A 71,848-nucleotide genomic window follows, 5' to 3' on the forward strand; every position below is an offset into this window, starting at 1 on the left:
GGCTGGGGTACGGAGCTTGGCTGCGGGATCATCGAGGCTGGGGTACGGAGCTTGGCTGCGGGATCACCGAGGCTGGGGTACGGAGCTTGGCTGCCGGATCATCTAGGCTGGGGTACGGAGCTTGGCTGCGGGATCACCGAGGCTGGGGTACGGAGCTTGGCTGCGGGATCATCGAGGCTGGGGTACTTGGAGTTTGGCTGCGGGATCATCGAGGCTGGGGTACGGGGCTTGGCTGCGGGATCATCGAGGCTGGGGTACGGAGCTTGGCTGCGGGATCATCGAGGCTGGGGTTCTTGGAGCTTGGCTGCGGAATCATCGAGGCTGGGGTACGGATCTTGGCTGCGGGATCATCGAGGCTGGGGTTCTTGGAGCTTGGCTGCGGGATCATCGAGGCTGGGGAGCTTGGAGCGTGGCGGCGGGATCATCGAGGCTGGGGTACGGAGCTTGGCTGCGGGATCATCGAGGCTGTGGTACTGAGCTTGGCTGCGGGATCATCGAGGCTGGGGTACGGAGCTTGGCTGCGGGATCATCGAGGCTGGGGTACGGAGCTTGGCTGCGGAATCATCGAGGCTGGGGTACGGAGCTTGGCTGCGGGATCATCGAGGCTGGGGTACGGAGCTTGGCTGCGGGATCATCGAGGCTGGGGTACGGAGCTTGGCTGCGGGATCATCGAGGCTGGGGTACGGAGCTTGGCTGCGGGATCATCGAGGCTGGGGTACGGAGCTTGGCTGCGGGATCATCGAGGCTGGGGTACTGAGCTTGGCTGCGGGATCATCGAGGCTGGTGTACGGAGCTTCGCTGCGGGATCATCGAGGCTGGGGTACTGAGCTTGGCTGCGGGATCATCGAGGCTGGGGTACGGAGCTTGCCTGCGGGATCAACGAGGCTGGGGTACGGAGCTTGGCTGCCGGATCATCGAGGCTGGGGTACGGAGCTTGGCTGCGGGATCATCGGGGCTGGGGTACTTGGAGCTTGGCTGCGGGATCATCGAGGCTGGGGTACTTGGATCTTGGCTACGGGATCATCGAGGCTGGGGTACTTGGAGCTTCGCTGCGGGATCATCGAGGCTGGGGTACTTGGAGCTTGGCTGCGGGATCATCGAGGCTGGGGTACGGAGCTTGGCTGCGGGATCATCGAGGCTGGGGTACGGAGCTTGGCTGCGAGATCACCGAGGCTGGGGTACGGAGCTTGGCTGCGGGATCATCGAGGCTGGGGTACTTGGAGCTTGGCTGCGGGATCATCGAGGCTGGGGTACGGAGCATTGCTGCGGGATCATCCAGGCTGGGGTACGGAGCTTGGCTGCGGGATCATCGAGGCTGTGGTACGGAGCTTGGCTGCGGGATCATCGAGGCTGGGGTACGGAACTTGGCTGCGGGATCATCGAGGCTGGGGTACTTGGAGCTTAGCTCCGGGATCATCGAGGCTGGGGTACGGAGCTTGGCTGCGGGATCATCGAGGCTGGGGTACTGAGCTTGGCTGCGGGATCATCGAGGCTAGGGTACGGAGCTTGGCTGCGGGATCATCGAGGCTGGGGTACGGAGCTTGGCTGCGGGATCATCGAGGCTGGGGTACGGAGTTTGGCTGCGGGATCATCGAGGCTGGGGTACGGGGCTTGGCTGCGGGATCATCGAGGCTGGGGTACGGAGCTTGGCTGCGGGATCATCGAGGCTGGGGTACGGAGTTTGGCTGCGGGATCATCGAGGCTGGGGTACGGGGCTTGGCTGCGGGATCATCGAGGCTGGGGTACGGAGCTTGGCTGCGGGATCATCGAGGCTGGCGTTCTTGGAGCTTGGCTGCGGAATCATCGAGGCTGGGGTACGGAACTTGGCTGCGGGATCATCGAGGCTGGGGTTCTTAGAGCTTGGCTGCGGAATCATCGAGGCTGGGGTACTTGGAGCTCGGCTGCGGGGTTTTCGAGGCTTGGAGCTTGGCTGCGGGATCTTCAAGCTTGGGTTCCTGGAGCTTGGGTTCTTGGAGCTTGGCTGCGGGATCTTCAAGCTTAGGTTCTTGGAGCTCGGCTGCGGGGTCTTCGAGGCTTGGAGCTTGGCTGCGGGATCTTCAAGCTTGGGTTCTTGCAGCTTGGCTGCGGGATCTTCAAGCTTGGCGTTCTTGGAGCTTGGCTGCGGCGTCTTCGAGGCTTGGAGCTTGGCTGCGGGATCATCGAGGCTGGGGTACGGAGCTTCGCTGCGGGATCATCGAGGCTGGGGTACGGAGCTTGGCTGCGGGATCATCGAGGCTGGGGTACGGAGCTTGGCTGCGGGATCATCGAGGCTGGGGTACGGAGCTTGGCTGCGGGATCATCGAGGCTGGGGTACTTCGATCTTGGCTACGGGATCATCGAGGCTGGGGTACTTGGAGCTTCGCTGCGGGATCATCGAGGCTGGGGTACGGAGCTTGGCTGCGGGATCATCGAGGCTGGGGTACTTGGAGCTTCGCTACGGGATCATCGAGGCTGGGGTACGGAGCTTCGCTGAGGGATCATCGAGGCTGGGGTACGGAGCTTGGCTGCGGGATCATCGAGGCTGGGGTACTGAACTTGGCTGCGGGATCATCGAGGCTGGGGTACGGAGCTTGGCTGCGGGATCATCGAGGCTGGGGTACGGAGCTTGGCTGCGGGATCATCGTGGCTGGGGTACGGAGCTTGGCTGCGGGATCATCGAGGCTGGGGTACGGAGCTTGGCTGCGGTTTCATCGAGGCTGGGGTACGGAGCTTGGCTGCGGGATCATCGAGGCTGGGGTACGGAGCTTGGCTGCGGGATTATCGAGGCTGGGGTGCGGAGCTTGGCTGCGGGATCATCGAGGCTGGGGTACGGAGCTTGGCTGCGGGATCATCGAGGCTGGGGTACGGAGCTTGGCTGCGGGATCATCGAGGCTGGGGTACTTGGAGCTTCGCTGCGGGATCATCGAGGCTGGGGTACTTGGAGCTTGGCTGCAGGATCATCGATGCTGGGGTACGGAGCTTGGCTGCGGGATCATCGAGGCTGGGGTACTGAGCTTGGCTGCGGGCTCATCGAGGCTGGGGTACGGAGCTTGGCTGCGGGATCATCGAGGCTGGGGTACGGAGCTTGGCTGCGGGATCATCGAGGCTGGGGTACGGAGCTTGGCTGCGGGATCATCGAGGCTGGGGTACGGAGCCTGGCTGCGGGATCATCGAGGCTGGGGTACGGAGCTTGGCTGCGGGATCATCGAGGCTGGGGTACGGAGCTTGGCTGCGGGATCATCGAGGCTGGGGTACGGAGCTTGGCTGCGGGATCATCGAGGCTGGGGTACTGAGCTTGGCTGCGGGATCATCGAGGCTGGGGTACGGAGCTTGGCTGCGGGATCATCGAGGCTGGGGTACGGAGCTTGGCTGCGGGATCAACGAGGCTGGGTTACGGAGCTTGGCTGCGGGATCATCGAGGCTGGGGTACGGAGCTTGGCTGTGGGATCATCGAGGCTGGGGTACTTAGCTTGGCTGCGGGATCATCGAGGCTGGGGTACGGAGCTTGGCTGCGGGATCATCGAGGCTGGGGTACGGAGCTTTGCTGCGGGATCATCCAGGCTGGGGTACGGAGCTTGGCTGCGGGATCATCGAGGCTGTGCTACGGAGCTTGGCTGCGGGATCATCGAGGCTGGGGTACGGAACTTGGCTGCGGGATCATCGAGGCTGGGGTACTTGGAGCTTGGCTGCGGGATCATCGAGGCTGGGGTACGGAGCTTTGCTGCGGGATCATCCAGGCTGGGGTACAGAGCTTGGCTGCGGGATCATCGAGGCTGTGGTACGGAGCTTGGCTGCGGGATCATCGAGGCTGGGGTACGGAACTTGGCTGCGGGATCATCGAGGCTGGGGTACTTGGAGCTTGGCTGCGGGATCATCGAGGCTGGGGTACGGAGCTTGGCTGCGGGATCATCGAGGCTGGGGTACTGAGCTTGGCTGCGGGATCATCGAGGCTAGGGTACGGAGCTTGGCTGCGGGATCATCGAGGCTGGGGTACGGAGCTTGGCTGCGGGATCATCGAGGCTGGGGTACGGAGTTTGGCTGCGGGATCATCGAGGCTGGGGTACGGGGCTTGGCTGCGGGATCATCGAGGCTGGGGTACGGAGCTTGGCTGCGGGATCATCGAGGCTGGCGTTCTTGGAGCTTGGCTGCGGAATCATCGAGGCTGGGGTACGGAACTTGGCTGCGGGATCATCGAGGCTGGGGTTCTTAGAGCTTGGCTGCGGAATCATCGAGGCTGGGGTACTTGGAGCTCGGCTGCGGGGTTTTCGAGGCTTGGAGCTTGGCTGCGGGATCTTCAAGCTTGGGTTCTTGGAGCTTGGCTGCGGGATCTTCAAGCTTGGGTTCTTGGAGCTCGGCTGCGTCGTCTTCGAGGCTTGGAGCTTGGCTGCGGGATCATCGAGGCTGGGGTACGGAGCTTGGCTGCGGGATCATCGAGGCTGGGGTACTTGGAGCTTGGCTGCGGGATCATCGAGGCTGGGGTACGGAGCTTGGCTGCGGGATCATCGAGGCTGGGGTACGGAGCTTGGCTGCGGGATCATCGAGGCTGGGGTACTGAGCTTGGCTGCGGGATCATCATGGCTGGGGTACTGAGATTGGCTGCGGGATCATCGAGGCTGGGGTACGGAGCTTGGCTGCGGGATCATCGAGGCTGGGGTACGGAGCTTGGCTGCGGGATCATCGAGGCTGGGGTACGGAGCTTGGCTGCGGGATCATCGAGGCTGGGGTACGGAGCTTGGCTGCGGGATCATCGAGGCTGGGGTACGGAGCTTGGCTGCGGGATCATCGAGGCTGGGGTACGGAGCTTGGCTGCGGGATCATCGAGGCTGGGGTACGGAGCTTGGCTGCGGGATCATCGAGGCTGGGGTACGGAGCTTGGCTGCGTGATCATCGAGGCTGGGGTACGGAGCTTGGCTGCGGGATCATCGAGGCTGGGGTACTGAGCTTGGCTGCGGGATCATCATGGCTGTGGTACTGAGCTTGGCTGCGGGATCATCGACGCTGGGGTACGGAGCTTGGCTGCGGGATCATCGAGGCTGGGGTACGGAGCTTGGCTGCGGGATCATCGAGGCTGGGGTACGGAGCTTGGCTGCGGGATCATCGAGGCTGGGGTACTGAGCTTGGCTGCGGGATCATCGAGGCTGGGGTACGGAGCTTGGCTGCGGGATCATCGAGGCTGGGGTACGGAGCTTGGCTGCGGGATCATCGAGGCTGGGGTACGGAGCCTGGCTGCGGGATCATCGAGGCTGGGGTACGGAGCTTGGCTGCGGGATCATCGAGGCTGGGGTACGGAGCTTGGCTGCGGGATCACCGAGGCTGGGGTACGGAGCTTGGCTGCGGGATCATCGAGGCTGGGGTACGGAGCTTGGCTGCGGGATCACCGAGGCTGGGGTACGGAGCTTGGCTGCGGGATCATCGAGGCTGGGGTACTTGGAGTTTGGCTGCGGGATCATCGAGGCTGGGGTACGGGGCTTGGCTGCGGGATCATCGAGGCTGGGGTACGGAGCTTGGCTGCGGGATCATCGAGGCTGGGGTTCTTGGAGCTTGGCTGCGGAATCATCGAGGCTGGGGTACGGATCTTGGCTGCGGGATCATCGAGGCTGGGGTTCTTGGAGCTTGGCTGCGGAATCATCGAGGCTGGGGTACTTGGAGCTCGGCTGCGGGGTTTTCGAGGCTTGGAGCTTGGCTGCGGGATCTTCAAGCTTGGGTTCTTGGAGCTTGGCTGCGGGATCTTCAAGCTTGGGTTCTTGGAGCTCGGCTGCGGGGTCTTCGAGGCTTGGAGCTTGGCTGCGGGATCTTCAAGCTTGGGTTCTTGGAGCTTGGCTGCGGGATCTTCAAGCTTGGGTTCTTGGAGCTCGGCTGCGGGGTCTTCGAGGCTGGGGTACGGAGCTTGGCTGCGGGATCATCGAGGCTGGGGTACGGAGCTTGGCTGCGGGATCATCGAGGCTGGGGTACGCAGCTTGGCTGCGGTATCATCGAGGCTGGGGTACGGAGCTTGGCTGCGGGATCATCGAGGCTGGGGTACGGAGCTTGGCTGCGGGATCATCGAGGCTGGGGTACGGAGCTTGGCTGCGGGATCATCGAGGCTGGGGTACGGAGCTTGGCTGCGGGATCATCGAGGCTGGGGTACTTGGAGCTTGGCTGCGGGATCATCGAGGCTGGGGTACTTGGAGCGTGGCTGCGGGATCATCGAGGCTGGGGTACGGAGCTTGGCTGCGGGATCATCGAGGCTGTGGTACTGAGCTTGGCTGCGGGATCATCGAGGCTGGGGTACGGAGCTTGGCTGCGGGATCATCGAGGCTGGGGTACGGAGCTTGGCTGCGGGATCATCGAGGCTCGGGTACGGAGCTTGGCTGCGGGATCATCGAGGCTGGGGTACGGAGCTTGGCTGCGGGATCATCGAGGCTGGGGTACGGAGCTTGGCTGCGGGATCATCGAGGCTGGGGTACTGAGCTTGGCTGCGGGATCATCGAGGCTGGGGTACGGAGCTTGGCTGCGGGATCATCGAGGCTGGGGTACGGAGCTTGGCTGCGGGATCATCGAGGCTGGGGTACGGAGCTTGGCTGCGGGATCATCGAGGCTGGGGTACGGAGCTTGGCTGCGGGATCATCGAGGCTGGGGTACGGAGCTTGGCTGCGGGATCATCGAGGCTGGGGTACGGAGCTTGGCTGCGGGATCATCGAGGCTGGGGTACGGAGCTTGGCTGCGGGATCATCGAGGCTGGGGTGCGGAGCTTGGCTGCGGGATCATCGAGGCTGGGGTACGGAGCTTGGCTGCGGGATCATCGAGGCTGGGGTACTGAGCTTGGCTGCGGGATCATCGAGGCTGGGGTACGGAGCTTGGCTGCGGGATCATCGAGGCTGGGGTACTGAGCTTGGCTGCGGGATCATCGAGGCTGGGGTACGGAGCTTGGCTGCGGGATCAACGAGGCTGGGGTACGGAGCTTGGCTGCGGGATCATCGAGGCTGGGGTACGGAGCTTGGCTGCGGGATCATCGAGGCTGGGGTACTTGGAGCTTGGCTGCGGGATCATCGAGGCTGGGGTACTTGGATCTTGGCTACGGGATCATCGAGGCTGGGGTACTTGGAGCTTCGCTGCGGGATCATCGAGGCTGGGGTACTTGGAGCTTGGCTGCGGGATCATCGAGGCTGGGGTACGGAGCTTGGCTGCGGGATCATCGAGGCTGGGGTACGGAGCTTGGCTGCGGGATCATCGAGGCTGGGGTACTTGGAGCTTGGCTGCGGGATCATCGAGGCTGGGGTACGGAGCTTGGCTGCGGGATCATCAGGCTGGGGTACGGAGCTTGGCTGCGGGATCATCGAGGCTGGGGTACGGAGCTTGGCTGCGGGATCATCGAGGCTGGGGTACGGAGCTTGGCTGCGGGATCATCGAGGCTGGGGTACTTGGAGCTTGGCTGCGGGATCATCGAGGCTGGGGTACGGAGCTTGGCTGCGGGATCATCGAGGCTGGGGTACTGAGCTTGGCTGCGGGATCATCGAGGCTGGGGTACGGAGCTTGGCTGCGGGATCATCGAGGCTGGGGTACGGAGCTTGGCTGCGGGATCATCGAGGCTGGGGTACGGAGCTTGGCTGCGGGATAATCGAGGCTGGGGTACGGAGCTTGGCTGCGGGATCATCGAGGCTGGGGTACGGAGCTTGGCTGCGGGATCATCGAGGCTGGGGTACGGAGCTTGGCTGCGGGATCATCGAGGCTGGGGTACGGGGCTTGGCTGCGGGATCATCGAGGCTGGGGTACGGAGCTTGGCTGCGGGATCATCGAGGCTGGGGTTCTTGGAGCTTGGCTGCGGAATCATCGAGGCTGGGGTACGGAGCTTGGCTGCGGGATCATCGAGGCTGGGGTTCTTAGAGCTTGGCTGCGGAATCATCGAGGCTGGGGTACTTGGAGCTCGGCTGCGGGGTTTTCGAGGCTTGGAGCTTGGCTGCGGGATCTTCAAGCTTGGGTTCTTGGAGTGGGTTCTTGGAGCTTGGCTGCGGGATCTTCAAGCTTAGGTTCTTGGAGCTCGGCTGCGGGGTCTTCGAGGCTTGGAGCTTGGCTGCGGGATCTTCAAGCTTGGGTTCTTGCAGCTTGGCTGCGGGATCTTCAAGCTTGGGTTCTTGGAGCTAGGCTGCGGCGTCTCGAGGCTTGGAGCTTGGCTGCGGGATCATCGAGGCTGGGGTACGGAGCTTGGCTGCGGGATCATCGAGGCTGGGGTACGGAGCTTGGCTGCGGGATCATCGAGGCTGGGGTACGGAGCTTGGCTGCGGGATCATCGAGGCTGGGGTACGGAGCTTGGCTGCGGGATCATCGAGGCTGGGGTACGGAGCTTGGCTGCGGATCATCGAGGCTGGGGTACGAGCTGGCTGCGGATCATCGAGGCTGGGGTACGGAGCTTGGCTGCGGGATCATCGAGGCTGGGGTACGGAGCTTGGCTGCGGGATCATCGAGGCTGGGGTACGGAGCTTGGCTGCGGGATCATCGAGGCTGGGGTACTTGGAGCTTCGCTACGGGATCATCGAGGCTGGGGTACGGAGCTTCGCTGAGGGATCATCGAGGCTGGGGTACGGAGCTTGGCTGCGGGATCATCGAGGCTGGGGTACTGAGCTTGGCTGCGGGATCATCGAGGCTGGGGTACGGAGCTTGGCTGCGGGATCATCGAGGCTGGGGTACGGAGCTTGGCTGCGGGATCATCGAGGCTGGGGTACGGAGCTTGGCTGCGGGATCATCGAGGCTGGGGTACGGAGCTTGGCTGCGGGATCATCGAGGCTGGGGTACGGAGCTTGGCTGCGGGATCATCGAGGCTGGGGTACGGAGCTTGGCTGCGGGATCATCGAGGCTGGGGTACGGAGCTTGGCTGCGGGATCATCGAGGCTGGGGTACGGAGCTTGGCTGCGGGATCATCGAGGCTGGGGTACGGAGCTTGGCTGCGGGATCATCGAGGCTGGGGTACTTGGAGCTTGGCTGCGGGATCATCGAGGCTGGGGTACTTGGAGCTTGGCTGCGGGATCATCGAGGCTGGGGTACGGAGCTTGGCTGCGGGATCATCGAGGCTGGGGTACTGAGCTTGGCTGCGGGATCATCGAGGCTGGGGTACGGAGCTTGGCTGCGGGATCATCGAGGCTGGGGTACGGAGCTTGGCTGCGGGATCATCGAGGCTGGGGTACGGAGCTTGGCTGCGGGATCATCGAGGCTGGGGTACGGAGCCTGGCTGCGGGATCATCGAGGCTGGGGTACGGAGCTTGGCTGCGGGATCATCGAGGCTGGGGTACGGAGCTTGGCTGCGGGATCATCGAGGCTGGGGTACGGAGCTTGGCTGCGGGATCATCGAGGCTGGGGTACTGAGCTTGGCTGCGGGATCATCGAGGCTGGGGTACGGAGCTTGGCTGCGGGATCATCGAGGCTGGGGTACGGAGCTTGGCTGCGGGATCATCGAGGCTGGGGTACGGAGCTTGGCTGCGGGATCATCGAGGCTGGGGTACGGAGCTTGGCTGCGGGATCATCGAGGCTGGGGTACTTAGCTTGGCTGCGGGATCATCGAGGCTGGGGTACGGAGCTTGGCTGCGGGATCATCGAGGCTGGGGTACGGAGCTTGGCTGCGGGATCATCGAGGCTGGGGTACTTGGAGCTTGGCTGCGGGATCATCGAGGCTGGGGTACGGAGCTTGGCTGCGGGATCATCGAGGCTGGGGTACGGAGCTTGGCTGCGAGATCACCGAGGCTGGGGTACGGAGCTTGGCTGCGGGATCATCGAGGCTGGGGTACTTGGAGCTTGGCTGCGGGATCATCGAGGCTGGGGTACGGAGCTTTGCTGCGGGATCATCGAGGCTGGGGTACGGAGCTTGGCTGCGGGATCATCGAGGCTGTGGTACGGAGCTTGGCTGCGGGATCATCGAGGCTGGGGTACGGAGCTTGGCTGCGGGATCATCGAGGCTGGGGTACTTGGAGCTTGGCTCCGGGATCATCGAGGCTGGGGTACGGAGCTTGGCTGCGGGATCATCGAGGCTGGGGTACTGAGCTTGGCTGCGGGATCATCGAGGCTAGGGTACGGAGCTTGGCTGCGGGATCATCGAGGCTGGGGTACGGAGCTTGGCTGCGGGATCATCGAGGCTGGGGTACGGAGTTTGGCTGCGGGATCATCGAGGCTGGGGTACGGAGCTTGGCTGCGGGATCATCGAGGCTGGGGTACGGAGCTTGGCTGCGGGATCATCGAGGCTGGGGTACGGAGTTTGGCTGCGGGATCATCGAGGCTGGGGTACGGGGCTTGGCTGCGGGATCATCGAGGCTGGGGTACGGAGCTTGGCTGCGGGATCATCGAGGCTGGCGTTCTTGGAGCTTGGCTGCGGAATCATCGAGGCTGGGGTACGGAACTTGGCTGCGGGATCATCGAGGCTGGGGTTCTTAGAGCTTGGCTGCGGAATCATCGAGGCTGGGGTACTTGGAGCTCGGCTGCGGGGTTTTCGAGGCTTGGAGCTTGGCTGCGGGATCTTCAAGCTTGGGTTCTTGGAGCTTGGGTTCTTGGAGCTTGGCTGCGGGATCTTCAAGCTTAGGTTCTTGGAGCTCGGCTGCGGGGTCTTCGAGGCTTGGAGCTTGGCTGCGGGATCTTCAAGCTTGGGTTCTTGCAGCTTGGCTGCGGGATCTTCAAGCTTGGGTTCTTGGAGCTAGGCTGCGGCGTCTTCGAGGCTTGGAGCTTGGCTGCGGGATCATCGAGGCTGGGGTACGGAGCTTCGCTGCGGGATCATCGAGGCTGGGGTACGGAGCTTGGCTGCGGGATCATCGAGGCTGGGGTACGGAGCTTGGCTGCGGGATCATCGAGGCTGGGGTACGGAGCTTGGCTGCGGGATCATCGAGGCTGGGGTACGGAGCTTGGCTGCGGGATCATCGAGGCTGGGGTACGGAGCTTCGCTGCGGGATCATCGAGGCTGGGGTACGGAGCTTGGCTGCGGGATCATCGAGGCTGGGGTACTTGGAGCTTCGCTACGGGATCATCGAGGCTGGGGTACGGAGCTTCGCTGAGGGATCATCGAGGCTGGGGTACGGAGCTTTCCTGCGGGATCATCGAGGCTGGGGTACTGAACTTGGCTGCGGGATCATCGAGGCTGGGGTACGGAGCTTGGCTGCGGGATCATCGAGGCTGGGGTACGGAGCTTGGCTGCGGGATCATCGTGGCTGGGGTACGGAGCTTGGCTGCGGGATCATCGAGGCTGGGGTACGGAGCTTGGCTGCGGTTTCATCGAGGCTGGGGTACGGAGCTTGGCTGCGGGATCATCGAGGCTGGGGTACGGAGCTTGGCTGCGGGATCATCGAGGCTGGGGTACGGAGCTTGGCTGCGGGATCATCGAGGCTGGGGTACGGAGCTTGGCTGCGGGATCATCGAGGCTGGGGTACGGAGCTTGGCTGCGGGATCATCGAGGCTGGGGTACTTGGAGCTTCGATGCGGGATCATCGAGGCTGGGGTACTTGGAGCTTGGCTGCAGGATCATCGATGCTGGGGTACGGAGCTTGGCTGCGGGATCATCGAGGCTGGGGTACTGAGCTTGGCTGCGGGATCATCGAGGCTGGGGTACGGAGCTTGGCTGCGGGATCATCGAGGCTGGGGTACGGAGCTTGGCTGCGGGATCATCGAGGCTGGGGTACGGAGCTTGGCTGCGGGATCATCGAGGCTGGGGTACGGAGCCTGGCTGCGAGATCATCGAGGCTGGGGTACGGAGCTTGGCTGCGGGATCATCGAGGCTGGGGTACGGAGCTTGGCTGCGGGATCATCGAGGCTGGGGTACGGAGCTTGGCTGCGGGATCATCGAGGCTGGGGTACTGAGCTTGGCTGCGGGATCATCGAGGCTGGGGTACGGAGCTTGGCTGCGGGATCATCGAGGCTGGGGTACGGAGCTTGGCTGCGGGATCAACGAGGCTGGGTTACGGAGCTTGGCTGCGGGATCATCGAGGCTGGGGTACGGAGCTTGGCTGTGGGATCATCGAGGCTGGGGTACTTAGCTTGGCTGCGGGATCATCGAGGCTGGGGTACGGAGCTTGGCTGCGGGATCATCGAGGCTGGGGTACGGAGCTTTGCTGCGGGATCATCCAGGCTGGGGTACGGAGCTTGGCTGCGGGATCATCGAGGCTGTGCTACGGAGCTTGGCTGCGGGATCATCGAGGCTGGGGTACGGAACTTGGCTGCGGGATCATCGAGGCTGGGGTACTTGGAGCTTGGCTGCGGGATCATCGAGGCTGGGGTACGGAGCTTTGCTGCGGGATCATCCAGGCTGGGGTACAGAGCTTGGCTGCGGGATCATCGAGGCTGTGGTACGGAGCTTGGCTGCGGGATCATCGAGGCTGGGGTACGGAACTTGGCTGCGGGATCATCGAGGCTGGGGTACTTGGAGCTTGGCTGCGGGATCATCGAGGCTGGGGTACGGAGCTTGGCTGCGGGATCATCGAGGCTGGGGTACTGAGCTTGGCTGCGGGATCATCGAGGCTAGGGTACGGAGCTTGGCTGCGGGATCATCGAGGCTGGGGTACGGAGCTTGGCTGCGGGATCATCGAGGCTGGGGTACGGAGTTTGGCTGCGGGATCATCGAGGCTGGGGTACGGTGCTTGGCTGCGGGATCATCGAGGCTGGGGTACGGAGCTTGGCTGCGGGATCATCGAGGCAGGGGTTCTTGGAGCTTGGCTGCGGAATCATCGAGGCTGGGGTACGGAACTTGGCTGCGGGATCATCGAGGCTGGGGTTCTTACAGCTTGGCTGCGGAATCATCGAGGCTGGGGTACTTGGAGCTCGGCTGCGGGGTTTTCGAGGCTTGGAGCTTGGCTGCGGGATCTTCAAGCTTGGGTTCTTGGAGCTTGGGTTCTTGGAGCTTGGCTGCGGGATCTACAAGCTTGGGTTCTTGGAGCTCGGCTGCGGGGTCTTCGAGGCTTGGAGCTTGGCTGCGGGATCTTCAAGCTTGGGTTTTTGCAGCTTGGCTGCGGGATCTTCAAGCTTGGGTTCTTGGAGCTCGGCTGCGGCGTCTTCGAGGCTTGGAGCTTGGCTGCGGGATCATCGAGGCTGGGGTACGGAGCTTCGCTGCGGGATCATCGAGGCTGGGGTACGGAGCTTGGCTGCGGGATCATCGAGGCTGGGGTACGGAGCTTGGCTGCGGGATCATCGAGGCTGGGGTACGGAGCTTGGCTGCGGGATCATCGAGGCTGGGGTACTTCGATCTTGGCTACGGGATCATCGAGGCTGGGGTACTTGGAGCTTCGCTGCGGGATCATCGAGGCTGGGGTACGGAGCTTGGCTGCGGGATCATCGAGGCTGGGGTACTTGGAGCTTCGCTACGGGATCATCGAGGCTGGGGTACGGAGCTTCGCTGAGGGATCATCGAGGCTGGGGTACGGAGCTTGGCTGCGGGATCATCGAGGCTGGGGTACTTGGAGCTTGGCTGCGGGATCATCAATGCTGGGGTACGGAGCTTGGCTGCGGGATCATCGAGGCTGGGGTACTGAGCTTGGCTGCGGGATCATCGAGGCTGGGGTACGGAGCTTGGCTGCCGGATCATCGAGGCTGGGGTACGGAGCTTGGCTGCGGGATCATCGAGGCTGGGGTACGGAGCCTGGCTGCGGGATCATCGAGGCTGGGGTCCGGAGCTTGGCTGCGGGATCATCGAGGCTGGGGTACGGAGCTTGGCTGCGGGATCATCGAGGCTGGGGTACGGAGCTTGGCTGCGGGATCACCGAGGCTGGGGTACGGAGCTTGGCTGCGGGATCATCTAGGCTGGGGTACGGAGCTTGGCTGCGGGATCATCGAGGCTGGGGTGCGGAGCTTGGCTGCGGGATCACCGAGGCTGGGGTACGGAGCTTGGCTGCGGGATCATCGAGGCTGGGGTACTTGGAGTTTGGCTGCGGGATCATCGAGGCTGGGGTACGGGGCTTGGCTGCGGGATCATCGAGGCTGGGGTACGGAGCTTGGCTGCGGGATCATCGAGGCTGGGGTTCTTGGAGCTTGGCTGCGGAATCATCGAGGCTGGGGTACGGAACTTGGCTGCGGGATCATCGAGGCTGGGGTTCTTGGAGCTTGGCTGCGGAATCATCGAAGCTGGGGTACTTGGAGCTCGGCTGCGGGGTTTTCGAGGCTTGGAGCTTGGCTGCGGGATCTTCAAGCTTGGGTTCTTGGAGCTTGGCTGCGGGATCTTCAAGCTTGGATTCTTGGAGCTCGGCTGCGGAGTCTTCGAGGCTTGGAGCTTGGCTGCGGGATCTTCAAGCTTGGGTTCTTGGAGCTTGGCTGCGGGATCATCGAGGCTGGGATACGGAGCTTGGCTGCGGGATCATCGAGGCTGGGGTACGGAGCTTGGCTGCTGGATCAACGAGGCTGGGGTACGGAGCTTGGCTGCGGGATCATCGAGGCTGGGGTACGGAGCTTGGCTGCGGGATCATCGAGGCTGGTGTACGGAGCTTCGCTGCGGGATCATCGAGGCTGGGGTACTGAGCTTGGCTGCGGGATCATCGAGGCTGGGGTACGGAGCTTGGCTGCGGGATCATCGAGGCTGGGGTACGGAGCTTGGCTGCGGGATCAACGAGGCTGGGGTACGGAGCTTGGCTGCGGGATCATCGAGGCTGGGGTACTTGGAGCTTGGCTGCGGGATCATCGAGGCTGGGGTACTTGGATCTTGGCTACGGGATCATCGAGGCTGGGGTACTTGGAGCTTCGCTGCGGGATCATCGAGGCTCGGGTACGGAGCTTGGCTGCGGGATCATCGAGGCTGGGGTACTGAGCTTGGCTGCGGGATCATCGAGGCTGGGGTACGGAGCTTGGCTGCGGGATCATCAAGGCTGGGGTACGGAGCTTGGCTGCGGGATCATCGAGGCTGGGAAACGGAGCTTGGCTGCGGGATCATCGAGGCTGGGGTACGGAGCTTGGCTGCGGGATCATCGAGGCTGGGGTACGGAGCTTGGCTGCGGGATCATCGAGGCTGGGGTACGGAGCTTGGCTGCGGGATCATCGAGGCTGGGGTACGGAGCATGGCTGCGGGATCATCGAGGCTGGGGTACGGAGCTTGGCTGCGGGATCATCGAGGCTGGGGTACGGAGCTTGGCTGCGTTATCATCGAGGCTGGGGTACGGAGCTTGGCTGCGGGATCATCGAGGCTGGGGTACGGAGCTTGGCTGCGGGATCATCGAGGCTGGGGTACGGAGCTTGGCTGCGGGATCAACGAGGCTGGGGTACGGAGCTTGGCTGCGGGATCATCGAGGCTGGGGTACGGAGCTTGGCTGCGGGATCATCGAGGCTGGGGTACTGAGCTTGGCTGCGGGATCATCGAGGCTGGGGTACGGAGCTTGGCTGCGGAATCATCGAGGCTGGGGTACGGAGCTTGGCTGCGGGATCATCGAGGCTGGGGTACGGAGCTTGGCTGCGGGATCATCGAGGCTGGGGTACTTGGAGCTTGGCTGCGGGATCATCGAGGCTGGGGTACGGAGCTTGGCTGCGGGATCATCGAGGCTGGGGTACTTGGAGCTTCGCTGCGAGATCATTGAGGCTGGGGTACGGAGCTTGGCTGCGGTATCATCGAGGCTGGGGTACTGAGCTTGGCTGCGGGATCATCGAGGCTAGGGTACGGAGCTTGGCTGCGGGATCATCGAGGCTGGGGTACGGAGCTTGGCTGCGGGATCATCGAGGCTGGGGTACGGAGCTTGGCTGCGGGATCATCGAGTCTGGGGTACGGAGCTTGGCTGCGGGATCATCGAGGCTGGGGTACGGAGCTTGGCTGCGGGATCACCGAGGCTGGGGTACGGAGCTTGGCTGCGGGATCATCTAGGCTGGGGTACGGAGCTTGGCTGCGGGATCATCGAGGCTGGGGTACGGAGCTTGGCTGCGGGATCATCGAGGCTGGGGTACGGAGCTTGGCTGCGGGATCACAGAGGCTGGGGTACTTGGAGTTTGGCTGCGGAATCATCGAGGCTGGGGTACGGAGCTTGGCTGCGGGATCATCGAGGCTGGGGTTCTTGGAGCTTGGCTGCGGAATCATCGAGGCTGGGGTACTTGGAGCTCGTCTGCGGGGTTTTCGAGGCTTGGAGCTTGGCTGCGGGATCTTCAAGCTTGGGTTCTTAGAGCTTGGCTGCGGGATCTTCAAGCTTGGGTTCTTGGAGCTCGGCTGCGGGGTCTTCGAGGCTTGGAGCTTGGCTGCGGGAGCTTCAAGCTTGGGTTCTTGGAGCTTGGCTGCGGGATCTTCAAGCTTGGGTTCTTGGAGCTCGGCTGCGGGGTCTTCGAGGCTTGGAGCTTGGCTGCGGGATCATCGAGGCTGGGGTACGGAGCTTGGCTGCGGGATCATCGAGGCTGGGGTACGGAGCTTGGCTGCGGGATCATCGAGGCTGGGGTACGGAGCTTCGCTGCGGGATCATCGAGGCTGGGGTACGGAGCTTGGCTGCGGGATCATCGAGGCTGGGGTACGGAGCTTGGCTGCGGGATCATCGAGGCTGGGGTACTGAGCTTGGCTGCGGGATCATCGAGGCTGTGGTACTGAGCTTGGCTGCGGGATCATCGAGGCTGGGGTACGGAGCTTGGCTGCGGGATCATCGAGGCTGGGGTACGGAGCATGGCTGCGGGATCATCGAGGCTGGGGTACGGAGCTTGGCTGCGGGATCATCGAGGCTGGGGTACGGAGCTTGGCTGCGGGATCATCGAGGCTGGGTTACGGAGCTTGGCTGCGGGATCATCGAGGCTGGGGTACGGAGCTTGGCTGCGGGATCATCGAGGCTGGGGTACGGAGCCTGGCTGCGGGATCATCGAGGCTGGGGTACGGAGCTTGGCTGCGGGATCATCGAGGCTGGGGTACGGAGCTTGGCTGCGGGATCACCGAGGCTGGGGTACGGAGCTTGGCTGCGGGATCATCTAGGCTGGGGTACGGAGCTTGGCTGCGGGATCATCGAGGCTGGGGTACGGAGCTTGGCTGCGGGATCACCGATGCTGGGGTACGGAGCTTGGCTGCGGGATCATCGAGGCTGGGGTACTTGGAGTTTGGCTGCGGGATCATCGAGGCTGGGGTACGGGGCTTGGCTACGGGATCATCGAGGCTGGGGTACGGAGCTTGGCTGCGGGATCATCGAGGCTGGGTTTCTTGGAGCTTGGCTGCGGAATCATCGAGGCTGGGGTACGGAGCTTGGCTGCGGGATCATCGAGGCTGGGGTTCTTGGAGCTTGGCTGCGGAATCATCGAGGCTGGGGTACTTGGAGCTCGGCTGCGGGGTTTTCGAGACTTGGAGCTTGGCTGCGGGATCTTCAAGCTTGGGTTCTTGGAGCTTGGCTGCGGGATCTTCAAGCTTGGGTTCTTGGAGCTCGGCTGCGGGGTCTTCGAGGCTTGGAGCTTGGCTGCGGGATCTTCAAGCTTGGGTTCTTGGAGCTTGGCTGCGGGATCTTCAAGCTTGGGTTCTTGGAGCTCGGCTGCGGGGTCTTCGAGGCTTGGAGCTTGGCTGCGGGATCATCGAGGCTGGGGTACGGAGCTTGGCTGCGGGATCATCGAGGCTGGGGTACGGAGCTTGGCTGCGGGATCATCGAGGCTGGGGTACTTGGAGCTTGGCTGCGGGATCATCGAGGCTGGGGTACGGAGCTTGGCTGCGGGATCATCGAGGCTGGGGTACTGAGCTTGGCTGCGGGATCATCGAGGCTAGGGTACGGAGCTTGGCTGCGGGATCATCGAGGCTGGGGTACGGAGCTTGGCTGCGGGATCATCGAGGCTGGGGTACGGAGTTTGGCTGCGGGATCATCGAGGCTGGGGTACGGGGCTTGGCTGCGGGATCATCGAGGCTGGGGTACGGAGCTTGGCTGCGGGATCATCGAGGCTGGGGTTCTTGGAGCTTGGCTGCGGAATCATCGAGGCTGGGGTACGGAACTTGGCTGCGGGATCATCGAGGCTGGGGTTCTTAGAGCTTGGCTGCGGAATCATCGAGGCTGGGGTACTTGGAGCTCGGCTGCGGGGTTTTCGAGGCTTGGAGCTTGGCTGCGGGATCTTCAAGCTTGGGTTCTTGGAGCTTGGGTTCTTGGAGCTTGGCTGCGGGATCTACAAGCTTGGGTTCTTGGAGCTCGGCTGCGGGGTCTTCGAGGCTTGGAGCTTGGCTGCGGGATCTTCAAGCTTGGGTTTTTGCAGCTTGGCTGCGGGATCTTCAAGCTTGGGTTCTTGGAGCTCGGCTGCGGCGTCTTCGAGGCTTGGAGCTTGGCTGCGGGATCATCGAGGCTGGGGTACGGAGCTTCGCTGCGGGATCATCGAGGCTGGGGTACGGAGCTTGGCTGCGGGATCATCGAGGCTGGGGTACGGAGCTTGGCTGCGGGATCATCGAGGCTGGGGTACGGAGCTTGGCTGCGGGATCATCGAGGCTGGGGTACTTCGATCTTGGCTACGGGATCATCGAGGCTGGGGTACTTGGAGCTTCGCTGCGGGATCATCGAGGCTGGGGTACGGAGCTTGGCTGCGGGATCATCGAGGCTGGGGTACTTGGAGCTTCGCTACGGGATCATCGAGGCTGGGGTACGGAGCTTCGCTGAGGGATCATCGAGGCTGGGGTACGGAGCTTGGCTGCGGGATCATCGAGGCTGGGGTACTTGGAGCTTGGCTGCGGGATCATCGATGCTGGGGTACGGAGCTTGGCTGCGGGATCATCGAGGCTGGGGTACTGAGCTTGGCTGCGGGATCATCGAGGCTGGGGTACGGAGCTTGGCTGCCGGATCATCGAGGCTGGGGTACGGAGCTTGGCTGCGGGATCATCGAGGCTGGGGTACGGAGCCTGGCTGCGGGATCATCGAGGCTGGGGTCCGGAGCTTGGCTGCGGGATCATCGAGGCTGGGGTACGGAGCTTGGCTGCGGGATCATCGAGGCTGGGGTACGGAGCTTGGCTGCGGGATCACCGAGGCTGGGGTACGGAGCTTGGCTGCGGGATCATCTAGGCTGGGGTACGGAGCTTGGCTGCGGGATCATCGAGGCTGGGGTGCGGAGCTTGGCTGCGGGATCACCGAGGCTGGGGTACGGAGCTTGGCTGCGGGATCATCGAGGCTGGGGTACTTGGAGTTTGGCTGCGGGATCATCGAGGCTGGGGTACGGGGCTTGGCTGCGGGATCATCGAGGCTGGGGTACGGAGCTTGGCTGCGGGATCATCGAGGCTGGGGTTCTTGGAGCTTGGCTGCGGAATCATCGAGGCTGGGGTACGGAACTTGGCTGCGGGATCATCGAGGCTGGGGTTCTTGGAGCTTGGCTGCGGAATCATCGAAGCTGGGGTACTTGGAGCTCGGCTGCGGGGTTTTCGAGGCTTGGAGCTTGGCTGCGGGATCTTCAAGCTTGGGTTCTTGGAGCTTGGCTGCGGGATCTTCAAGCTTGGATTCTTGGAGCTCGGCTGCGGGGTCTTCGAGGCTTGGAGCTTGGCTGCGGGATCTTCAAGCTTGGGTTCTTGGAGCTTGGCTGCGGGATCATCGAGGCTGGGATACGGAGCTTGGCTGCGGGATCATCGAGGCTGGGGTACGGAGCTTGGCTGCTGGATCAACGAGGCTGGGGTACGGAGCTTGGCTGCGGGATCATCGAGGCTGGGGTACGGAGCTTGGCTGCGGGATCATCGAGGCTGGTGTACGGAGCTTCGCTGCGGGATCATCGAGGCTGGGGTACTGAGCTTGGCTGCGGGATCATCGAGGCTGGGGTACGGAGCTTGGCTGCGGGATCATCGAGGCTGGGGTACGGAGCTTGGCTGCGGGATCAACGAGGCTGGGGTACGGAGCTTGGCTGCGGGATCATCGAGGCTGGGGTACGGAGCTTGGCTGCGGGATCATCGAGGCTGGGGTACTTGGAGCTTGGCTGCGGGATCATCGAGGCTGGGGTACTTGGATCTTGGCTACGGGATCATCGAGGCTGGGGTACTTGGAGCTTCGCTGCGGGATCATCGAGGCTCGGGTACGGAGCTTGGCTGCGGGATCATCGAGGCTGGGGTACTTGGAGCTTGGCTGCGGGATCATCGAGGCTGGGAAACGGAGCTTGGCTGCGGGATCATCGAGGCTGGGGTACGGAGCTTGGCTGCGGGATCATCGAGGCTGGGGTACGGAGCTTGGCTGCGGGATCATCGAGGCTGGGGTACGGAGCTTGGCTGCGGGATCATCGAGGCTGGGGTACGGAGCATGGCTGCGGGATCATCGAGGCTGGGGTACGGAGCTTGGCTGCGGGATCATCGAGGCTGGGGTACGGAGCTTGGCTGCGTTATCATCGAGGCTGGGGTACGGAGCTTGGCTGCGGGATCATCGAGGCTGGGGTACGGAGCTTGGCTGCGGGATCATCGAGGCTGGGGTACGGAGCTTGGCTGCGGGATCAACGAGGCTGGGGTACGGAGCTTGGCTGCGGGATCATCGAGGCTGGGGTACGGAGCTTGGCTGCGGGATCATCGAGACCGGGGTACTTAGCTTGGCTGCGGGATCATCGAGGCTGGGGTACGGAGCTTGGCTGCGGGATCATCGAGTCTGGGGTACGGAGCTTTGCTGCGGGATCATCGAGGCTGGGGTACGGAGCTTGGCTGCGGGATCATCGAGGCTGGGGTACGGAGCTTGGCTGCGGGATCATCGAGGCTGGGGTACGGAGCTTGGCTGCGGGATCATCGAGGCTGGGGTACTGAGCTTGGCTGCGGGATCATCGAGGCTGGGGTACGGAGCTTGGCTGCGGGATCATCGAGGCTGGGGTACGGAGCTTGGCTGCGGAATCATCGAGGCTGGGGTACGGAGCTTGGCTGCGGGATCATCGAGGCTGGGGTACGGAGCTTGGCTGCGGGATCATCGAGGCTGGGGTACTTGGAGCTTGGCTGCGGGATCATCGAGGCTGGGGTACGGAGCTTGGCTGCGGGATCATCGAGGCTGGGGTACTTGGAGCTTCGCTGCGGGATCATTGAGGCTGGGGTACGGAGCTTGGCTGCGGTATCATCGAGGCTGGGGTACTGAGCTTGGCTGCGGGATCATCGAGGCTAGGGTACGGAGCTTGGCTGCGGGATCATCGAGGCTGGGGTACGGAGCTTGGCTGCGGGATCATCGAGGCTGGGGTACGGAGCTTGGCTGCGGGATCATCGAGTCTGGGGTACGGAGCTTGGCTGCGGGATCATCGACGCTGGGGTACGGAGCTTGGCTGCGGGATCACCGAGGCTGGGGTACGGAGCTTGGCTGCGGGATCATCTAGGCTGGGGTACGGAGCTTGGCTGCGGGATCATCGAGGCTGGGGTACGGAGCTTGGCTGCGGGATCACCGAGGCTGGGGTACGGAGCTTGGCTGCGGGATCACAGAGGCTGGGGTACTTGGAGTTTGGCTGCGGAATCATCGAGGCTGGGGTACGGAGCTTGGCTGCGGGATCATCGAGGCTGGGGTTCTTGGAGCTTGGCTGCGGAATCATCGAGGCTGGGGTACTTGGAGCTCGTCTGCGGGGTTTTCGAGGCTTGGAGCTTGGCTGCGGGATCTTCAAGCTTGGGTTCTTAGAGCTTGGCTGCGGGATCTTCAAGCTTGGGTTCTTGGAGCTCGGCTGCGGGGTCTTCGAGGCTTGGAGCTTGGCTGCGGGAGCTTCAAGCTTGGGTTCTTGGAGCTTGGCTGCGGGATCTTCAAGCTTGGGTTCTTGGAGCTCGGCTGCGGGGTCTTCGAGGCTTGGAGCTTGGCTGCGGGATCATCGAGGCTGGGGTACGGAGCTTGGCTGCGGGATCATCGAGGCTGGGGTACGGAGCTTGGCTGCGGGATCATCGAGGCTGGGGTACGGAGCTTCGCTGCGGGATCATCGAGGCTGGGGTACGGAGCTTGGCTGCGGGATCATCGAGGCTGGGGTACGGAGCTTGGCTGCGGGATCATCGAGGCTGGGGTACTGAGCTTGGTGCGGGATCATCGAGGCTGTGGTACTGAGCTTGGCTGCGGGATCATCGAGGCTGGGGTACGGAGCTTGGCTGCGGGATCATCGAGGCTGGGGTACGGAGCATGGCTGCGGGATCATCGAGGCTGGGGTACGGAGCTTGGCTGCGGGATCATCGAGGCTGGGGTACGGAGCTTGGCTGCGGGATCATCGAGGCTGGGTTACGGAGCTTGGCTGCGGGATCATCGGGCTGGGGTACGGAGCTTGGCTGCGGGATCATCGAGGCTGGGGTACGGAGCCTGGCTGCGGGATCATCGAGGCTGGGGTACGGAGCTTGGCTGCGGGATCATCGAGGCTGGGGTACGGAGCTTGGCTGCGGGATCACCGAGGCTGGGGTACGGAGCTTGGCTGCGGGATCATCTAGGCTGGGGTACGGAGCTTGGCTGCGGGATCATCGAGGCTGGGGTACGGAGCTTGGCTGCGGGATCACCGAGGCTGGGGTACGGAGCTTGGCTGCGGGATCATCGAGGCTGGGGTACTTGGAGTTTGGCTGCGGGATCATCGAGGCTGGGGTACGGGGCTTGGCTACGGGATCATCGAGGCTGGGGTACGGAGCTTGGCTGCGGGATCATCGAAGCTGGGTTTCTTGGAGCTTGGCTGCGGAATCATCGAGGCTGGGGTACGGAGCTTGGCTGCGGGATCATCGAGGCTGGGGTTCTTGGAGCTTGGCTGCGGAATCATCGAGGCTGGGGTACTTGGAGCTCGGCTGCGCGGTTTTCGAGACTTGGAGCTTGGCTGCGGGATCTTCAAGCTTGGGTTCTTGGAGCTTGGCTGCGGGATCTTCAAGCTTGGGTTCTTGGAGCTCGGCTGCGGGGTCTTCGAGGCTTGGAGCTTGGCTGCGGGATCTTCAAGCTTGGGTTCTTGGAGCTTGGCTGCGGGATCTTCAAGCTTGGGTTCTTGGAGCTCGGCTGCGGGGTCTTCGAGGCTTGGAGCTTGGCTGCGGGATCATCGAGGCTGGGGTACGGAGCTTCGCTGCGGGATCATCGAGGCTGGGGTACGGAGCTTGGCTGCGGGATCTTCGAGGCTGGGGTACGGAGCTTGGCTGCGGGATCATCGAGGCTGGGGTACGGAGCTTGGCTGCGGGATCATCGAGGCTGGGGTACTGAGCTTGGCTGCGGGATCATCATGGCTGTGGTACTGAGCTTGGCTGCGGGATCATCGAGGCTGGGGTACGGAGCTTGGCTGCGGGATCATCGAGGCTGGGGTACGGAGCATGGCTGCGGGATCATCGAGGCTGGGGTACGGGGCTTGGCTGCGGTATCATCGAGGCTGGGGTACGGAGCTTGACTGCGGGATCATCGAGGCTGGGGTACGGAGCTTGGCTGCGGGATCATCGAGGCTGGGGTACGGAGCTTGGCTGCGGGATCATCGAGGCTGGGGTACGGAGCCTGGCTGCGGGATCATCGAGGCTGGGGTACGGAGCTTGGCTGCGGGATCATCGAGGCTGGGGTACGGAGCTTGGCTGCGGGATCACCGAGGCTGGGGTACGGAGCTTGGCTGCCGGATCATCTAGGCTGGGGTACGGAGCTTGGCTGCGGGATCACCGAGGCTGGGGTACGGAGCTTGGCTGCCGGATCATCGAGGCTGGGGTACTTGGAGTTTGGCTGCGGGATCATCGAGGCTGGGGTACGGGGCTTGGCTGCGGGATCATCGAGGCTGGGGTACGGAGCTTGGCTGCGGGATCATCGAGGCTGGGGTTCTTGGAGCTTGGCTGCGGAATCATAGAGGCTGGGGTACGGATCTTGGCTGCGGGATCATCGAGGCTGGGGTTCTTGGAGCTTGGCTGCGGAATCATCGAGGCTGGGGTACTTGGAGCTCGGCTGCGGGGTTTTCGAGGCTTGGAGCTTGGCTGCGGGATCTTCAAGCTTGGGTTCTTGGAGCTTGGCTGCGGGATCTTCAAGCTTGGGTTCTTGGAGCTCGGCTGCGGGGTCTTCGAGGATTGGAGCTTGGCTGCGGGATCTTCAAGCTTGGGTTCTTGGAGCTTGGCTGCGGGATCTTCAAGCTTGGGTTCTTGGAGCTCGGCTGCGGGGTCTTCGAGGCTTGGAGCTTGGCTGCGGGATCATCGAGGCTGGGGTACGGAGCTTGGCTGCGGGATCATCGAGGCTGGGGTACGGAGCTTGGCTGCGGGATCATCGAGGCTGGGGTACGGAGCTTGGCTGCGGGATCATCGAGGCTGGGGTACGGAGCTTGGCTGCGGGATCATCGAGGCTGGGGTACGGAGCTTGGCTGCGGGATCATCGAGGCTGGGGTACTTGGAGCTTGGCTGCGGGATCATCGAGGCTGGGGTACTTGGAGCTTGGCTGCGGGATCATCGAGGCTGGGGTACGGAGCTTGGCTTCGGGATCATCGAGGCTGTGGTACTGAGCTTGGCTGCGGGATCATCGAGGCTGGGGTACGGAGCTTGGCTGCGGGATCATCGAGGCTGGGGTACGGAGCTTGGCTGCGGGATCATCGAGGCTGGGGTACGGAGCCTGGCTGCGGGATCATCGAGGCTGGGGTACGGAGCTTGGCTGCGGGATCATCGAGGCTGGGGTACGGAGCTTGGCTGCGGGATCACCGAGGCTGGGGTACGGAGCTTGGCTGCGGGATCATCGAGGCTGGGGTACGGAGCTTGGCTGCGGGATCACCGAGGCTGGGGTACGGAGCTTGGCTGCGGGATCATCGAGGCTGGGGTACTTGGAGTTTGGCTGCGGGATCATCGAGGCTGGGGTACGGGGCTTGGCTGCGGGATCATCGAGGCTGGGGTACGGAGCTTGGCTGCGGGATCATCGAGGCTGGGGTTCTTGGAGCTTGGCTGCGGAATCATCGAGGCTGGGGTACGGATCTTGGCTGCGGGATCATCGAGGCTGGGGTTCTTGGAGCTTGGCTGCGGAATCATCGAGGCTGGGGTACTTGGAGCTCGGCTGCGGGGTTTTCGAGGCTTGGAGCTTGGCTGCGGGATCTTCAAGCTTGGGTTCTTGGAGCTTGGCTGCGGGATCTTCAAGCTTGGGTTCTTGGAGCTCGGCTGCGGGGTCTTCGAGGATTGGAGCTTGGCTGCGGGATCTTCAAGCTTGGGTTCTTGGAGCTTGGCTGCGGGATCTTCAAGCTTGGGTTCTTGGAGCTCGGCTGCGGGGTCTTCGAGGCTTGGAGCTTGGCTGCGGGATCATCGAGGCTGGGGTACGGAGCTTGGCTGCGGGATCATCGAGGCTGGGGTACGCAGCTTGGCTGCGGTATTATCGAGGCTGGGGTACGGAGCTTGGCTGCGGGATCATCGAGGCTGGGGTACGGAGCTTGGCTGCGGGATCATCGAGGCTGGGGTACGGAGCTTGGCTGCGGGATCATCGAGGCTGGGGTACGGAGCTTGGCTGCGGGATCATCGAGGCTGGGGTACTTGGAGCTTGGCTGCGGGATCATCGAGGCTGGGGTACTTGGAGCTTGGCTGCGGGATCATCGAGGCTGGGGTACGGAGCTTGGCTGCGGGATCATCGAGGCTGTGGTACTGAGCTTGGCTGCGGGATCATCGAGGCTGGGGTACGGAGCTTGGCTGCGGGATCATCGAGGCTGGGGTACGGAGCTTGGCTGCGGGATCATCGAGGCTGGGGTACGGAGCTTGGCTGCGGGATCATCGAGGCTGGGGTACGGAGCTTGGCTGCGGGATCATCGAGGCTGGGGTACGGAGCTTGGCTGCGGGATCATCGAGGCTGGGGTACTGAGCTTGGCTGCGGGATCATCGAGGCTGGGGTACGGAGCTTGGCTGCGGGATCATCGAGGCTGGGGTACGTAGCTTGGCTGCGGGATCATCGAGGCTGGGGTACGGAGCTTGGCTGCGGGATCATCGAGGCTGGGGTACGGAGCTTGGCTGCGGGATCATCGAGGCTGGGGTACGGAGCTTGGCTGCGGGATCATCGAGGCTGGGGTACGGAGCTTGGCTGCGGGATCATCGGGGCTTGGGTACGGAGCTTGGCTGCGGGACCATCGAGGCTGGGGTACTTGGAGCTTGGCTCCGGGATCATCGAGGCTGGGGTACGGAGCTTGGCTGCGGGATCATCGAGGCTGGGGTACTGAGCTTTGCTGCGGGATCATCGAGGCGAGGGTACGGAGCTTGGCTGCGGGATCATCGAGGCTGGGGTACGGAGCTTGGCTGCGGGATCATCGAGGCTGGGGTACGGAGCTTGGCTGCGGGATCATCGAGGCTGGGGTACGGAGCTTGGCTGCGGGATCATCGAGGCTGGGGTACGGAGCTTGGCTGCGAGATCATCGAGGCTGTGGGTACGGAGCTTGGCTGCGGGATCACCGAGGCTGGGGTACGGAGCTTGGCTGCGGGATCATCTAGGCTGGGGTACGGAGCTTGGCTGCGGGATCATCGAGGCTGGGGTACGGAGCTTGGCTGCGGGATCACCGAGGCTGGGGTACGGAGCTTGGCTGCGTGATCATCGACGCTGGGGTACTTGGAGTTTGGCTGCGGGATCATCGAGGCTGGGGTACGGAGCTTTGCTGCGGGATCATCGAGGCTGGGGTACGGAGCTTGGCTGCGGGATCATCGAGGCTGGGGTTCTTGGAGCTTGGCTGCGGAATCATCGAGGCTGGGGTACGGAGCTTGGCTGCGGGATCATCGAAGCTGGGGTTCTTGGAGCTTGGCTGCGGAATCATCGAGGCTGGGGTACTTGGAGCTCGGCTGCGGGGTTTTCGAGGCTTGGAACTTGGCTGCGGGATCTTCAAGCTTGGGTTCTTGGAGCTTGGGTTCTTGGAGCTTGGCTGCGGGATCTTCAAGCTTGGGTTCTTGGAGCTCGGCTGCGGGGTCTTCGAGGCTTGGAGCTTGGCTGCGGGATCTTCAAGCTTGGGTTCTTGGAGCTTGGCTGCGGGATCTTCAAGCTTGGGTTCTTGGAGCTCGGCTGCGGGGTCTTCGAGGCTTGGAGCTTGGCTGCGGGATCTTCGAGGCTTGGAGCTTGGCTGCGGGATCTTCGAGGCTTGATTTCTTCGTCTTGAAATGCGCAGGCTGATCACTCCGAGGCTGGAGCTCAGAGTTCGACTGGGAACTGAACATCAACATAGAGCCGGGACTAATCCTTCGACAAGCTGGGACTCATCTTTCACACGACAATAACATGGGACAGGGCAGAACAGAAAATAGACATAGAGCCTTGACTTACCCTAAGACAAGCCGGGACTCAACTTCATTTCTACACCAAGATGGGACAGGTCCCTCCGTCAGGTAACGGCAGAACGGCCAGACTTACCCAACAGAGGCGAGGACAAGACAAGACAGACCCACCCTATCCCACAGGGCAACGGTAAAACGGCCTGACCTACCCCACAGAGGCGAGGACAAGACAAGACAAGACAGGACCCTCCGCAGGACAATGGCAGAACGGCCTGACTTACCCCACGGAGGCGAGGGCAAGACAAGACAGAACCCCCCGCAGGGCAACGGCAAAACAGCCTGGCTTTCCCCACAGAGGCGAGAACAAGAAGAGACAAACACGAAAGAACAGCAGACAGTTCCATCTCTGCTTCGGGGAAGCTCCGATTCTCAGTTTGACCAGCAACCTCAACTGGCTACGGAAACAGCTGGATCCCTACCTAGCTCGGAGTGACTGGCAGCCACTCAGCTGGCCCAGGAAACAGCAGAATCCATACCGCAAAGACAGCTCCGACTACTGACAGCGAGGCTCCATGAAGCGATGGTTCTCCAACACGGCCTAAAGATGACAAGTGGCCAGTCTAGCCTTCCACCGGCAGGTTGCTCCCAGGGGAACTGACAAGACAAACCAGTAGCTCACACTCAACCCCAAGGCTACTTATATTCCAAGCCTCAAGATGGGAATCAGGTGCCTGTGATTATCTCGAACAAGGGACCGCTGGAAGACCCGGAATCCTGGGTCCACGGACCGGACCATGACATCCATTGCCTGTAGCTTATCTCCTCCTTGAATCTCATGGTCAAGGTCAGCTGCTGTCTCTCTGTTGGGTCCATCTTTATGCACGTCGAGACATGCCGTTACCAGGTTCAGATATGGCCCAAGTGCGGAGTGAGAGCCACTGAAGCAGGTCAATAGTTCGCAAACTTTATTGCAAACAATGTTTAAGGGAAAATATCAGTAAACGCTAGGCCACATAGGGCCGTTAATGAAGACTAAACTGCGGATGAAAAGAAAATCTAAACATTGAACGAATACGGCTAGTCTTCGAAGTCAGTTGACTCAAAAGTCCAATTTCTCAGGGAAAGGCTGAAAGCAAAACAGACAGCCAAGCGTTGCTGTTCTCTGTCCAAGTCTCAACAAGCACTACGTCGACAAGTATGGAGTTAAATACTATCACGATTAAATAATTGGCTGACACGTGCAAATTCACAAACACAATTGCCGTATCTATCTTGCTGCCGAATCCATGGTTGTGACAGTACTGGTTACACTGAAGTCAATAGGGTATCATGAGTAAAGCACACTAGTGACTGGAATCATATCTCACTTGAAAGAAGATGTTGTGGTTGTTGTACTTCAAACGCTCCAGTCCCATGATATCACTACAGTAGTTCCTCATGGAATACATTCAACTCAAGCATGTTCTGCTGCTTCATCAGGAATCATCTTTCCTCTGTAAGAGCTCCATAAGACCATAAGACATAGGAGTACAATTAGGCCATTTGACCCATCGAGTCTGCTCCGCCATATTTGAGTTAATATCCTATTCAACCCCATTCATTCATGATTGATTCATTATCCTTCTGAACCCCATTCACCTGCTTTCTCCCCGTACACTTTGACATTCTTACAAATCAAGAACATATCAATCTCGGTTTTAAATATAATCATTGAGATGGTCTCCACAAACTTCAACAGATTCATCACCCTCTGGCTAAAGAACTTCCTTTTCAAGTCTGTTCTAAAGGGACACCCTCGTATTCTGAGGCTCTGCTACCTCCTCCTATTTTCTCCAAATATTAGAAACATCCTCTCCACATCCAGTCTAATTCGGCTTTCGATATTCAATTAGGTTCTCTCTTCATTCTTCTGAACTCCAGTGAGTACAGGTCCAGAGCCATCAAACGGTCATCCTCTCTTAAACTTTACATTCCAGTGATCACCCTCGTGAACCTCTTCTACAATTCCAGATTTATCAATGAACAATGACTGAAAAAAAAGAAGCAATCTTTCAAAAGACCCACACAAAAACCGCCTTTACAGCAAAATATTGTGAATTCACTCATCAGAAAACTCTGTTTAGAAATCAGTTCCCATTGTGTAGATATGTCCACCATAACTATATCATTTCAAATGGCCAGTCTGATATGGTAGTTACAATTCCAACTGACCAATGAAATATAAAACAAGATATCATTGTCTTTGATGGAAGTCAGATATTTAAACCCTGATTCGCTCTCCAATGGATACCATCAGAATTGTTGAGTGTCTCTACTTTAACTTCAGTTTTACGGCTGCTGCAGTATTTGACTTCCTACTTTAAAAGTGGAAAGTTTGAAAGTAAAATCTTCTAGCAGTTAGGCTGTAGAGTTCTGGGTGTATCTTATTCACCTTGGCCCCAGAAGAACGCTGTCTTGTTGGACTGTCTCCGCGAATTGTTTGACTGTTAATTAAACTTGATTCTATTCGATTTGACTTGACTTGAAAAAGTCCTTCAGAGCTGAGTACTGTAAGCCACAAATTATGGGAATTATGTTCGATTTGAAGGAATGGATGGAGTCAGTCAGCTCCTCCAGCGTCATTGTATGGTCCTGACTCTCCCGCTTGCAGCTGTCTAACACACCCGTGATGGAGGACGGCAAGTTCTGGGAGGTTGTGCTTGTGGCCTTTCTGTCGCATAGTGTCACAACCACGGACTCTGCCGCTGGACGGGGTCTGCGTGTTCTCGCAGGCAGGTCCGGACCAGGTTCGGCAATCATGCTCGCGAAATTGCAGGTTCCAGCTAAATCGTGTTTCGTTGTGGTGTTTTCCACCCTTCCTCTCGTTCCAGTCTTCCGAGACTTGACCAATAGCAGAGCAACACCGATGTTCCCTACTTACCGATGTTCAGGTTCCGGGGAAGAAGATAACCGAGTAGCCTGACGCTGCTCAGAAGCGGTATTTAATTAGTATTAAGTTAGTGCGGCCAAGCCGCTGTATCGACATGAGCTTTAGTTAGACAGTTCCAGTTAATGGCCCTCTGGCCAAGCGTTATTTTTTTTTTGTTTCGCCACAGTTTCCATTAAAGTCAAAGAACTGTTCATCTGTTTCAGTCGTTCCCTCCCCGCAATTGGGCCTGTGAGGGGATCCAGGTGTGCCCTATTAACTGTTTGGAGAGAGACATTTATCATTAATGGTTTGTTTGGAAAGGAGAGAGAGAGTTATTTACTACCGATATGTTGCTTTTGGCTTACGGTATGCCTTTAGGTGGACATCATTGTGTGAGAAATGAGGAAAAGGAACAAGGGGTTCCCCTCCTTTTATTTATTGTTGGAGATTCGATTCAGAAGGCATTGGAGGGTAGTTTGTTGAAACCTGTATTCAGCTACAGGCCAAAAGGACCTTTGACCCTACTCAGAGAACTATGGTCTGATTTAGGAAAATGTGTCAGTGTGTTTAAGTATGTTTTAAAATTCTGGAAGGGATTTCGTAAGCTTTGTGACTTTGCTCAGGAAAGTTTGCAAAATGGTCGAGTCAAAATAAGACACTTGTTTACATAGAAACATAGAAACATAGAAAATAGGTGCAGGAGTAGGCCATTCGGCCCTTCGAGCTTGCACCGCCATTTATTATGATCATGGCTGATCATCCAACTCAGAACCCCGCCCCAGCCTTCCCTCCATACCCCCTGATCCCCGTAGCCACAAGGGCCATATCTAACTCCCTCTTAAACATAGCCAATGAACTGGCCTCAACAGTTTGCTGTGGCAGAGAATTCCACAGATTCAACACTCTCTGTGTGAAGAAGCTTTTCCTAATCTCGGTCCTAAAAGGCTTCCCCTCTATCCTCAAACTGTGACCCCTCGTTCTGGACTTCCCCAACATCGGGAACAATATTCCTGCATCTAGCCTGTCCAATCCCTTTAGGATCTTATACGTTTCAATCAGATCCCCCCTCAATCTTCTAAATTCCAACGAGTACAAGCCCAGTTCATCCAGTCTTTCTTCATATGAACGTCCTGCCATCCCAGGAATCAATCTGGTGAACCTTCTTTGTACTCCCTCTATGGCAAAGATGTCTTTCCTCAGATTAGGGGACCAAAACTGCACACAATACTCCAGGTGTGGTCTCACCAAGGCCTTGTACAACTGCAGTAGTACCTCCCTGCTCCTGTACTCGAATCCTCTCTCTATAAATGCCAGCATACCATTCGCCTTTTTCACCGCCTGCTGTACCTGCATGCCCACTTTCAATGACTGGTGTATAATGACACCCAGGTCTCGTTGCACCTCCCCTTTTCCTAATCGGCCACCATTCAGATAATAATCTGTTTTCCTATTTTTGCCACCAAAGTGGATAACTTCACATTTATCCACATTAAATTGCATCTGCCATGAGTTTGCCCACTCACCCAACCTATCCAAGTCACCCTGCATCCTCTTAGCATCCTCCTCACTGCTAACACTGCCACCCAGCTTCGTGTCATCCGCAAACTTGGAGATGCTGCATTTAATTCCCTCATCCAAGTCATTAATATATATTGTAAACAACTGGGGTCCCAGCACTGAGCCTTGCGGTACCCCACTAGTCACCGCCTGCCATTCTGAAAAGGTCCCGTTTATTCCCACTCTTTGCTTCCTGTCTGCTAACCAATTCTCCACCCACACCAATACCTTACCCCCAATACCGTGTGCTTTAAGTTTGCACACTAATCTCCTGTGTGGGACCTTGTCAAAAGCCTTTTGAAAATCCAAATATACCACATCCACTGGTTCTCCCCTATCCACTCTACTAGTTACATCCTCAAAAAATTCTATGAGATTCGTCAGACATGATTTTCCTTTCACAAATCCATGCTGACTTTGTCCGATCATTTCTCCGCTTTCCAAATGTGCTGTTATCACATCCTTGATAACTGACTCCAGCAGTTTCCCCACCACCGACGTTAGGCTAACCGGTCTATAATCCCCGGTTTCTCTCTCCCTCCTTTTTTAAAAATTGGGGTTACATTAGCCACCCTCCAATCCTCAGGAACTAGTCCAGAATCTAACGAGTTTTGAAAAATTATCACTAATGCATCCACTATTTCTTGGGCTACTTCCTTAAGCACTCTAGGATGCAGACCATCTGGCCCTGGGGATTTATCTGCCTTCAATCCCTTCAATTTACCTAACACCACTTCCCTACTAACATGTATTTCACTCAGTTCCTCCATCTCTCTGGACCCTCTGTCCCTTACTATTTCTGGAAGATTATTTATGTCCTCCTTAGTGAAGACAGAACCAAAGTAATTATTCAATTTACTAGAATTGCAGCTGGGAGAATTGTTGAAGTACAAAATGGAGTCGTGAAATCTGATAATGGAATGGAAAGGCATGTTTACTCACTGAATCTAGACTCACCAAAATGTCAGAATTCCATTGTTTTGAAAAATATTACTGATAAGGTCCACCAGTTGGATCCAAAGCCGAAAAAACAAGTAAAAGGACTAATTGGTGTTTTGAAATGGTGCACAGGTGCAGTGCATGACATCATTATGAATTTAGCCCAGCCTACGAAATGGTATCTTCACAGAGTGAACACACAGTAGCTTATTTCTCAAAGAAATTTAATGTACACCAGAAAAATTATTCAACTGTTGAAAAGGAATTCCTAGCACTTACTCTGGCTTTACAACATTTTGAGGCCTATGATCAGAGACCTCAAAACCTTTCTGTTGCTCAGAGACCACTTGTGGTTTACATGGGTTATAATCCGCTGGTGTTTTTAAATAAGATGAAGGATAAGAATAGAAGGGTGTTAAATTAGAGTCCGATATTGCAGGAAGGTGACTTTAAAATCAAACATGTAAAAGGTACTGACAATGTTATAGCTGATTAGTTATCCAGATGTTAAGTTGGAAATTGTACACATTTTTTTTTTGCTTTGTCATCTGATGTTTTTTCCACTGTATTGTTTAAAACCCTGTGATGGACATTTTTTTTAAAAAATCGTCTTCGACAATTTTTTTTCCCTGAGGAAGGGGAGTGTGAGGGGATCCAGGAGTGCCCTATTAACTGTTTGGAGAGCGACAGTTATCATTGATGGTTTGCTTGGAAAGCCGAGAGAGAGAGAGACAGAGTTATTTACCACCGATATGTTGCTTTTGGAAAAGAGAAGAGAGAGACGAAGATTGACAGTTGGACTGTCGCTTTAAGGCATTGGAAGTAACTTTGGACTTCCACTGAATTTGGAGTTGGAGACAGCACCCAGCAGCTCGAAGGTTGCTATGGTGACCAAAGGCAGATTGTTCATTGTTACGTTCAAGGACTTGTTGCCTGCTTGTGCATTTCTTTGCAGACAAAGGAGGGAGGGACTCTTTGAATGACAGGTAATGCTCAGCCTGGTGAAATAAATGGGAGGTCAGATGATACAGACCTCAGACACATGATCTGGACACTGAATGAGCATTGTTGTGCCCGCAGAGAAAGTGGGTTTTGGAGGATCAATCAGGTGGATTGATCCAAAATTGTATTCCAGTGGTGAAGAAGGGGTTGACTGGTGGGGAGTCGTCTATGTGTCCACCCTTGCCGGGATGATAGCTCCACCACAGGAAAATCGGTCCCCCCTGGTTAAAATCACAGTCGGTGACTTGTAAAGGATTTCGGAGGACGACGAGAAGATCGACGGCATCAGCTCACCTGAAGACTCAACTCACTCTCACTCTCTCTCTCTCTCTCTCTCTCTCTCTCTCTCTCTCTCTCTTTCCATCACTACTCGACTAAATACCACGAACTGAACTGAACTGAACTTTACTCAACATCATAAGACTGTATCTTTTTACCCCAAACTTAAAGAAGCTTGTTTTTTTTTATACATATATATTCCACACTTAATTTTATATATAATCATTGCTAACCTGTGTGAATTATTTACTTCGATATTACTGTATTGCGTAGTTACTAATAAATATTATTAGTTGTTAGCAATATGAGACTCCAAAATGGTTTCCATCTCTCTGCAATAACCACGGGATAAATACGGTCACCCAGCAATTCATAAGTTATACGTTATAATTTTTCAGCTAATTTTACAGCGGAAATGTTGATTTACAATCTAATCGTGTTCGTGTCCAGCATCAGTTTTACTCGACAGAGTTGTGTTTGGTGAAATGTTTCCGTCTTTTAATAAAGCATTTCTCTTTTCGGTTGTGTTTTCGGACGAACCATAATTTAACATGTTCTGTTCATTGGTGTTATTTCTGCTCTCGTGTTAGTCTGTCAGTTTTTATGGTGGTTTCACAGTAAGGAACGTGAAGGGATCCAGTGAAGGGACATAGTGGGATGTGAGGTCTCAGTGGGGTCAGGACATTCCACTGTGGTTGTCAAGACTGCAGAATGACAAGTTTCAAGTTACTGTTTAGGACTCTCCAATGAAACAACCCTCGGACTTTCACTGGACTTCCAGTGAGGGTGGAACTCTCGTCCTTCACCATCGGATAACAGACCCTCTCCCACTGCCCAGTCCTTGCCTCCTCTCTCCTGCCATCTGTTACCTTTAGCGATACTCCTTCCCGGGACTGTTCTGCGAACCCGGTCATTACACCGACTGTGGCCAGAGCTCCGATTCTGAGGATAATCCAACCTCCCGTCCCTCACGGTGAGTGGGAGCCGAATCACTCCACATCACAAATCAGAGAGCGACCTACCCCGCCCCGCTCCATGGAGCTCAGGACCGTGCAATCGGAGCCCTCGCCCACTGGGGCAGAGCAGATTGTGAGATGTTTAACCTCCCAACAGCAGCGGGATCATTAGTGATGGGTGATTGGGGCGGAGGCAAGAGGAGGAACGTGTCACTGATGGCCCAGAGAGTGGACACTTTAAACTACTCTGGGGGTGGGGGCGCTTTGATGCCAGTGTGTCTCTCAATTCAGTGAATGACTGACTCCGCGCCAAACAACCTCACCGATTGGAGTAGATTTCTAGTTTTTCCAGGCTGACCAATATGTACTGTCCTCCATGGGCACTGCACGGTCTCTCAGTGAAACTCCGGGCCCCTGGCAATGAAGCTGAAACCTTTTACTCGCGATTCTGTCAAACTGTGAAATGACGAGAGTTATGGCGCGACTTGAAACACGTTTTCTCTCGTTTATGTTCCAGCTCAGCAGCTCCCGGACCCTTCAGTGAAACTACTTGGGTCGTCAGCCGAGGAGATCTCCGCTAAAGGATCGGGCACCTTAGTTTGCCTGGTCAGTAAGCTGTCGATCGGCTTCCCTGTCGTCAGCTGGACAGTGAACGACAGTCCGACGAGCAGTGAGGTGCAAACCAGCGGGGTGACTCAGAACGCGGACAAAACCTTCAGTCTCAGCAGCTACCTGACGGTGCCCGGCGCAGACTGGAGCAGTGGGAAGAGGTACTCCTGCTCAGTTCAACAAGGAGCAGCCTCGACAATATCCGCAACTGTCACACAGTCCAGCTGTTAAACAGAGCGCGGCTTCGGCCTTGTTTGTTCCCGATTAACGGGAGATCATGGCCTTGTATCTTTCACCTCTACCTCTCTCACTCGCTCTTCACTGTACTTCCCTTCTGTTCCGCTCTCTGTAGTTTCCACTGTGGTGTTGGAATATTTGTACCCGAGGCTGATTTGAGGCGGATTTGGTTCTTTTTCCTACTGAGAGGCTACACGGTGGTAACGCGGACAGTTATTTGGCTTCTTGAAATTTCAGGCTGTGAATGGTTTTCTTTGAAATTGGGTTTGGTTTAATTAGAATAATTAATAAACGTTTTGTGATTCATTATCAGTATCAGACTGACAAACGGTAATGGTGACTAACTACCAATAAAGATGATCAGTGCAGGAATGATTTCCGAGCGCGCCTTTCGTCTTCTTTCGTGTTTTTCCTATTCTGATACCAAGTGGGAGGAGAGAAGAGAGCGGAGACTCGTCTCTCTCTGGTTCGTGAAGTTCAGGAAATCTCTCCGGCAGCCTTGGACGCCGAATATCAGCAACGAATGACGGGAAGTTCTATTGCGGAGATACTGGAAAGAATCGGGTCAGGGTGGTTGGTTGACTGTTAGGCTGCGATGTAAAATGAGAACAAAGTAGTTGATGTTGGGAAGGTTAGTAAAGGAAATGAACATGAACGTGGCTGGAAATATTCACTTTCTGGAGCAGCACTGGTGGAGAGAGGAATAAATTGTAATTACATTCTGGGCTAATGAAGTTTTGCCAGAAATTACCACTCCGCCAAAGCTTCCGAGGCTGAACTCTTATCCTCTCCCCATTTGCAGCGCCACTGTATTCATTTCCCAAACCCCGTTCCGACTTTGATCCTTCCCCTCCCTCCCTAGCAACTCGCTCAGAGCCCTCCACCGCTGACCTCCCCCTCACCCCCTTGTCGTTACTTCGATGGACGGGGTAGTCACCATTGGGCAATTCAGTCCGGGATTTCAAATAATGGCTGCTTCTCTGCTGCTGTTCATTCTGAGGAGCATGAGAGTGGTGGCAGAGGGAGGCAGAGTGTGTGTGTCATAGAAAGAGAGAGATAGAGAGAGGGAAGGAGATGGGATAGATAGAGAGAGGGAGTGACAGGAAAATAGCAGATAGCGAAGGGAAGATGAGAGAATAAAACGCCCAGGAGATAAAAATGCGGGAAGGAAACCAGTTGGGAGAGTTGCAGGATGGGTAACAGAGGGGAGGTAAAGAGAGAACCAGCAATCCTGGTACAGCTGGAAGTTTGATCAGTGCTGTTTGTACTTGCATGGAAAGGTCGAGTGGACGGGAAATCCAAGGTTTCTCTTGCGATCGCAAGACCCAGTTGGACATCGATAATGTGAGATGCAACAGTCTGGTTTTACTTGCTTGGTCTATAACGGACGGCGAGGCTGCAGCGTGGCCTCGGTTGTAGGCACGGACTAGGGCTCCATCGAGCTTGCTGGATGAGACGACGCTGCAGACGGTGTAGCATGGAGTCCGTGCTCAGTTGAGATTTGGCCTCTTCGGTCAGTGCTGCCCTCCAGTGTTCGATCTGTGGAATGACAGGCTGTATTGCCGGGAGCTGTATACTCAAAGTGTGCGTGGCTCAGGGACCTGGACTAAACATGTGTTTTTCTCTTTTTTTTTCGTGTATCCGAGTATCGTTGGAATCATAATTAAACTTGATTCCATTCGATTTGACTTCAGTTGAAAAGGTCCTTCAGAGCTAAGAACTGTAAGCTGTCAATTCGAGGAGTTATGTTCGATTCGAAGGAATAGATGGAGCCAGTCAGCTCCTCCAGCGCCATTGTTTGGTCCCCACATTTAGAACGAGTTCAAACCCTCAAACTGCCAAAGTGAGTTTGAACTCCATGACTGAATCACTGATATGGAAACAGGAAGCCTGCACTGCTCTATCACAAACAAGAAAAGATCTGCAGATGCTGGAAATCCAAACAACACACACGAAATGCTGGAGGAACTCAGCAGGCCTGGCAGCATCTATGGAAAACAGTACAGTCGACGTTTCGGTTCGAGACCATTCAAGAACCTGCAATGTCCTGTCCTGTTGTCACTGGAGGTGTGAGGGACATCTGTGGACCAAAGGAAGGAATCAGCGAAATAAAGGCAGAGTTTGGGAAATGTCAGACAACGAATGACTTTTTCATTCGTAATTTGTTTTTAACGGATCAGTCAGTTGCTAACAATGTCGCCGCCCCAACCCGATGGTACGTGACAGCATATGGGAAGGTTTCCGATCCCCGCTCTGATTGGTCAGTGTGAGTCACTCTGATTTGCGTGGATTCCCTCCCCGGTGTGAGTGGCTCTATAACTGGGCTCCATTGGCAGCGGCGGCCAGTCAGTCACAGATCCACCGGCAGAAGGGAGGCAGGAAGCTGACGGGCAGCAACGATGCTGACGCTATGTTTTTTTCTGGTCTCTGGCAGTGTGTCTGGGCTGTGAGTACAGGCAGCAAGTCCGCACCCAATGGTGGCTGAGGTGGGTCTTGGGGTCACACTAAAGAGTCAATGTTAAAGTTGAATTCTTGTCTTTCACAGCTGGAGAGTCCCAGACTCTGACTCAGACTCGACCATGTCGGAGAGACCGGGAGCCACGTCCACGCTGAATTGTGACATCGGAACAAAGGATGGCAATCATGTGAACTGGTACAAGCAGACTCCGGGAACAATTCCACAATGGATCCTAAATTATCATGATTCCTGGAATAGCCCAAACTACGCCCCTGGGATTAGCAGTGAGCGTTTCACGTCGACAGCCAACAGCGCCGGCACTGAGTATCAGTTAATCATAAACAGGGTGGAGATGAATGGCGCTGCCGTCTATTACTGCGGAAAGTGGGTTACACGAACCAGTACTTTAGTGTTCGGCCGGGGACAAAGCTCTTTGTTACAGGTACGTGTCTGGGAAATATCTCCTGCAATAACCACGGCATAAATACGGCCACCCGGCAATTAATAATTTATACGTTGTAAATGCCTAGCGAATATTAAAGTGAAAATATTAATTTACAATTTAATCGTGTTTCGAGTTCAGCGTCAGTTTTACGGGACAGAGTTGTGTTTGGTGAATTGTTACCTTCTCATAATGAAACATTTCTCTTTTCGGTTGTGTTTCCGGACAAACTATGATTTAACATTTTCTGATCATTAGTGTTATTTCTGTTCTAGTGTTAGTTTGTCAGTTTTTGTGTTGCTTTGATAGGAACGAAAGAGAAGGGACACAGTGGGACAGGACGCTGCCGACTGAAGATAGTCCATGGCAATACATTAGAACGACAAGTTTCAAGTTATTGTTTAGCACATTCCCGCGAAACATCCCTCGGACACTTACGGGACTTGCTGTCCACCCAGTGAGGGTGGAACTCTCCTCCAGCACCTATGAATTAAAAGACCCTCTCCCAGTGCCCAGCCCTCGCCTCCTCTCCACCTGCTCATTTGAGCGCTGTTCCTTTCTGGGGAACCACTTTTCAGCGATCCCGACGCTGCACCGACTATGGCCAGAGCTCTTGCGGAGAATCCATTCTCCCAATCCGCACGGTGAGTGGGAGCCGAATCCTTCGACATCATCACAAATCACAGAACGACCTACCCTGCCCCGATCCATGGAGCTCAGGACCGCGCTTTTGCAGCTCTCGCCCATTGGGGCAGAGCAGATTGTGAGATTTTTTTTCTCCCTGCAGAAGCTGGGCCATTAGTGACGGGTGGGTGGGTCGGAGAAAAGGGGAGGAACGTGTCACGGAGATGGAACAGAGAGTGGGCACTTAACTACTCTGGGGGCGCTTTGATGCCAGTGTGTCTCTCAATTCCGGGAATGACTCAGCGCCAAAAAGCCTCACCCGTTGGAGTAGATTTCCAGTATTCCAGTTTAAGCAATACGCACTGTCCTTCATGGGCACTGCGCTGTCTTTCAGTGAGATTCGCAGCCCCACTCAATTAACCTGAAACCTTTTACTTGCGCTCTGTCAAATTGTGGAGGACCTGGGAGCGATGAACCCCACGGGGTATGGGCTGTTTTATAGACGGTAGTAACCAGATTTTAATCTGAGTATACTTACTCTCTTGTAAATATTGAAAGTCTGCACTTGGTGTATATATGATGTAAATAAACTTTTATAGTTTCGTAAAAAAAAGACGAGAGATCTTTCGCATTTTGAAACACATCTTTTTTTGTTCTCGTTCAGATCGGCAGCTCCCAGACCCTTCAGTGAAACTACTTGGGCCGTCAGCCGAGGAGATCTCCGCTAAAGGATCGGGCACCTTAGTTTGCCTGGTCAGTAAGCTGTCGATCGGCTTCCCTGTCGTCAGCTGGACAGTGAACGACAGTCCGACGAGCAGTGAGGTGCAAACCAGCGGGGTGACTCAGAACGCGGACAAAACCTTCAGTCTCAGCAGCTACCTGACGGTGCCCGGCGCAGACTGGAGCAGTGGGAAGAGGTACTCCTGCTCAGTTCAACAAGGAGCAGCCTCGACAATATCCGCAACAGTCACACAATCCAGCTGTTAAACAGAGCGCGGCTTCGGCCTTGTTTGTTCCCGGATTAACGGGAGATCATGTCCTTGTATCTTTCACCTCTACCTCTCTCACTCGCTCTTCACTGTACTTCCCTTCTGTTCCGCTCCCTGTAGTTTCCACTGTGGTGTTGGAATATTTGTACTCTGATTTGAGGCGGATTTTGTTCTTTTTCCTACTGAGAGGCTACACGGACAGTTACTTTGCTTTTGGAAATTTCAGGCGCTGAACGGTTTCTCTGAAATTAGGTTTGGATTAATTAGAATGATTAATAAATGTTTTTGTGACTCGTCATCAGTATCAGACTGACAAACGGCAACGGTGACTAACTACCAATAAATATGATCAGCGCAGGAATGATTTCCATGTGTGCGTCTCAACATCTTTTGTGTTTATCCAGTTCTAACATCAAGTGGGAGGAGGAAAGAGAGAGGAGACAAGTCTCTCTGTTCTGGTTCGAGTCCTGGTTTCGCGAAGTTCAGGAAATCTCGACGGCAGCCTTGGACACCGAATATCAGCAACGAATGACGGAAATTCTATTGCGGAGATACTGGAAAGAATCGGGTCAGGGTGGTGGGTTGACTGTTAGGCTGCGATGTAAAATGAGAACAAAGCAGTTGATGTTGGGAAGGTTAGTAAAGGAAATGAACACGAACGTGGCTGTAAATGTTAAGGTTCTGGGGCAGCATTGGAGGTGAGGAATAAGTTGTAGTTACGTTCTGGACTAATAAGGTTTCGCCAGAGATGACAAATACTGACACAAACTAGAAAGTCTGGGTTTCTGAAATGGTTGGGTCACAAGGGATGTAAACTTCCCAGTAATAAGTTGAAATACTGTTCCTCAACTATCTTTTGGGTGATGGTATGCAGCTACAGGAGTCCAGAGACAGAGTAGTTCAGGGTTTACTTCACGTTAGCTACTGGTCCCCTTTCCACTGCTCTCCCAGCCATACCCTCGCCATCTCTCCCTTCTCCTTCCCACTCCGATCAATGCTTCCTAGGCTGAACCCGAACCCTCTCTCGATCTGCAGCGCCACTGCATCCATTTGCCGAACCCTGTTCCGACTTTGATCCTTCCTCTCCCTCCCCAGCAACTCGCTCAGAGCCCTCCGCCGCTGACCTCCCCCTCACCCCCTTGCCGTTACTTCGATGGACGGGGTAGTCACCATTGGGCGATTCAGTCCGGGGTTTCAAACAATGGCTGCTTCCCTGCTGCTGTTCATTCTGAGGAGCATGAGAGTGGTGGCAGAGGGAGGAAGAGTGTGTGTGTCAGAGAAAGAGAGAGATAGAGAGAGGGAAGGTGAGATGGGATGGATGGAAAGAAGGATGGGTGACAGAGGCGAAGTAAAGAGAGACTCAGCAATCCTGGTACAGCTGGCAGTTTGATCCGTGCCATTTGCACATGCATAGAAAGGTAGATTGGAGGGGAACTCCCAGGTTCAATTTCCAACAGCACAGGCATTGCGGCGCTGAGTTCCTGAGAAAGAAAGCACACTCACTAAAACACCACCCTGCAATGAGCAAAACCCACCATTCCCATCACACAAAGAAACCTCACACCGCCATGTTCTCAAGCTGCACTCCCCGAGAGGGAACGGTCTCAGAAAACAAAGGCGTCCCTTTCGAACAGAGATCAGGAGGAATTTCTTCAGCGAGAGGGTGGTGAGTCTGTGGAATTCATTGCGACAGTTGGTTGTGCTGGCCAAGTCATGAAGTATACTTAAAAAGGAGATTGACATTTTCTTGAAAAGTAAACGCGTCAACGTGTACGCGGAGAAGGCAGAAGAATGGGAATGAGAGGGATAATAAATCAGCCATGATGGAATAGCGGAGTAGATGAGCTGAATGACCTGTTTCTGCTCCTATATGTTGTGGTTTTATGGTGCAATTTATCAAAACACATAATGAGGCCATTCAGCCCGTTGGGTCCATGCAAGGTCCCAACAGAGCAATCCCATTGGTGCCTGTTCTGTTCTCCTCAAACATGCCATCAAGTTCTGGTAACACTGAAATCAATGGGGTATCATGAGTAAAGCACACCAGTGACTGGAATCATATCTCACCTGAAGAAAAATGTTGTGGTTGTTGTACTTCAAACGTCCCAGGCCCATGATATCACTGCAGCTGTTCCTCATGGAATACATTCAACCCAAGCATGTTTGCTGCTTCCTCAGGAATCTTCCTTCCACTATAAGATCTCCATAAGACCATAAGACATAGGAGCAGAATTAGGCCATTTGACCCATCGAGTTTGCTCTGTCATGTTCGATTTATTATCCATTTCAACCCCATTGATTCATGGTTGATTCATTATCCTTCTGAACCCCATTCACCTGCTTTCTCCCCATATGTTTTGACACCCTTACTAATCAATAACCTAACAACCTCTATTTTAAATATAACCTTTATCATGGCCTCCAAGGCTGCCTGTGGCAAAAGCTTCAATAGATTCATCAACCTCGGATAAGGAAATTCCTATTTTCATCTCTGTTCTAAAGGGACATCCTCGTATTATGAGGCTCTGCTCGCTAGTAATATATTCTCCAAATATTGGAAACATCCTCTCCACATCCACTTCACTTTGTCATGGTCCGGTCCGTGAAATCCGTGTTCCGGTTCACGGTCCGGTCCATGGTTCCTTGTTCCGGGGTTTCTGGTTTTCCCCAGTGTCTGTTGTGGGCACAAGTTTCTCGTTTTGGGGCTGAGACATAAATTCCTCTGCGAACCAGGGATTCCCTGCTGGACAGTCCTGTTCCCCTCCCTGTCTTTTCCCCCCTTGCCTGACTCTCTGTCTGCTCACCTGGCCTGGATACCCTGCCTGCATTGCTCTCGCCGGCTCCAACACCTCAGGGCATATTCAAAACCCGGACTCCAGCAACGACCAAGGATCCTGCCATTGATCTCGCCGGCTCCAACACCTCAGGGCATATTCAAAACCCGGACTCCAGCAACGACCATGGACACATTCACAGTGATTGCGCAACCACCAACTGCGGCTCCAGCCTTGAACTCCAGGCCGGGTCTTTATGTGCTGCTGTTGTGACTCCCGACTCCCCTTCTCCCACCACTACTCCACAGCCCCGTCTCCCTCAGATCCCACCGTCAACTCCTGGGCCCTCAGAGGCTCCATCTTCCTCTCACCCCAACCCTCCCCTCTCCATTGACACCCCCAGCCTCCCCCCTCCCCCCTCTGATCCCAGCTCTCATCCGTGCCGGGTCTTTACCATCCCCTCCGACCTTCAACTGTCTGAGGCAGAACGCTCTGTTCTCAGTAAGGGCCTCACGTTTGTCCCCCTTCGCCCACACCTCAGCGAGTTCCGTGTTCGCCATGATGCGGAACTTTTCTTCCGCCGTCTCCGTCTCCAAGCCTACTTCTTCGGCAAGGACTCTTCCACCCCCACCGATGACCCCTTCTCCTGTCTTCAACCCTCCTCTTCTTCATGGACACCCTGCTCTGGTCTTCTGCCTGCTCTGGATCTCTTTATCGCTAATTGCCGACGGGACATCAACCGTCTCGACTTCACCGCACCTTGTCCCCACTCCAACCTCACTCCTTCGGAACGCTCTGCTCTCCACTCCCTCCGCACTAATCCTAACCTTATTATTAAACCCGCCGATAAGGGGGGTGCTGTTGTAGTCTGGCGTACTGACCTCTACTTTGCCGAGGCACAGCGACAACTCGCGGATACCTCCTCTTATTTACCCCTCGATCGTGACCCCACTAAGGAGCACTAGGCCATTGTCTCCCACACCATCACCGACTTTATCCGCTCAGGGGATCTCCCATCCACTGCTACCAACCTTATAGTTCCCACACCCCGCACTTCCCGTTTCTACCTCCTACCCAAGATCCACAAACCTGCCTGTCCTGGCCGACCTATTGTCTCAGCTTGCTCCTGCCCCACCGAACTCGTTTCTGCATACCTCGACACGGTTTTATCACCCCTTGTTCAATCCCTTCCGACCTATGTTCGTGACACTTCTCACGCTCTTAAACTTTTCGATGATTTTAAGTTCCCTGGCCCCCACCGCTTTATTTTCACCATGGATGTCCAGTCCTTATATACTTCCATCCCCCATCAGGATGGTCTCAAAGCTCTCTGCTTCTTTTTGGATTCCAGACCTAATCAGTTCCCCTCTACCACCACTCTGCTCCGTCTAGCGGAATTAGTCCCTACTCTTAATAATTTCTCCTTTGGCTCCTCCCACTTCCTCCAAACTAAAGGTGTAGCTATGGGCACCCGTATGGGTCCTAGCTATGCCTGCCTTTTTGTTGGCTTTGTGGAACAATCTATGTTCCGTGCCTATTCTGGTATCTATCCCCCACTTTTCCTTCGCTACATCGACGACTGCATTGGCGCTGCTTCCTGCACGCATGCAGAATTCGTTGACTTTATTAACTTTGCATCCAACTTTCACCCTGCCCTCAAGTTTACCTGGTCCATTTCCGCCACCTCCCTCCCCTTTCTAGATCTTTCTGTCTCTGTCTCTGGAGACAGCTTATCCACTGATGTCTACTATAAACCTACTGACTCTCACAGCTATCTGGACTCTTCCTCTTCTCACCCTGTCTCTTGCAAAAACGCCATCCCCTTCTCGCAATTCCTCCGTCTCCGCCGCATCTGCTCTCAGGATGAGGCTTTTCATTGTAGGACGAGGGAGATGTCTTCCTTTTTTAAAGAAAGGGGCTTCCCTTCCTCCACTATTAATTCTGCTCTTAAATGCATCTCCCCCATTTCACGTACATCTGCTCTCACTCCATCCTCCCGCCACCCCACTAGGAATAGGGTTCCCCTGGTCCTCACCTACCAACCTCCGGGTCCAACATATTATTCTCCGTAACTTCCGCCACCTCCAACGGGATCCCACCACGAAGCACATCTTTCCCTCCCCCCCCCCCCCCCGCTGCATTCCGCAGGGATCGCTCCCTACGCAACTCCCTTGTCCATTCGTTCCCCCCCCCCCATCCCTCCCCACTGATCTCCCTCCTGGCACTTATCCGTGTAAGCGGAACAAGTGCTACACATGCCCTTACACTTCCTCCCTTACCACCATTTAGGGCCCCAGACAGTCCTTCCAGGTGAGGCAACACTTCACCTGTGAGTCGACTGGGGTGATATACTGCGTCCGGTGCTCCCGATGTGGCCTTTTATATATTGGCGAGACCCGACGCAGACTGGGAGACCGCTTTGCTGAATATCTACGCTCTGTCCGCCAGAGAAAGCAGGATCTCCCAGCGGCCACACATTTTAATTCCACATCTCATTCCCATTCTGACATGTCTATCCACGGCCTCCTCTACTGTAAAGATGAAGCCACACTCAGGTTGGAGGAACAACACCTTATATTCCGTCTGGGTAGCCTCCAACCTGATGGCATGAACATCGACTTCTCTAACTTCCGCTAAGGCCCCACCTCCCCCTCGTACCCCATCTGTTACTTATTTTTATGCACACATTCTTTCTCTCACTCTCCTTTTTCTCCCTCTGTCCCTCTGAATATACCTCTTGCCCTTCCTCTGGGTCCCCCCCCCCTTGTATTTCTTCCCGGACCTCCTGTCCCATGATCCTCTCGTATCCCCTTTTGCCTATCACCTGTCCAGCTCTTGGATCTATCCCTCCCCCTCCTGTCTTCTCCTATCATTTTGGATCTCCCCCTCCCCCTCCGACTTTCAAATCCCTTACGCACTCTTCCTTCAGTTAGTCCTGACGAAGGGTCTCGGCCTGAAACGTCAACTGCACCTCTTCCTAGAGATGCTGCCTGGCCTGCTGCGTTCACCAGCAACTTTGATGTGTGCTGCCTGCATTGTTGACATTTTACCGCTGGAGCAAAACCGGAGCCTGGTTAGGTCAAGAGAAGGAACTGTCTTTCGTTGTGTGGAATTGTCTCTCTGTGTCCATGCCTTTGCTAGGTGGGTCCGGCCATTTGCTGCCACCTTGTGTTGGGATCTGTCTCTTCATGTTCAGTGTTCTGTGTATCAGTCCTGGCCCTATGTCCTGTTCCCAAGGAGGGGTCCTGGCTCTGTTATGCGTGTGAGTCCCAGCCTACGTCCTGTTTCCAAGAAGGGGTCCTGGCTCTGTGTTCTGTGCTCCTGTCTCTTCTAGTCCAACGCTCAGTGCTCCTGAAGACCATTGTCCAGTCTGTGCCTAGTCCTGTCCTATCCAAGTCCTGTCCATGTGCCTTTACCTGTCCTTGTGTCTCGCCCTACCCAGGAGTTCCTCACCCAAGCCATGTCCAGCCCTGTAGCCACGTCTTGTCCTCGCCCAGTTCTGGTGTCCAAACCTGAGTCAAGTCCCAGGTTCTGGGTCCTTGCCCAGTCTCTGGCTCAAAGTCCATACCCCAGCCTGGAGGCCTCGCGACCAAGACCCCAGGCCTGTCTCCAAGCCTCGAGACCAAGACCCCAGCCTCCAGTCCTGCAGTCATGTCATATCCATGCCTGGTTCTGGGGCCCGAGCCCCAGGCAAGACCCAGGCTCTGGGTCCTTGTTCAGTCTCTGGCTTGGGGTCCAAGCCCTAGCCTGCATTCTTGTCCCTGCTCCTTGTCTGTATCCTGTCATGTCCCTACTCTAGTCAAGTCCTGTTCCTTGTACTTCAGTGTCTGTGTCTTGCATTTGGGTCCGCTACCAGCGCACCTCTTGCGACACACTTGGCTTTTCAATATTCGATAGAATTCAATTTGATCCCTTCCTCATTCTTCTAAACTCCAGTGAGTCCAGGTTCAGAGCCATCAAACACCCATCATATGTTAACCTTTTCATTCCAGCGAGCACTCTCATGAACCTCTTCTACATTGCCAGTACATCTTTTTCCAGTTAGGGGGGACCAAAACTGCTGACTGTACTCACCTTGTGTGGTCTGACTAATACCTTGTAAATCTTCAACATTACAACTTTGCTTTTATATTGTATCCTCTCAAAATGAATGCTAAAATTGTATTTGTCTTCCTTACTACTGACTTGCCTCAGGGAATTCTGCACGATGACTCCCAAGTCCCTTTGCACCTCTGATTTCTGAACTTTTTCCCTTGTTAAGAAAATAGTCTAAATCTTTATTCCTTCTCCCAAAGTGCATAGTCATGCACTCCCTTATGTCTTCCATCTCCCACTTCTTTGCCCATTTTCCTAATTTGTCAATGTCCTTCTGCATATTCCCTGCTTCCTCAACACAACCTGCCCCTCCACCTATCTTTGTATCGTCCACAAACTTGCCCATAAAACTATCAATTTCATCATCTAAGTCATTAATGTAGAAATGGAAAAGAAGTGGTCCCAACACTGACCCCTGCAGAACAACACCAGTCATTGCAGTCAGCTACGAAAAGCCCTTTTTATTCCCATACTTTGCTTCCTGCCTGTCAGCCAATCTTCTATCCATGTGCTCTCATCAAAGGCCTCGGAAAATCCTTTAAAAAAACATACACTAACTTTCCTTAGTCGATCCTGCTCTTATTTATTCAAAGAATTCCAACTGATTTTTCAGGCAAGATTTCCCATTGAGGAAACCATGCTGATTTTAGCCTGTTTTATCCTGTGTCTCCAAGTACCCCAAAACCTCACCCTGAAGAATTGACTCTAACATCTTGCCAACCACCAAAGGCAGACAAACTGGCTTATATTTTCCTGTCTTTTACATCCCTCCTTTCTTAAAGAGTGGAGTAACATTTGCAATTTTCCAGTCCTCCAAAGTCATCCCAGAATCAAATGATTCTTGAAAAATGACTACTAATGCCTCCACAATCTTTAAGCCGCCTCTTTCAGAACCTGTGGTGTAGTCCATCTGGATCAGGTGGCTCATCTATCAGGTCCAGGTAGCTTATCTGAGTTCAGCATTCTGTGTTTCTATTAAAAGGACCACTGCTGAGATCACATCTGGTATACTGCAAAAGCTCTTTGAATTCCTTTTGCCATCTGCAAGCCTACTAATCAGACACGCTATATTTTCATCCAAGTCATTTGCTGTACATCGTAAAAACAGAGGTCCCAGCTCAGATACCTGTGGAACACCAATGGCCATAGTCATCAACTTGGATATTGCCCCTCCACTACTACACTCCGTCTTTTATGGCAAGCTCATTTTAAATCCAGTCCACAAATCATCATGGATCCAATGTGAATTAATCTTCTGCATCAGGATTCCCTGAAGGAGCTTATCAAATGCCTTCCAAAAATTTGTGTAGAGAACATTTACTGCTCGACCCTCATCAATCATCTTTGTCACCTCCCCGAACACCTCAGTCTATTCTGTAAGGCATGATCTGCCCTGCACAAAGCCATCCTGACTATTAGTAATAAGCCCATACTTTTCCAAATGCAACGAAATCCAATGCCTAAGATTCCTCTCCGATAGCTTTACTACCTGAATGGAGGAACCCTGCTTTTTCTCTCTAATCTCCCCTTTCACTGGATTCAGTACTCTGATGTGTAGATCATCTTGTGAAGGAAGGTGAGGTCTGTGTCCACTGGAGTTTTGAAGACTTAGAGGGAAATTGATTGGATCATCATCTCCTGGTGGGTCCTGGCAGGGTGGCTATGGGCAGGATGTTTACTCTTTTAGGAGTATCTGGAACAAATTGTTAGTGTTTAAAAATCGAGGGCTGTCCATTTAGGACAGACGTGAAGGTAAATTTATTTCTCTCTCAGAGGGTCATAAACCTTTGTATATTTTTCTCTCAAGGGGCTTTGGAAGCAAAATCAATTGATACTTTCAAATTAGGAAGAGGGTGAAAGGTTACCTGGAATATAGAGTATTCGAACCTTAAGATTTCAATAAGATCAGCCATAATGTGACTGAATATCAGAGCAGGTTCAAGGCGATGAACAATCTACTTCATCTAAATCAATGTTCATGTGGAAATTTACCTAAATGCATTCATGACACATCACTGAAGATTGCGCATGACTGAGCAATACTGGACCTCACTTCAAAATAGCTTCATGCAGCCACCTCTTGGACAATTCTATCCATTGTTCAGTTGGTAGCCAAGTACCAACTCAGATCTGATTGGCAGGGGTTCGTGGAATCTTCCTGCTCATCACGAGGAAGGACTTGGGCTAGTCCAACTTAGTGGAGTTGTCAGGAGCTGGCCAAGTGTTTGAACACCTGCAATACTGACTCCAGGTTAAACTACATCCTTGTCTGGAAGAAGTGTTCTCCTTCCTAAGTGCTCTTTCATTCGTTGTGTTAAGTCGGACCCCAGGTTCAATTTCCCACATCACAGGCACTGCAGCACTAGGTTCCTGGGAAAGAAAACACAATCACCAAATATCCACAATGCAATGGTCAAGCCCCACCACTCCCACCTGAAAAATCTCAAAGCAACCTATTCCCAGTTAGTGATATCTCAGTGCCCCCTACAGGAGGAAGATAATTATCATTTGTACTAATTTTATACTGAAAAATTATCAGTAACCAAATATGACAGCAGTAACTGCAATTGTAATTTAGCAAAACACATAATGAGGCCATTCAGCCCATTGGATCCATAGGAGCTCCCAGCAGCAAAACCTCATTGATGCCAGTTCCGTTTTACTCACTCGTGCCACCAAGCACCCTTTGGTTCTATTGTTGCTTCATTGCACTAAGGGGAAATAGACAGTCCCATATCCACACGGTGCAACAAACATTGAGCATCAGTAGGTAACTCAAGTGGTCACAGAGAGAACATACAAATTTCACAAGGATAAGCTCAGGATCAAATCCAGGTCGCTGAAGCTGTGAGATACCAGCACGGCACCACACCCCTCACATGTTACCTAAGCATACTTGTACCTAGCTTCCCAATGCATGGCCCACTGCTTCTGTAGGAAGTAGATGGGAATAAGGGGGAACCTGTGAAGCCCTGAGACTGGTGAGTTCTGTTACACTCTGCACTGTTTTGCCAAAACCAGCTGCAGTCCAAACCAGTGGGCTGATCAATTGTGGGATAACAATTGGAGAGTCAGTGAGGGGAGAGGAATGACTGCAGATTTATTCCACCCCACTCTGTAGTAAACTGCTGAAGGACATATTCCACAACTGATCATTACATCGAGGACAGTGCAGGTAGTGAAATCCCGCATGGTTTCAGTGGTCTGAACCTGGCTGGAATCAGTCTGGATGAGTAGGATCGCGTTTCACTGCAAGGCTCCTTCAGAAGCATCATTAAAACAAATGACCAGCCCATGGGGACAAAACAAGCTGGATTCCACCTCCCCATCCCACTCCAATGTTATTCATTACCCTGACCAGTTTCTTTGTCATCTCTGGTACGGATACTGGAACATCCAGCCCAATGTCACTGTACAAGTATACATATTATACACATTTTGGAGGGTTGTAAAGGCAGCTGTGACTGAGCTGGTCAAACACAAGTAATTTCCTCAAACCCCCACCCCCCACCAGTAGCCTCAAAATTCTCATTGTCCCTGTCTGGCTCTGCTGACATTATGCTTATCGGGTGCACGTTAGGCTAATGCACAGTGAGGGCACTTTTGTTTGTACTTGCCCCTCCAGGACACTGGCATTCGATGATGCGTCATGTGTGTTGTTGCTTCCAGTTTCAGGAATAGCCCCTGATTGATGAGCGGGATGAAGAAGGATGTGAAATCGTGTGTTTTGGTTTTGTGTAGTTGCTCAGGCTCATGGTAATAGCACCACCTCCTCCCCCCCCCCCCCCCCCCCCACACCACCACATTTCATTGATAAATTGTCCCTCTATGGTCGGGAGACTGCGCCTGTCTGTAAATGGAGTAGCAGCAGTTATTGTGCTGCTCCCAGTCTTGTTCCTTTCCCCCTAGTTTAAACTTCGAATTTAAAATTTTTATTTGCTGATCTTGAAGGGGAACAATATGTCTATGTCAGTGGTCCCCAGCCATCGGGCCACAAAACATGTGCTACCGGGCCACGAGGAAACGATATGATTTGGCAATACGAACTGATATGAGTCAGCTGCATCTTTCCTCATTCCCTGTCATGCCCACTGCTGAACTTGAATGCACGCAAGGTCATCAGTCGGTCATTAACCTACAACTACTCAATTAGTCAAAAACAAACGTCACTTGAGAGTTTCTTTGGAAGAGGTGGTAGGGGACATAAAGGGGCTAACGATGATGATAACGCAGAGACAGCTGAGGCCGAGACTGCAAAAAAACAGAAAGCTTCCTTATCAGAAAATTCGACGAGTCGTACATAAAATATGGCTTTATTGCGACTGGTGACTCACACACTCCAAGCCCCCTGTGTGTGATATGTGGAGACAAGCTGTCTAATGAGGCAATGAAGCCCTCAAAACTGCTTCGGCACCTTGAGTCCAAGCACCCTGCACTTAAAGACAAACCCGTTGAGTTTTTTGAGCGGAAGGCGGTGAGCAAGTGGGACAGAAGCAAGTGCTGAGATCCACCACATCCACAAATGCTGCTGCTCTGAGAGCGTCGTACTTACTGGCTGGCCGTATTGCTAAGGCTAAGAAGCCTTCCACTGTTGGTGAAGAATTGATTCTGCCTGCTGCCAAGGACATGTGCCGTGAACTGTTGGGAGAACCTGCAGGTTGTCTGGTTTCACTACCTGAGTCAAAGAAATTTCTCCTGAATGCCAGTCTACACACTGTGTCACACACAGGGAAATGCTGGCTAGCCGAAAAATGTCACCTGATCTTAACAGAGTAATGAGTGACGTTGTTGAAAAGCAAAAGCCCTTAACTCACGTCTGTTTGAGCAGCTTTGTGAGGAAATTGATGCAGAGCATGAATGCCTTCTCTTTCGCACTGAAGTCAGGTGGCTATCAAGGGGGGGGTGCCCTGGCCAGGGTTTTTGAGTTAAGAGAGCAGCTACAGAGACTTCTCTCAGGAAAAAAAGTCACCACTGGCAGCACACTTCAGTGACGAGGAGTGGATAGCAAAACTCATTTATCTGTGTGACATCTTCAACCTGCTCAATGAACTCAATTTGTCACTTCAGGGGAGAATGACAACTGTCTTCAAGTTGGCAGATAAAGTGTCTGCTTTCAAAGCCAAACTGGAAATGTGGGGACAGCGAGTGGACAGAGGCATATTTGACATGTTCCCAACATTAGCTGGGATTTTGGGAGAGACTGAGGCTGCACCATCCTTCTCACAGCTGGTGCGCAACCACGTATCTTCGCTGTTGACAGAATTCGGGCGTTACTTCCCAACCGCAAATGACCCAAGACGTGCAAAGGAATGGGTCCGTGACCCGTTTGTGAATGTCCCCGGTGAATCAACCATGTCAGCGCGGGAATATCAACTCCTTGAGCTTGCAAATGACGGTAGGCTGAAAAGTATGTTTGACATAACATCTCTGCTGGCATTCTGGATCAAAGTCAAGGCTACATATCCTAAGATAGCCACGAAAGCACTGAAAACGTTGCTTCCATTTCCAACATCATATCTCTGCAAAGCACCCCCCTCCACCGGTTGGCCGGTCCGCAAGAATATTGTGAATATTAAACCAGTCCACAGTGCAAAAACATTGAGGACCCCTGATCTATGTCTACAAGGAGTGGGAAGAACTTGTCTGAACCTGGTGATAAAGGCAATGGGAAAGGAAAGGTGCAAAAGGAAAGATCTGATGGAATGCCATCGTGGGCTGAAGATATCGCTCGGACACTGAATTCAATTAAAGATCAGAATGGGTCAATTAAAGACCAACTGGAAAAGAATAGTAATGAAATGAAGTCATTTCTGGGAAAACTTAAAGACCTGGAAACTTAAGTTATTACACACGAAGAGGAATTGAAGATAACTAAGGAAAAATTGTTTGAAACTACAACTCGTTTGGAAAGATATCAAAATAAGATTATAGACCTGGAAACTAGGTCTTGCCGAAGGAATATACGAATTGTTGGGCTGAAAGAAGGAGCCGAAGATGGAGATTTAATTGCTTTCTTTGGTAAGCTTTTTCATACCTCATTTCCTACCGTATTATCACAGCCGCCTACTACACAAAAAGCACACAGAGCTTTTACTTCGAAATCTAAAGTTCCAAATAAACCAAGGTCTGTTCTGATTTGTTTTCATCACTTTAAAATTAAAGATCAAATAATATGACAGGCAAGAAAACAGAGTTTTTGGATTTAAGGAATCTGAGCTCCATTTTTATGAGGATTATCCGAAGGAGGTAATGGAACAAAGATCAAAATTTGCTCTGGTAATGAAATAGGCATATGATAAGAAACTGTTCCCTTCCTTGCGTTACCCAACAAGAATTAAAGTTTTTCCTCCTAATTCTCCTCCTCGTACATTTTTTGATCCTAAAGTTGCACTGGTGTTTGTTCAAACTATACCTGCTGCAGCTGCCGAATGGACTGTCTGGAAGACTGCTTGGTTATCTGTATATTATTGGCATTTCCGAAAGAAGATTTATGAAGGTTACTTGGATACTTCATCGAGAGACTATTAAAAGAAGACAAGCGGATTTGTTCGTTATTGCATATCATTGGTTTTATTGGAAAGAAGATTTATAGTTCAAGTATGACTGTTTAAATGGTTATTTGGACACTCGACTGAGAAAAAGAAGATAAAGGAACTTGTTCCTTTAACCTAATATCTGACTTGATTTTTTTTTTTGTTTCTTTCTTAATTAATTGGTAGTTTTTCCTACCAATGGGGCTATTTTATATATATATATTAAGCGATCGCTCTCACTGGAGGCTGGAACTACGCTGAGGTCTAAAAAGAGGAGAAGAGAAGCTGAGGCTTGCTGCTGAAGAAAAGCGCATTTGTCGGAAAAATAGCACCAAGACAACACTGGAGGACAGCGCCTTCAAGTGTGGTCGCTGCAGCCGAGACTGTCACTCCCATATGGGCCTCTACAGCCACAACAGACGCTGCTCTAACACAGACTGAAACAAGACTTTCCAGGCACAGATCCATAGTCTCGCGAGACTAACAGATGCCACCACTCATTGAGGGGAGTGTTCGATTACTTATGTAATATTACTAGTTGGTATTTTTGAAAATTTAGTTGGGTTAAATATGCTATTAACCTTTTTTTGCTTTATTATAGCGTCTTCTAACCAAATTTAAAGCTTTTTTTTAGGGACTTAATGTTAAATTTAAGATGGCGTGGTTTTTCTTTTTAAGAGATAACTTTTTTTGGTTCTTTCTTGTTTAAAAAAGATTAAATATTAACATGGATTAGTTTGTAGATGCTGGAATGTAAACAGTTTCCTTTGTTGAGACTTTGTTGTTCCTCTCACAAGGTCAGTGGGTTTCGTTTTTTTTAACTAGGGGAAGGGAGAGAGAATCTTTTTAAATTATTTTTGTACAGACAGAACAGTCCTTGACTTCGTATTCGATCATAGGGTGCCTGCTTTTTTTCGGGCTATAGGGGGAGGGGGTGGGGTTAGAGTTAGGGGTTTTTTTCCCATTGGGTGGTTCGGGAGCATGTGTGTTTTCTATCTGGTTGTATTCTTCATCGCCACCATTTTTCATCATCCCATATTGGTATGTGTTCTGCGCATGTATAAAGTAGAATAAAATTATAGTATGGTATTTAAACGGATTAATGTAATAAGTTGGAATGTATGTGGTTGGAATCATCCCATCAAATGAAAAAAGACTTTTAAAATCATTTACCGATTCCAACCTGATATAATTTTTGCCCGAGACACATATCAGGGCGGGAGATCAAAATAGATTTTTTGAATGGTGGAGGGGTTTGCAATTTCATGCCACTTCTCAGAGTAAACTAAGGGAGTATCCATCTTTATTAAATCCAATATATTTACTCAAGAGGATATTGAGTCAGATTTTAATGGTAGATTTTCAATTGTTAAAGGAGTAATCTATAACAGAAAAATGTTTTTGGCAATTTGTACGGTCCTAACTTAGATGACGCAAACAACAGGAATTCTGCAGATGCTGGAAATTCAAGCAACACACATCAAAGTTGTTGGTGAACGCAGCAGGCCAAGCAGCATCTATAGGAAGAGGCGCAGTCGACGTTTCAGGCCGAGACCCTTCCTCAGGACTAACTGAAGGAAGAGTGAGTAAGGGATTTGAAAGCTGGAGGGGGAAGGGGAGATGCAAAATGATAGGAGAAGACAGGAGGGGGAGGGATGGAGCCGAGAGCTGGACAGGTGATAGGCAAAAGGGGATACGAGAGGATCATGGGACAGGAGGTCCGGGAAGAAAGACAAGGGGGGGGGTGACCCAGAGGATGGGCAAGAGGTATATTCAGAGGGACAGAGGGAGAAAAAGGAGTGAGAGAAAGAATGTGTGCATAAAAATGAGTAACAGATGGGGTACGAGGGGGAGGTGGGGCCTTAGTGGAAGTTAGAGAAGTCGATGTTCATGCCATCAGGTTGGAGGCTACCCAGACGGAATATAAGGTGTTGTTCCTCCAACCTGAGTGTGGCTTCATCTTTACAGTTCATCTCCCCCATTTCACGTACATCTGCTCTCACTCCATCCTCCCACCACCCCACTAGGAATAGGGTTCCCCTGGTCCTCACCTACCACCCCACCAGCCTCCGGGTCCAACATATTATTCTCCGGAACTTCCGCCACCTCCAACGGGATCCCACCACTAAGCACATCTTTCCCTCCCCCCCCCTCTGCATTCCACAGGGATCGCTCCCTACACAACTCCCTTGTCCATTTGTCCCCCCCATCCCTCCCCACTGATCTCCCTCCTGGCACTTATCCATGTAAGCGGAACAAGTGCTACACATGCCCTTACACTTCCTCCCTTACCACCATTCAGGGCCCCAAACAGTCTTTCCAGGTGAGGCATCACTTCACCTGTGAGTCGACTGGGGTGATATACTGCATTCGGTGCTCCCGATGTGGCCTTTTATATATTGGTGAGACCCGACGCAGACTGGGAGACCACTTTGCTGAACATCTACGCTCTGTCCGCCAGAGAAAGCAGGATCTCCCAGTGGCCACACATTTTAATTCCACATCCCATTCCCATTCTGACATGTCTATCCACAGCCTCCTCTACTGTAAAGATGAAGCCACACTCAGGTTGGAGGAACAACACCTTATATTCCGTCTGGGTAGCCTCCAACCTGATGGCATGAACATCGACTTCTCTAACTTCCGCTAAGGCCCCAGCTCCCCCTCGTACCCCATCTGTTACTCATTTTTATGCACACATTCTTTCTCTCACTCCTTTTTCTCCTTCTGTCCCTCTGAATATACCTCTTGCCCATCCTCTGGGTCACCCCTCCCCTCCTTGTCTTTCTTCCCGGACCTCCTGTCCCATGATCCTCTCGTATCCCCTTTTGCCTATCACCTGTCCAGCTCTTGGCTCCATCCCTCCCCCTCCTGTCTTCTCCTATCATTTTGCATCTCCCCTTCCCCCTCCAGCTTTCAAATCCCTTACTCACTCTTCCTTCAGTTAGTCCTGACGAAGGGTCTCGGCCTGAAACGTCGACTGCGCCTCTTCCTATAGATGCTGCTTGGCCTGCTGCGTTCACCAGCAACTTTGATGTGTGTTGCTAACTTAGATGATCCTTCTTTTTTAAAAACGGTATTTGCTATACTGCCTGATTTAAATGAATATATGTTGATAATGGGTGGCAGTTTTAACTGTTGTTTAAATCCTTTGATTGAAAAGAGCTCAACCAATCAGTGACTTCCAAATCACTCCGTGTCACTTATTAACTCCTTTTTGACAGATTTTGGATTGATTGAACTATGGAGATATTTATACCCTGATGACAGAGAATATTCTTTTTTTTCACATGTTTATAAAAAATATTCGATCCTCGCTTCTTGCCTAGTGTTAAGAATTGTGAATATTACGCTATTGCTATATCTGATCATGCGCCTCTGAGTTTATCTTTCAAATTTAATGACGTCATTCTTGCCTGCCCACCATGGCGCATGTCTCAGACATTATTGCAGAATTCTGACTTTGTCTGCTTCATTGAAACCCAGATAAAAGATTGTTTTCTTTTTAATGATATAGGGGGTACGTCTAAATTAATCATATGGGATACTTTTAAAGCATTTTTATGTGGTCAGATCATTTCTTATTCAGCTAAGCTTAAAAAACAGACTGAAGTAGAATTAGATAAGATTTCAAAACAAATTAAAGACTTAGATAATATTTATGTAATCTCCCCTAATATTGATTTATTCAAACAAAGGGTCGAACTTCAATCACAATATAATCTATTATTAACTCATCCTATTGAAGGCTACTTGCTTAAGCTATAGAGCCAATTTTATATGTCTGGAGATAAAAATAACAAACTGCTTGCATCTCGATTAAAAACGGCTAGAGCCAAAAGGCAAATTTTGAAAATCCATAGGAAAAATGGTACCCTGGCTTGGGAATATGAAGAAATTAATAAGATTTTTCAAGATTTTTATACTGAGCTTTATAAATCTCAATGTCCAGATTCTTCTAAAATGAATGCTTTCTTACGAAAGATTGCTTTTCCTTAAATTTCTGTTGAGGATCAAAAAACTCTTGATGCCCAAACTACTGAAGCTGAAATTCATAAAGCTGTTTTTTCAATGCAGTCTGGTAAGGCTGATGGCCATCCTGTAGAATTTTATAAAAAAATTTGAAAAATTGCTTTCTCCGTATTTGTTGGAAGTGTTTAAGGATTCTTTTGTGAAAGGTGATTTACCCTCTCATTTTTATGAGACTTCTATTTCTTTAATACTTAAAAAGGATAAAGATCCTACTGATTGAGCCTCATATAGACCTATTTCATTATTGAATCTCGATGCTAAGATTCTATCAAAGATAGTGGCCAATCGGTTGGAGAATATTTTGGGTAAAATTATTTTTAAAGATCAAAGAGGCTTTATAAAGGGTCGTAACACACACAAAAATTGCTGGTGAATACAGCAGGCCGGGCAGCATCTATAAGAAGAGGTATAGTCGAAGCTTTGGGCCGAGACCCTTCGTCAGGACTAACTGAAAGAATCTTTCAGTTAGTCCTGACGAATGGTCTCGGCCCGAAACGTGGACTATACCTCTTCCTATAGATGCTGCCTGGCCTGCTGCGTTCACCAGCAATTTTTGTGTGTGTTGCTTGAAATTCCATCATCTGCAGATTTCCTCGTGTTTGCAGTTATAAAGGGTTGTTACTCTTTTTCAAATGTTCGGAGATTATTTAACATTATATATTCGTCCTCTTTTAAAACTCCACAATGTGTTGCCTCTTTGAATGCCGAAAAAGCGTTCGATTGAGTCGAATGGAAATATTTATTTAATGTTTTAGAGAAATTTAGCTTTGGTGTTAATGTTAATAATTGGATTAGAATGATATATAAAACTCCTATTGCTACTGTTATTACTAATAACTGTAGATCCCCTTTTTTCAGCTTTCATGGGTGACAAGAGAAGGTTGTCCTTTAAGTCCTTCATTATTTAATTTAATACTAGAACCCCTTGCTATCGCTCTTCATGAAGCTAAAGATATTTATGGGATTTTTGTGAATGAGACCATTCATAAAATTTACAGTGACAATTTACTGGTTTATATATCCAATCCTGAGGAATCTATTCCTGCCTTGCTAAAATTATTTAATGAATTTGGAGATTTTTCAGGATATAAAATAAATTTTAGTTAAAGTGAACTGTTTCCTTTAAATGAATCTGTTTCTATATATGATAATACTCCTTTCAAAGTCACGGATTCCTTTAGATATTTTGATGTTATAATCACTAAAAAAATAAAGGATCTTTATAAAGCTAGTTTTGTTCCCTTGGTAGATTCTATGAAGTATTTATTTAGTAGATGGAACCCACTTACATTTTCACTTGCTGGTCGCATCCATATAGTCAAAATAATGGTTTTATATTTATATTTATATTTATTTCAGAATATCCCTGGTTTTCTGACTAAGAAGTTTTTTTGATTGGATTGATTCTACTATTTTATCTTTTATTTGGAATAATAAAAGACCAAGAATTAGTAAATGTCACTTACAAAAGTTGAAAAAGGATGGAGGTCTCGGTTGATAAGAACGATCAGTCAATTTGGGTAGACTTGGAATTGAAAACTGTGAAACGGTTTTATTTATCCTCGTTATTGGGAGCTGCTTTATCTATACAATTAGCTAAAGTTGCTAATTTAAATTTATACCCTGTGATTAAGCATTCTTTACAAACCTGGCTCCAGTACCGTAATTTTTTTAATATTAAAAAATTTAAACAGTTGTTTAATTTATCAAAATTACTTTTTTAAGCCTTCTTTGAGTGATCCAATTTTTTTACTTCGGAAAAATAAAGATATTAATTCTTTTTTTGGATTTATTGAAAGAAGATAGACTGATATCTTTTGAACAATTGAGTGATAAATATTCTCTTTCATACTCACACTTTTTACAATACCTTCAAGTTATACATTTCTTGCAAAAATATTTCAGTAATTTACCTTACATATTGGATGCTGACCTGTTAGATACTATTACGAGTATGAACCCTTTGATGAAGGGTTCCACTGGAAGAATTTATAATTTACTATTACAATAGGATAAGCAGCCTTTATTTAAGATTAAACAAGATTGGGAAAAGGAACTTAATTTGACTTTTATGACAGAGGACTGGACGCGGATTCTGAAGTTGGTTAACTCTTCTTCGATCTGTGCTAGTCATTCACTGATTCAATTTAAAATTGTACATCATTACTATTTGACGAAGGAGAGATTGTCTAAAATGTTTCCTAATGTTGATAGTTATTGCGACAGATGTGAAACTGAGACAGCTACACTGACACTCATGCTTTGGTCCTGTTATATACTGGAACAGTTCTGGAAGTCAGTTTTTTCTACAATATCTAAAGCACTTAAAATTAATTTACAACCTAACAAATTAACTGTGCTTTTTGGAATAATTCCTCAAAATATCCATGGTATTTCTATGTCTGACCAACATGTTATTGCATTTGTTACATTGATAGCTAGGAGGGCCATTTTGTTGAAGTGGAAGGATACGTTGGCTCCCATTTTGTCACAACGGTTCTCTCAAGTGAAGTTTATGTCTTAGTTTGGAGAAAATTAGAAGTCAAACCTTTGAACCTATGTTTGATTTTGAGAAAAGATGGTGTTCATTTGCTTGTTACTATCATTTGAGTTAATTGATAGATTTCCTCCATGATCTAAATGTAAATTTTTGGTACTTTTTTTTCTTGCTGACGGTTTGATGTTTATCTTTAGAAGCTTTTTGTATGATGCATGGCTCCGGGGTTGAACACCTAATTGGTGTTTTTTTTTTCATTTTCTTTGCTTTAGTAAGGGTTTTTTTTTTCTCCTTTTTGTCACCAATTTTTTTCAATCTTTAAAACAATGTTTTGTTTCTTCAGACATTGTAAGTGTTGCCTACTTCAATGTACTCTTGTTAATTTTGGATAATAATAATAAAAAGATTTGAAAAGGAAAAGATTGTCCCTCTATACTAGGCCTAATTTGGTCCCATCTCTAATTTTAAATTCTCATTCTTTACATCATGTATCTCTATCTCTATCACAGTCTCCTCCTTTAACTTTCCATTTTGTAACTCTTTGCTATATTTTCCATGCCACCAACTGCCTTATCTTCAATACATCCAATTCCCACACAAATCCTGTCTTTTTCTTCATTCCCTTGTCTCTGCATCTTCTTTTATATAATTCCTATACTTTGATATCCCAAATGTTCCTTATGAACTTGGTATATGTTTAGACTGACAACAGTTCTCTCTGATTTACACAGAGGAATATTCTAAAGGCCAGTTCCTGCATTTGGTTTTGATGGAGTCCACAGTTTGGTTTTAGCCCCTTGATTTCTTTCTTATGGAGGAAAGTTTACTTAAAGGATTAAATTAGCAAAGCTGTCTTGGACTACAAGAACATTCAGGATGTCAGCGACTGGTGGAACCTCATGAAATAATTAACTCCAGTGGGGCAATTCTCCTAAATGAAGCTCCAGCACTCTGCATCATTGACATTCATTAATGATCACCCACTGGATAATGCAAACCCAGGTCATAAATTTGTGAATCCATAGTGTCTAAGGTAGAGCAGAAATAGAGACACTTAGATTTCTGTGATGATAGGAAAGGGGCATAGGATAGTACAGAGCAGGAACTGGCCTTTTGAGCTACAAGGTTAATTATCGCTTTAATAAACAATCCTTTTCTGCCTACACAATGTTCATCTGTCTTCCTTCTCTGGACATTCATGTGCCTACCTCAGAGCCTCTGAAATGCCTCTTATCATATTTGCCTCCACTACCAACTCTGTCAGTGCATTCTAGGCTCAAACCACTCTCTGTGTAAACATATGTCCTGCAAATCTCCTTTAAACTTACCCCACTTCTCCATAAATGCAAGCCCTCTAGTATCAGACACCTATATCATGAGAAAAATATAACAGATTTATCCAAACCCTCCCTATAGCACCTGCCTTCAACTTTAGAAAGCATCCTCATAAACCTCTTCTGCACCCTCTCTAAAGCCTCCCCATCGTTCCCATAATGGGACGACCAGATCCCAATGCAATAAATGAAGCAATGGATCCAAGGGAGATGTATGTCATTGATCCCAGTGTCAATATGTAGATAGATTTAATATAATAGAATGTGTCTATACAACAATAATTTATTGAGATGTACAGAACAACAAGGTCCACATCATGCTGCCTGTTCCGGAATTGAACAATTATCCTTCCAAGGAGAATGCAGTTACTACAACCAATGTCCCTGCTTCAGATTACAAGTTGAAGCTCAGCCAGGATGTCCACACTCCTGTTCTCTGTCAGTGACACTGATTGCTGGCTGTGTGAGGAGGGCAGCCCTGGGTCAAATGGGTTCACTTGCCCTTGTCTGTCCACACTTACTGTAGGGATTCCCACGGAAAAAGTGGTCACTGGATCAGTGGGATTGGTGCTCCTGATGCCCTCAGAGAAAGAGGGAAAATTGGACCACACAAAAAATGAAACTGTGTGGTTTAACTTTGGGCAGTTGTGCAAATTGTGGATATAAGATTATTCTTCTCAGTGACAACTTCTACAGAATCTACTTCCTGTATGCCCTTGTTCGAGTTAAACCTGGCCATATCTAAGGAACAACACAGCTGATGCCAGGTTTAGGGTCCTAGATCACTGGGTCTGGAAACCATAGTGTAGCCACGTCCATTGGTCAAATGTTGGACCAAAACAAGATCACCATGTGAAGAACAGTCACATTTCCTGTTCCCATCCCCAATGGTAGGATTCTTTCATTGGAGAAATTTTGATTGAAAGTTTCATCAACATCTAAGAAGTAATGTAAAATGGATGAACTATTTCAGAGGGTTGAATTTTGACCCATTCTCAACATTGAGTGAGTGAAAATTTGCTTGATGTGTAACAAAAACAACTGAGAATGGAGTAACTATAATGATCCATAGTTACTATAGTCATCATCATCATCATCATCATCATCATCATCATCATCAGGTACCGTGCCCAGCTTGAGCTTTGACTGCCATGGCCCACACACTCCTGTTTCAGGTCAAGTGGATCAATTCATTGGTATTCATTTTCAGTTCTCTGGTTGCTGTCTCCATCATCATTTGTCTTTGTCTTCCCCTTGCTTTCTTCCCTTTAATCTTTCCCATAATTACCATGTATTCTAACTCCTCTTTCCTAATCACATGTCCAATGAAGTTACGTTGCCTTTTTATGATCTCATACATTATTTCTCTTTTTGTGTTTGATCTGTTCATGACATCCTCGTTAGATATTCATTTCATCCATGATATTCTTTGCATCCTCCTCAAAAACTACATCTCTGCTGCTTCAATTCGTTTCCTCATGTTACTAGATATTGTCCAACATTCTGAGCCATATAACATAACTGGATAAACGTAACATTTCAGCACTCTGAGTCAGGTTGTAATGCCTAGTTTAGTATTGGTCAGTATACTCTTCATTCTCGTAAAGGTGTCTTTTGCCATCCCTATTCTTCTGTTGATGTTCATGTCGCACCTGCCATCTGATGTCACGCAGCTTCCTAAGTAGCAAAAGTTCTGTACTTGTTTTATGTCTTCCACATTTATTCTCAGTCTGCAGATAGGATTCTCCTTCTTTTTGGATATCACCACACATTCTGTCTTTTTGCAATTGATAGACAGACCCATTTTTGCACGTTCTTCAACAACTAAATCAATTAAATTTTGTAGTTCTTGCTCCATACTTGCAATTAACACAGTGTCATCTGCATATCTGAAATTATTGATGTTTTCACCACCAACTTTGATTCCCACGATGTCTCTTATTTTTTGTAATCTTGTTTCACTGTACACATTAAATAAATCAAGGGAGAAAACACACCCTTGTCTAACACCTCTCTTGATTTTCGTAAACTGACTTACTTCTCCATCTATTCTTACAGCGGCAGTTTGTTCCCAGTACAGATTTCTGATTAGGCGGAGGTCTTTTGAATCTAGATCTAGAGTTTTCTGTAATATTTCAAATAACATATTGTGCTTCGCTTTATCAAATGCTTTTGTGTAGTCGATAAAACAAACAAACAAATCTCTTTGCACTTGAATAGCTCATTCTGATAGTATCCTTAACATCAATATTGTGTTTCTTGTACCATTGTCTTTCACAAAACCACATTGTTCTTTACCTATTTAAGCTTGTATCTTACTTTTATTTCTTGTCATCAAAACTCTTGGAAGTATCTTGGTGATATGACTCATTAAACTTATGGTCCTATGTAATTCACATTCTATTGCTCCAGGTTTCTTAGGAAGAGTGATAAGTACTGATTTTTTCATCTCTCCTGGTATTATACCAGTCTCTGAACAAGTTCGTGCTACCTTCTCGATAGTTACCGTTATCCCATTGTTGAGTGATGGCATGCTGCTTCCCTCCTTTGCCAATGTGCCAGGCGAGCCGGGGACAAAAATAAACTATGCTGGCATAATACTCAGCCATCTGGGTGATGCCATAGCCTGGTACTCTGGTAACATGCAGATTTGCTCCAGGCACATTTCTCTTGCTGTGAGGTAAGATGTTGGGCTTCCTGCAACTGCTGGACGTCAATACACATAGGGAGCTCCTTCCATCCTGATTGAACCCAAGGGGTCTATAGCACAGATTGTTGCTGAAGAGCCACTTGTTTTGCTACCATGTCTGCAAAACGATTTCTCTTTCTTTTTGCCTTTTTGGGCGTTGTTTTTTTTAGTCATATCTAATACTGCTAACACTTAATGTAATGCTGACCTAAATGTAATGGATTACACTCTTATTTATACCCCAGGCATATGTGACAAGAAGCACTTTTTTTTTATTTCAAAATATACTTTATTCAAAAATAAATATGTACAATAAACCATTCAATAACTTTTCATCCTTTACATACGTTTGCATTATACACAGTACATATCCGTATTTATAGCCACCCACGTGGCACTCCAGTAGTTCAGCTTACCATATCATTTCATTGTTGAGGGGTATACTCCCCGCCCTCTGACCCCTCCCACTCCCACGGGTGGAGAAACCTATACTGTGGTCCTTCCCCACCGGGCCCTTGCGGTGGCTGCACCAAGTTTCAGTGCGTCCCTCAGCACGTACTCCTGCAGTCGAGAATGTGCCAGTCGGCAGCATTCTCCCACGGACATCTCCATGTGCTGGTAGATCATCAAGTTTCGGGCCGACCAAAGAGCGTCTTTCACCGAGTTGATGATCTGCCAGCAGCACCGGACGTTGGTCTCCGTGTGTGTCCCCGGGAACAGCCCGTAGATCAGAGAGTCCTCTGTTACGCAGCTGCTGGGGATAAACCGTGACACTAGCCCGTCCATCCTCCTCCACACCCTCTTTGCGAACTGGCAGTGTGCAAAGAGGTGGGTCACAGACTCCTCCTCACTGCAGTCCTCCCGTGGGCAGTGGGGTGCGGAGACGACGTTCCGGGCGTACAGGAGGGCTCTGACTGGGAGGGCCCCTCTCACCGCCAGCCAGGCGAGGTCTTGGTGCCTGTTGGTTAGATCTGGCGATGAGGCATTTTGCCAGATGAACTGGACAGTCTGCTCAGGGAACCACCCCACTGTGTCCATCACGTCCTTCTCCTGCAGTGCCTGCAGGACACTACGTGCCGACCACTGCCTGATGGCCCTGTGGTCAAAGGCGTTCTCCTGGAAGAACTTCGCTACGCAGGACAGGTATGCCGGCAACGACCAGCTGACTGGGGCGTTGCGCGGGAGTGGGGCCAGACCCATCCTTCGTAGCCAGGGCGACAAGTAGAACCTGGGCACGTAGTGGTACTTGGTGCCCACATACCTGGGCTCTACACACAACCTGATGCAGCCACATACGAAGCTGGCCATCAGGGTGAGGTCGACATTGGGGACGTTCTTGTCCCCGTTGTCCAGGGACTTGTGCATGGCGGTCCGTCTCACCCGCTCCATCTTGGATCCCCAGACGAATCTGAAGACAGCCCGGGTGATTTCCGAGCTGTAGGAGCGGGGGACGGGCCAGACCTGCGCCAAGTACAGCAGCCCTGAGAGCACCTCACACCAGATGACCAGGTTCTTGCCCGTTATCGACAGGGAGCGCCCTCCCCACAGTCCCAGTTTCTGTTTCACCTTGGCAGTCCGCTCCTGCCAGTTCTTGTTGCACGCCTCCGCCCCTCCGAACCAGATCCCCAACACCTTCACGTGGTCAGACCTGATGGTGAAGGGGACGCTGGATCGGTCGGGCCAGTTGCCGAAGAGCATGGCTTCGCTCTTCGTGCGGTTGACCCTGGCCCCCGACGCTAGCTCGAACTGTTCGCAGGTGCCAATCAACCTGCGAACTGACCTCGGATCAGAGCAGAAGACGGTGACGTCGTCCATGTACAGGGAGGTTTTCACTTGGGTCCCTCCGCTGCCTGGCAGCGTCACCCCTCTTATGCCCTCATCCCTCCTGATGGCTTCAGCAAAGGGTTCTATGCAGCAGACAAACAAGACAGGGGAGAGGGGACAACCCTGCCTGACTCCAGACCTGATGGGAAAGCTGTCTGTTTCCCATCCGTTAACCTGGACTGCACTACGGATGTCTGTGTAGAGCAGTCTGATCCAATTCCGGATTCCCTCCCCAAATCCCATTTTGGAGAACACGTCCGCCATGTACGTGTGCGATATCCTGTCGAAGGCTTTCTCCTGGTCCAAGCTGACCAGGCAGGCATCCACCCCCCTGTCCTGCACGTAGGCGATGGTGTCCCTCAGCAGCTCGAGGCTGTCTGAGATCTTCCTGCCTGGTACAGCACAGGTTTGGTCTGGGTGGATCACCTGTCCCAGAGCAGACTTGACCCTGTTGGCGATAGCCTTGGACAGGATCTTGTAGTCCACATTCAGGAGAGAGATGGGTCTCCAATTTCTAATGTCCTCCCTTTCCCCCTTCTGCTTGTAGATGAGAGTGATGATGCCCTTCCTCATGGACTCAGACATACTGCCGGCCAGAAGCATAGCATTGTACACTTCCAGCAGGTCTGGGCCCATCCAGTTCCACAGAGCCGAGTACAACTCAGCCGGTAAGCCGTCGCTTCCGGGAGTCTTACTCCACCCAAAGGATCGGATGGAGCCTGTCAGCTCGTCCAGGGTCAGTGGCTGATCCAGACTCTCCCGCTTGCCGTCGTCTAAGGCCTGCGTGATAGACGACAGGAAGTTGCGGGAGGCTGTGGATTCTGTGGCCTATTCGTCGTATAGACCGGCATAGAAGGACTTGCAGATCCTCAGTATGTCGGTCTGCGAGGACGCGACTGAGCCGTCCTCTTCCTTAAGGTTGTGGATCACAGAGCTCCCCCTGTGCACCTTTTGGAAGAAGAAACGTGAGCACGTCTCGTCCTGCTCCACGGTTTGGACCCTTGATCGGAAGATGATCTTGGAGGATTCGGCGGCGAGGTTATGGGCTTGCCGGCCCTTCACCTCTCGCAATTCCTCCCTGACATCCACCCCCTTCGACTGCAGAAGGAGAAGTTGCTGCAACTCTGTCTGGAGTTTACGCGGTTCCCCTCTGCTCCTGCCTTGCCTTCTGGATACCCTTGCGGATGAAGAACCTCTTAATGTTCTCCTTGGTGGGCTTCCCACCAGTGAACCGGGGAATCAAAGAAGGCTTTCAAGGTTCTCCAACCTGTGTACTCCCTCTCTAGTTCCTCGATGTTCTCTGGGGTCAGCTGCTTAACATTCAGCTTCCACGTCCCCCTGCCTGCCTTCTGGTCCTCCCGTAAAAGACAGGTGGCTCTCAGAAGGCAGTGGTCAGAGAAGAACACCGACGTGACGTCGGTGGACCTGACCGTGAGGGACTCTGACAGGAAGAGGAAGTCAATCCGGGAGCGGGCTGAGCCGTCCGATCGTGTCCAGGTGGCTTGCGGCTGTGCTCCACCTGTGGGGGTGCCAAAGGCGTCGCGCAGCTTGGCCGTCTTTACTACTTCCCTCAGGAGTCTGGAGGTACTGTCCAGCCTGCCGTCGGCGCTGCCGGGTCCTCCAGCCGCATCAATGGTGCAGTTGAAGTCTCCGGCCAGAACGACCGGCTGGGACGTCACCAGCAGCTGTGGGAGCTGCTCGAAGACGGCCAGCCGCTCGTTCCGCACGGGGGAGGCGTACACGTTGATCAGCCGGAGCGGAGCGCCCCGGTATTTGACGTCTGCTACCAGGAGGCGCCCCGCAACCACCTCTTTAACTTGGGTGATTGAGAAGTTGCCTCCCCGTAGCAGAATCCCCAGGCCGGAAGCGCGACAATCGTTGCCCCCCGACCACACAGACAAACCTTTTTTCCACCACCGTGACCACCTCCGGTAGTTACGGAGATGTGGTAGTCCGCACTCCTGGAGGAAGGTCACGTCGGTCTTTACAGTGTCCAGGTACTGGAGCGTGCTGACGCATCGCCCAGTACTCTTCAAACTTCGCACATTCAAGCACGCCAATTTAAGGTCTGCCATCATTGTAGGTCTTTTATTTTGGTTGCTGTCCGTCCTCACCCTTGCCATCCTGAGCCTTCATTCCCACCGCCTTTGTGAAGTTTTCCACCTCCTGTGGGCTCAGGTACTGCTGGTAGTACTCCTCCGTGTGTGGCCGTTCTGGTTCTGGGCCCGGGAGGTTGTTGGCTTCCTGGGCTGCTTCCCCTTCCGGCTGCTGGGTGCCAGCCGTGGCTCTGCTCCCGGATTCCCGGAGCTCTGTGTGTCTGCTGCTCTCCGCCTCCTGTACTTGGGGGGTGGCCAGCAGACTTTCCTCCTCCTCTCTCCTCCTCTCCACCTGTTCTGCCAGCCGCTTCTTCCGCTGGGGCTGCTGGCCTCCCCCAACTCCTTCCTCCTCTGAAGAAGCACTTAAATCTGAAAAAGGAGGGAATTTCAACTACAACTCATTAGAATAGCGAAGTTACAAAAAAGAACAAGCCCATGTAGTGTATTTGCAGGAAACTCACTTAAGTGATAATGAGCATGGAAAATTAAAGAGAATGGGCTTCACTAATTTGTTTTTCTCCACATATAAATCAAGACATAGAAGAGGAGTTGCTATTCTCATCTCAAGTAAGCTAAATTTTGAAAAAAATATTCAAAATAGGAGATAAGGAGGGCAGATATATTCTGGTAAGGGGGAATATAGATGGAAATCCAGTTACTTTATTGAATATATATGCACTCCCCAGGATGTGATATTAGTTTCTTCCAGAAAATTACTAATATTATGGTAATGGAAACAGAAGGTCTCTTGATATGTGGGGGAGACTTAAATTTACAATTACAACCAAAGTTAGACTCTTCCAATAGGAAAACTTGTGAAACAAAGTCCTTACATAAGGATGTTAACACTCTTTCTGAGGATGTTGGACTAACTGAGGGGAGGAGAAGATGGCGGCGCGATGCAGTGCGCGCGGCTGCTCCGATATCATATTGTATTTGTAAGTAGGATGCCATGCACAATCCTGATTTGGTGGAGACAGACATGAGAAGCACGGAGGAACATCTGTAGAAACTTCTGAAATGCCCACTTTGCTGTCGCTGCTACTGTGCGATCCAGAATCTCCGGAGGGGAAGGCCCTAAATCCTTGGCTTTGCCTATTGCCTGTCGCCTGGGCTGGGGTCGAAGCGCTTGGCAGAGATTGCATTCGGTGCTCGATGTCGGAGGGCTGGTCGGAGGCTCGAAGATTTTGGACGGACTCAAGAGTCTGCTGTGGTCGGGTGCTTCCAGGGTGCTATGTCGGCAAGTTTGCGGTGCTGAAAGCTCATGACAGGGAGAGTTTTTCTTCCTTCTACCATCTGTGTGAGATGATGGATCTTTCGAGAGACTTTGGGACTTTTTTTTTACCGTGTTCATAGTCTGTTCTTTATCAAATTACGGTATTGCTTTGCACTGTTGTAACTATAAGTTATAATTATGTGATTTTTGTCAGTTTTTTTAGTCTTGGTTTGTCTTGTGTTTCTGTGATATCATTCTGGATGAACATTGTATCATTTCTTAATACATGCATTACTAAATGACAATAAAAGAGGACTGTGTGTCCTCATAATCATAATCATAACTGATATGTAACGCTCAGTTATATTGGCTCGTATATGTCTAGGGAAATCCCACCCAGTACCTGCCTCAACGCTTCCCACGGAGTCGGTTGCTGTACCACTGCGGCCCGAATCAATCCCAAACATCAATCATCAGCCAGCACACCCAGTACGTTTTACCAAGTACACTTCATAGATATTATTAAGTCTATGAAATTAATATAAATTCGATACAGAAAAGGAAGTAGTGGAAAAAAAGAGGCGTCAGGCTTATCAAAGTCCAAGTTCTTCGTGCACAACCATTGGAGCTCAATCAATTCCTGACGACCACCCGAATCCTGTCGACTCACGGCTCGGGACCACCCGAAGTGATCGACTGGAGCCTTTCCGCACATCCGCCGTCCTCCCCATCTCTTCTCCGACTCCCCCCCAAAACCCCGTCCCCAGTCACATGAGACAGCATTATCATCCGAAAACAAAATGATATATGACCACCCATTGGCAAATAGCACCCAGCTATCTGTATTAACCCAAGCAACTGTCTAGCTAGAGACTTGCTCAGCATTTAACATAACAAAGAAGCATTCCCCAGTATAACATAACAAAGAAGTCATTTTAAATTTAACATATTAAAAAAGAAAGACCCCGTACACTCTCCCCCCACCAAATAAAAGTCATGCCCTCATGGCGTTAACAGGGTTCACCAGTGCTCCTTGTAAAACACAAAACCCGACCCAGGTGCATAAAGCAATGACATAACTTCCCAGGGCAGTAGAGATCACACCCTGCTCTCCCGGTGCTGTATAAGTCAACCTCTCTGGGGGGTGCCTACTCCTCTGAGACCTCTGTACTTCTTCTGCTGACTCTTCCTGTTCAGACACACCGGGCCTACCTGTCGGACCCTCACCCTCACGGGGACCCCTCGGCACCTGTGAGCCCTCTGCCTCAGGTTCTGCCTCCACCCTCTCCTCCCCCAATCCCGGCTGTAATACAGGCGGCTCTGCAACACCCTCCCTCGGTTCCCCTGACTCAGTGATGGAAGGGCCAGGAGCCTCTTCTCCCGGCACCGGGGAATCAGCGATCGGAAACAGGTACCACACGTCTGAATCATCGTCTTCCGATGACGTATCCCTTTCCGAGGTGGGGACCGGCCCCGTCTCCTTCGCAATGGGCTCTTCCCTCACCCCGCGCCCTCGCAGAGTCCTCGTACTAGCTGTAAACTCCCATTCGGGCTCTGGGTCTACCTTCACTTCTCAGCCCAGAGGCAATAGGTGGTTCCGATGGAGTACGTTGACAGACCCCTTCCCATCCTCGGGTCTCACCCGGTAAACAGGGAAATTCGGCATGTGACTCTCCACCACATAGGGGGTGGCTGCCCAACGATCCGCCAACTTGTGCTTACCAGGTAGTCCTAAATTCCGGATAAGGACGCGGTCTCCCGGCGATAGCTGGACGAGCTTTACTTTCTGATCATACTTCCGCTGATTCTGCTTGGTGGCTGCCGCCTCAGCCAACTCGTACGCCCTTTTCAACTCTCTCCTCATATCGGACACGTACTTTAGATATGGCTTCGAAGGTATTTCACCCGCTTCAGTCCCAAAACACAGATCAATGGGCAACCTCGCTTCCCAGATAATGGGGCGAGTACCCCGTAGCGTCATTGCGAGTACAATTGTAACAGTGAACCAAATGGCCGAGGTGCTGACTCCACTTACTCTTCTGTCCGATCTCCAAAGTGCCGAGCATGTCCAGCAGGGTCCGGTTAAACCTCTCGGGCCTGCGGGTGTTAGGGGGTGGTTCTGGATTTCTCAACCCCAAGCATACCCAGTAATTCATGGATAAGCCTGCTCTCGAAGTCCCGTCCCTGATAACTATGGATCCGCCCAGGAAGGCCATAGTGAACAAAGTACTTCTCCCATAACACCTTCACCACTGTAGTCGCTTTCTGGTCCTTAGTAGGAAAATCCTGCGCATATCTAGTGTAGTGATCCGCGAGGACCAAGACATTGGCGGTGTTGCTGGTGTCTGGTTCAATAGACAGGAAATCCATGCACACCAGGTCCATGGGTCCCGCACTCTGCAAATGGGGCAAAGGAGCCGCCTGCGCAGGTAAGGTCTTCCTCCGGATGCAACGACTACAGGTCTAACAGTATTCATCCACCTCCCCCCTCATCCGGGGCCAGTAAAACCGGCCCTTGAGTAATCCATAGTCTTCTCTACCCCAACGTGCCTGGAATCTGCCCCTCTGGACATACTTGGTCCACACCCATGCTGATTCTTTCTCTGCTGCCTCAGCTACAACCTTGCTGGTTAACTTGATCTCTCTACTAGTGAAGCCAAGGTCACGCAGCCACTTCTGGAGAGTGAACGCAATAAACCCACGGCAACCTACTTCCAATGGATAGCGTGAGACCTTCCACACTCTGTCTCTGCACTCTGATCTTAATTCTGCATACTTGGTTAACTTGCGTTCATGGGCTTCATCGATGTTGTCTTCCCAGGGGAATCATCATGTAGTGCCTGA

The 71,848-nt window shown here is 52.4% G+C and overlaps 1 pseudogene; it reads left to right on the forward strand.

Moving 5' to 3' along the window:
• Positions 1–29,582: 29,582 nt before the first annotated feature.
• On the forward strand, positions 29,583–39,938 carry LOC134337175 (immunoglobulin lambda-1 light chain-like; annotated as a pseudogene).
• Positions 39,939–71,848: the final 31,910 nt, after the last annotated feature.

Source organism: Mobula hypostoma, chromosome 24, assembly GCF_963921235.1.
Source record: "Mobula hypostoma chromosome 24, sMobHyp1.1, whole genome shotgun sequence".
Taxonomy (NCBI): domain Eukaryota; kingdom Metazoa; phylum Chordata; class Chondrichthyes; order Myliobatiformes; family Myliobatidae; genus Mobula; species Mobula hypostoma.